General features: G+C 40.0%; 1 long non-coding RNA gene across 1 annotated transcript; it reads right to left on the bottom strand.

Annotated features, from left to right (window-relative positions):
- Positions 1 to 29805: 29805 nt before the first annotated feature.
- LOC104245875 (uncharacterized) lies at positions 29806 to 49547 on the bottom strand. The gene is made up of 3 exons (XR_011407584.1): positions 49262 to 49547; positions 48889 to 48988; positions 29806 to 30280 (listed from the first exon to the last, which is right to left on the bottom strand). It is a non-coding gene; the product is annotated as an uncharacterized lncRNA (long non-coding RNA).
- Positions 49548 to 72089: the final 22542 nt, after the last annotated feature.

The following is a 72089-nucleotide window of genomic DNA, read 5'->3' as shown; positions in this document are numbered from 1 at the left end:
CGCCTCATACCATCTCCGCCCTGAAAGCCACCAGAATATATGGCTTCCAAGGCTATGAGAGTCTTACACCGGCCTCCTATGACTCCCATGTGCCTGATTTCTGAAGATTCAAGGCCTGACCTTGAAGGATTGTACCCAGACCTCTGTCTATTCGAGGTTTCACCGTCATCTCCGGCCTTGCTCCGGCGTACCATGGTTGTTTGAGCCTGATTTTGACCTCTCCGACTCAGATCGGTGACTTTTCAAAGCTTTCTTACTTCTAGGGCCCTTCTGAAACCCTAACCCTTCGAGGTTTTCTCCGATTCTTTTAGATCTGTTGTGTATCTATGCTTTCCCTAAGTTTTCAAACGATTTCTCTAGCTTTTCTTTCAAAATTACTTTCAGAACTATTTCTTTTCCAATCTAGGGTTTTCTGGAAAAATGTTTAATGTTTCTCTGACTTTCTTTCTTTTTTCTTTTGTGTGCATCTGCCTCTACTATGTTCTTATATTTTTTCTTCTACCACGTTCTTGTATGCTTCTTCTACTATGTTTTCTATATCATGTTCTTGTATGCTTCTTCTACTGTGTTTTCTATATCCTGTTTTTGTATGCATCTCCTACTGTGTTTTCATATACTATGTTCTCGTATGCTTTTCTACTGTGTTCTGGTACTTTCTTCTACCATGTTTTGATGTGTTTCTCCTACTATATTTTTCTATTGTGTTCATAAGTGTTTTACTATTTTCCTTCTACTAAGTTCTGTTTAAGTTTCTTCTAAAAACTTCTCAGCATGTTTCTGCTACAGATCTTATCAGTCTTTTCCATTACGTTTCGTGTTAGCTTCTTCTACTCTATTTTCTTTGAATTCTTCCGCTATGCTCTGCATGTTACTTTTCTATCATATTTCTCACGAGTTTCAGTTGCTGAAAGGAACATGGCAAAGGTTTCAGTTCTTTCTGAGACCTCTGAACCTATTTTGAATCTCTGAAATGAGTTTCAAAACATTTGTTCTTCATATGATTCTAGCTCTTGCTAAACTTTTCTGCACTGGATCTTCTACTGATTTTACAATGAGACTATAGTCTTTTTGATGCTTAACATGTTCGTATGCTCCTTATATATGATGAATTTTCCTCTAAAATGGTTTTCAAATTTGCAATTAGTTCAAACTTCCTTCTGAATATGGCTTGATTGATTTCTTTCCATTGTTTGCTGATTTTCTCTGTGACTCGGCCTAAGTTAAAACCCTTCTTCATCTTTTCTGACTCGATTCATTCATGCAAAATCTCAGACCCTTTTGATTTTCTTACCTTATTTTCACAAACCGTGTATTTTAAAACATTGTCCTTAAATAACCTTTTATGTACTTACCCTTAATTGCATGCTTTGCACAAAGTGTTTATTCAATTTCTTTCCTTAAATGGTTTTTACCCGTTTTGAATCTGAATCTCTTAATTAAAGGGAGTCTTGTGTAATTGATTTACAATCAGTTCCTCAACTATTTTCTTACCTTATTTCTACCTGATTTTACACTATAAAAGGCACGACCCTTTTTCACAAAGAACACACTTTCACAATCCTTCTGAACTCTTACTTACACATAATAGCATTCTCTCTTCTTGTCTGCACTGTGGCTTTTACAAGACTACTGCATTTTCTCTATTTGTTTCTTTGAAACTGGTATGTCCTAATTTAAGCTTCAGCATCACAACAATGTGTTTTTCATGTTTATTTACTATTTCTGTAGAGTTCAATGTTTAAACTAGCATAGTGATTTCTTTCTATCTGTTTCTCCTATGAATCCCTGCCTATATGAGTTTATGAATTCCTGCATTCTCATATAAACACCATGTCTATAGGAATCTTGCATTCTCATATAGATACCATGTCTCTAAGAATTTCTGCATTCTCATGTATAGATACCATGTCTATAGGAATCTTGCATTCCCATATAGATACCATGCCTATAGGTTATTTCTGAATTTCTGCATATCATATAGATATCCTGCCTATAGGAATTTCTGAATTTTCTGCGTATCATATAGATATCCTGCCTATAGGTTCTTTCTGAATCTTGCATATGCATTCCTCATTAGGCAAACATGTTTATAGGTCTTAAATAATCAACCGCAATTAGATATCATGTTCATAGGATTTAAACGAAATTCAGCATCCAGATGCCATGCCTATAGGATTTCTACATTTTTTACCATGTTTACAAAAGTGTCCAAAATCGACAACACATAGAAAGCATGCCTATAGGAGCTTTAATTGAATCTGAACCGCTTCACTCGCCTATAAGTCTAAAACCGGTAACAGTGACGCATGCTCTTTTGCTAAAACTCGCCTTTCCTTAATAACAAATGATTTTTTCTTAAATCAGTATGTATTTATGTTTACTTCATTGTTTCTGGAATCGGTAGATATCATGCCTATATGGTCTTCATCTAACACTCAGGCAAGCCATAGGGTGAAAGTTTATAAACTGAATCAGACTTTTATCAGCTACAACTAGCAGGCAGGCCTGATTCGGGCTTCTTATCTGAACTATGTAATAAATCAATCTGCCTCGATCTTTTTAAGTTTTAATCAGACCCTAAACAATGCATGCAAGTCATGCTACATTATGTGCTTTCTTTGGTTTAAAGAAGGTCTGTTTGAGCCCTTTTATTTGTTATATGCTTCCCCAAACATGCTATATGTGTTTTGTTTGTCGCCTTAGTATTTTACCTTTTAAAACCACAAATAAGCCCAATACCTCCTCCCTCCAAGATTAGTAGTCCCAAGTGCCTCCGGGGCTTATAGGATTGGGGTGGGTAATACCTGCAATAAGTAAACGAGATCATTCCGCGCTTTAATACCTTAACGAGGTGGGAAAGGGTAGATATGGATATGATGACCACGTGATAACATCATGTGTAGCCCCTCACTGAGGAGTGATTACCGGATGTTGTGTGGGGTGATCCATATTATTAATAAACCTAAGACCCCCTTCCCTTTGTTTTCTTTGTTTCTCTTAAAAAAATTTTAACCATTTCTTTTAAGAAAATCAACTCTTTTTAGTTCCTTTTTCTTACTTTTGTTTATTTGTAACCATTACGTGAAAATCTCCCCATTACCCTAGGGTAGGGGTAAGGTCTGCGTACACACTACCCTCCCTAGACCCCACTAAGTGGGATTATACTGGGTTGTTGTTGTTGTTGTCACGTGAAAATCTCCTTTTATTTGAAGCCTTTATTTGCCTATGTGTTATTTGCACCTAAGTCACAATAATTGTTTGGACGGGAAGCACACTAGTGGATCTTGAGGGGTGCCTAACACCTTCCCCTTGGAATAATTTCAAACCCTTACCCAATCTCTAGTTACTCAAAACAAACCCTCTTTAGTGTCCTGATGCACTTTAATCATTAGGTGGCGACTCTTCAATTCAAAACCAAATTCCCGAAAGGGAACGAGTTGTCTCCCAAATGTCATAAACCCGATTTCGCAAGAAAAAGGGGGCGCGACAGCGTGGCGACTCTACTGGGGACTTTTAGGCTTTTACCATTTCAGACTATTATTGTGAATTTATGCTTCTTTATGCGCAATTATTTGTTTATTTCTTTTAAGCATTCAATTTCCTTTTCGATTGCAAAACTGACTTATCTTTTTGTATCTTTCCTTTATTACTTTCCTTTATAGCTTTCCTTTACTTCCACTTTAAGTTATGAAAACTGTTGTATTTACTACTTTCCTAACATGCAAATACGTGACAATCTGCTTTAATTATTGCATAATCATGCTCAACATCATATTCCACTCATGCCAAACAAATACCATAGCAACGCTTATAATGAGTGGTTGCGCTCTTCCGATATTATCACCTCCTAAATCCGGAAAAGGTGTATTTGCGGTAAAACCAGTCGATCAACGGTGTAGTCGACGGTTCCGTGTCTTTCCCCCTTGAGTTGTCCGCTCAAGGGTATCAGTATAAAACCCCATAGAAACCTTACTCTATTTAATTATGCATGCATCATGGTCAAACCTAGTCGAGTCAGTTATGTTGTCCGCATAATGACTCTTTAAGATAGCCTTGTCCTTTCCCTAAAATCCAAACGGACATGACCACGTTCTGTGCATTTATTTGGAGAACTAAATGTTTCATGCTAATTGTTGATGTTAAATAGTCGAGTCTGGTAGGGGTAAGGGCCTAACACTTTGCCTTGCATAAATATGAGGCACGAAGTCCCCAGATTCGGCATGGTCACCAACATCCACCCAAAATTGTTAAGTTGGTGGGAGGATCTTCATTCCAGTGATCAGACTCTTGTTCGGAAATACCTAGGAAATCTACCTTCTCTCCTGGAAATCCAACCTAACAACAAGATCATAGAAGCTGCTACTCTGTTTTGGGATTGTGATAGGTCTATATTCTGCTTCGGGGACATTGAGATGACACCCCTGCTGGAGGAAATAGGAGGATTAGCTGGTATACCATGGGAAACTCCAGGTTTGTTAATGCTGGAAAACTGCAAGGGTAGAGGTTTCTTCAAAATGATGGGTCTAAAGAAGAATCTAGACTTGACATGCTTGAAAGAGTCGTATATTCCCTTTGATTATTTGTACGAGAGGTACAGTCATAGCAAATCTTACCGTACTTATCCGGACGAGTTTGCCCTCACATCATTGGGGCATATTCACTGAAGGGTCTTTGTTTTCATGTTTTGCTTCCTGGGGATGGTAGTGTTTCCAATGAAGAAAGCCAGGATCCACACCAGGCTAGCTATGGTAACCAAAACTCTAATGGAGGGAATTGGTGGGCAACCATTCAACATTGTGCCCATGATTATTGCGAAGATATACCGAGCCATAGAAGTGTCAACGAGGAGCCGAACGCTCGAAGGCTGCAATTTGCTACTTCAGCTTTGGCTCATGGAGCATCTACAAAGGGGTGAATATTGACAAGAAATTCAGCGAAGAGACTGGGATGATCATATCGCCTTCCATCATTTGAAATGAATGAACTACATGCCCAACATGTTCGCCCAGCCAGAAGACGCGAAGGGATGGTTAGAGCTATTTGAAAATCTAACTGAGGATCAAGTACAATGGATGTTCGAGTAGTTCCCTACTGAGGAGTTCATCGTCCGATCCAGGGATGCGCCGTTTCTGATACTAATCGGTCTTAGAGGAACCTACCCTTATGTCCCTCTCCAAGTTATGAGACAGGCTAGTAGGAAGCAGGTTATACCAAGGGTAGACAAGATGAGTCACTTCCGGGCTGACTTCCAAGCTAATGACAGTCCTTATAAGTGCCAAGCTCAGCATATGTGGCATTGCAAGGTCATCATGGGAAGAGACACTATCGAACCAGATAGATACCATGCTGGTTGTACTCCGTACTATCCAGGCTGGTTGGAATCTAATCACGATGGTCTGGGTCAGCCAGGACTTACTAGGGGCCACAGGATCATAGATGAAAGGGCCGAGGCACAAGTCAAATACAATCAACCGTGCAAGAGGATCCGGGAATGTGAAAGCGAGCACCGTGAGATACAAGAAGCCAAAGAAAAACTTATCGAGGAGTGGAAAGACATGGTTATCAATGCCAACAAGCGACTGGGACATTTGGAGCGAGGCATAGTGGAGCTAGAAAGGAAGTTCCTCAAAAGGATCGAGGAGTGCAAAAATGCTGAGGGAAATAAGAGCAGACATCTAGCCAGAGCCTACCTATTGCTGGGACTTCGTGAGCTGGGTAAGTTGTTCGACGATGCCAAGTCTGGGGAAGGTCCTTCTGGGACCAAGTAGATAGGAGCTTGTTATTTTGCTTTAAGAAATGTAATAAGGCCCATGGCCACTAGTGATATTTTATTTCCCGTTATTTAGTGTCGTTTTGGGATTTGTCTACTTTTATCAATAAAATGAGGCATCTAGCATTCTAAGTTCTCCAAATTAATTTGTCGCTAGGCCTACCTTGGTCACAACGAGGCTCCCAAATTAGGGCACAATTTACATGCTTGCGTTACATGTTTAAATATCGCAACATTTTTTCTTATAATTCGCACTGACTTGTTACCTTTTGTTTTTAATTTTTTTTATTTATTCCCCTCCCCAAAGGTTAGCTCGTGCACTCTGGCATCGTCATCATATTCCACAAGATCAAAGGGCCCTCCACCCACTCCTCCTCCTAGTCCTATCAGAAGCAGGAACAAAGGAAAGATGGAAGATTTGAACAACACCAGAAAGGAAAACTCAACTGAACGGGTAGAGGTCACTCATGGTGCTCAGGTCTCCAAAGAAAGTGCGTCCCAACTAGAGCAGAAACTATTGAAATTTCAGGAGGAACTTGATCAGGTCCGGAATCTGGAAAACATGTCATTTTCCCTCACCACTCCATATATCAATTTTCCAAACGCTCAGAAACCCACGCCTCCACAAAGCATCCCAAAGCCACAAAACCATCCCGTTCCTCACCACCACTGTAATACTTGCCACACATCCCACAATACTCCACTGCTCATCCCTCAACCTTTGAATCTCACAAATGACCATTTCCACGCCCACCATAACACCCCCATCTATGTGGAGATCATGCCACACTCCACCTAACCCATCTCAAGCACACCCGAGTCTGATGATAAAGACTCACTCATCAGGAACCTGGCTGCGGAACTCAAGAAATTGACTAGTCTAATTCAGGGTGTCGTAGGAAGTAAGGGGATTGAAGGGTTGAACTACGAAGATCTTTGCATACAACCGGATGTTGTACTGCCTGAGGGGTACAAACCTCCTAAGTTTGAGATGTTTGATGGTACAGGGGATCCAAAAGTCCACTTCAGAATATACTGCGATAAGCTGGTCGGAGTAGGGAAGGATGAAAGGATTCGCATGAAGCTTTTTATGAGGAGTCTGAGAGGAGATGCTCTATCTTGGTACATTAGCCAAGGCCCGAAGAAATGGTCGAGCTGGTGAGTATGGCGTCTGACTTTATGGACAGTTTCAGGTTCAATATAGAAAATGTGACAGATGTGTTCTACATCCAGAATTTAAAGAAGAAACCCACAAAAACATTCCGCGAGTATGCTACTTGTTGGAGATCAGAAGCCGCTAAGGTCAAACAAGCTTTAGAAGAAGTACAAATGGACAAGATTTTCATTCGGTCTCAAGACCCGTAGTACTATGAAAGACTGATGTTGATTGAGAGCCAGAAATTTTCCGACATTATCAAGCTAGGGGAAAGGATCGAGGAAGGCATCAAAAGTGGTATGGTTACAAACTTTGAAGCTTTGCAAGCTACTAATAAGGCTTTACAGTCTGGTGGTACGTCCAAGAAAAGGTACGTGGGTGCCATAATAGTTGCACAAAGAGCCAAATCCCCTATCAAATACCAAGCCTATCTGATACCTCCACTCACATATCAGCCTAACTCGAATTACCAAGCACCCTTACCCTCTTACCAAACTCAACCACCTACTTACTAATCACCCCCACCTCCTACATATCAACCTACTTCACCCAAATATTCCCAACCTGCACATGTCTACCAAGACTACAATGCTCAGTCATCCCACTATCAATCACATCCCACACGTCAAAACTTTCCTAGACCTCGACCAAGTTTCGACCGCAGACCCCCCAAACAGTATACCGCCATTGCTGAGCCAATTGACCAGCTGTATGAAAGGCTCAAAGCTGCTGGTTATGTCACCCTTATCCCTGATATAACCCCTGAAAACCCTTCTCAATGGGTCAATCCAAATAAACCATGTGCGTACCATTCCGGCATGAAAGGGCATACCATTGATGAATGCCGCTCTCTAAAAGACAAGATCCAAACTTTAATTGATAATAAGATCATTCTGGCAAAGGAGCCTACTCCGAATGTCTGCAACAACCCTCTACCGGACCATAAGGGTGGAGGTGTTCACATTATTGAAATAGAGGATGATTGTGATCCTAAAGGATCGATCGGTTTAATCACAGAAGGTGACGAACCAAAAAAGCCAATAGTCACCCTTAATCTGATTGTAGTCCAGACTCAGCCTTCTGGGGACACTGAGGTAAACATGACTGTGCCACTTGAGTTCAAAGAAACTGCAAAGACACCAACACCAATCGAGGTCGAATTTGTGACTCCAGCAAATGCACCTCCACCATTTGAAGTTGCAATTTTACCTCCCAAAGCACATGCTCCGTTCGGAGTGGAGATGTCCACGCCGATCCCAGTGGCGATGTCGGCCGTAACACCATTCCATACAAATGCCATACCTTGGGATTACACTGCCGAGGTAAGAAGGAAAGGGAAATCCAAGTTCGGGGATACAGTTGCGGCATAGGGTATGACAAGAACCGGCAGGGTTTATACTCCGAAGCATTTAGCTGAGTTGAGTAAGTAGGCCTCTGGTCGACCGACCATCACTGAAATCGGTCCCGATGATCTCTGGAGAAAGATACAAGCCAAGGAATACTCAGTCATTGATCAGCTGAACAAAACATCGGCACAGATACTAGTTCTGATGCACATAAGAATGCCTTGTTGAAGGTACTGAGTAAGGCATATATACCAAGCAACATCACCGGAGGAGAAATGGAAAACATGGTAGGGCAGGTATTGGAAAGTCACAAGATCACTTTTCATGAATATGAGCTGCCACCAGAAGGGTTGAGTCACAACAAAGCGTTGCACATCACCGTGCAATGCGAAGATTATTTTATCACTAAGATCCTGATTCATGGAGGGTCCATCCTCAATATTGTCCGTTGGTAACACTCAGAATATTGGGAAAGGGGCTACATGAGATCAAGGACGGGGCCATCAACGTCAAAGCTTTCGACGGTTCCAAAAGGTCCACTATTGGGGAAATTAGTTTGTGCTTGCAAATGGGTCCTACTTGGTTCGATGTGGATTTCCAAGTAATAGATTTGCCGGCATATTACAACTTGCTGTTGGGACGGCCATGGATTTATGCCGCTGGGGCTGTAACATCAACACTACATCAGGAAGTGAAGTTTGAGTGGAATCACCAAGAGGTGATCATTCACGGCGACGGTAGCAATCCCATATACAGTCGCCAAACCATCCCAGCAATCGGAGGAAGAAGAAAGATAGGCGAGAAAACCTATCACCACATCGAGCGAGTCAATGTCGTTGACAAAGACAAATGGTGGGACAACAAAATTGAAAGCATATTGAACTGGAGAGGATATGAACCTGACAAGGGACTTGGAAAGAACCTCCAAGAAATCGCTAAGCCTATCAAACTGAAGAAACATGGCACCACCTTTGGTCTAGGATACGAGTATACTTGGGAGGAATTCAACAACTGGTCGTCACCATGGCGCGGTCCATACTACCCGCTGGAGCAGCCAATACCACATTTGGAGCAGACTTTCTAGCCAACCGATGTTATCTATGGGTCGGAAGAAGAGGAAGCACTGGCAGTAGTAAGGAACTTGTTCCTAGAAGACGATGGCATGGATTGTTGTTTCATTTTTGAGGAGGAGTGGGAGGAGGCCCTTCCATACAGGTCGTAAGCCGAAGAGCATGCCTCAACAATTGGACCACCAGAACCACCAGAGCCCGGAAAGCCTCGGGGTAGCAAGGCTGAACAAAGCATCATGCACTATCTTTTATTTTTACTAGTTGATTTTCCTTTCGCATTTTGAATTTTCGCAATAAGATCTTCCAATGTTCCAACAGTTATGAAATTTATCAAAGCATTTCAGTTTCCTTACAAATCTTACTCTTATTATTTTCTCTCGTTACTTTATTTATACAACATTACTATTACCTATCTTGATGAACCAATGGTTGTGACATGCAACGAGACAATGCAATAAACAGACATAGATTCAGAGAAAGATGATATACCAGAAGAGATTGTTAAAGAAGTCGAGAACTTTGAGAACAGGCTGAAGTCCAACCTGGACAATACTAATATTGTTAACCTGGGAGATGCCGAAAATGTCAAAGAAACACAAATCAGCGTTCACTTATCACAGTCAGAAAAGGAAGAGTACACAGAATTTCTAAGAGAATACGAGGACATATTTGCCTGGTCATATGATGATATGACTGGTCTGAGCACATCTATTGTGGCCCACAAACTGCCAACTAATCCGACATGTCCGTCGGTAAAGCAGAAGCTCAGAAAGTTCAAGCCTAATATGAGTCTGAAGATCAAAGAAGAAGTCACTAAGCATGTCAAAGCTAAGGTTCTCAGGTTAGTAGAATATCCGACATGGTTAGCCAATATTGTGCCGGTGCCGAAGAAGAATAGGAAGGGCAGAGTCTGTGTCGACTACAGAGATCTCAATTGGGCTAGTCCAAAGGACGACTTCCCCGTGCCAAAGATACACATCCTGATTGACAATTGTGCCAAGCATGAGTTGCAATCATTTGTAGGTTGTTTCGCTGGATCAGATCTGGATGGACAAAGAAGATGTTGAGAAAAACGGCTTTCATTACACCATGAGGGATGTACTACTACAAGATGATGTCATTCGGGTTGAAGAATGTAGGGGCCACCTACATGAGGGCCATGACTACTATTTTTCATGATATAATACACAAGGAGATTGAGGTGTATGTAGATGATGTCATCATAAATTCCAAGAAAGACATTGATCACATGGAAGATTTGAGGAAGTTCTTCAATAGACTGAGAAGGTACAACTTGAAACTGAATCCCGTGAAATGTGCATTTGGGGTTCCTGCCGGAAAACTACTTGGGTTCATTGTGAGTCGCCGAGGGATAGAACTGGATCCATCAAAGGTCAAAGTTATTCAAGAACTGCCACCGCCAAAGAATAAGAAGCACGTAATGAGCTTCTTGGGGAGACTCAACTACATCAGCCGGTTCATAGCACAATCTACTGTCATTTGTAAGCCAATCTTTAAGATGTTGAAAAAGGACGCCGCTACCAAATGGACTGATGACTGCCAAAAGGCCTTCGATAGAATCAAGAAGTACCTATCAACACCACCAGTTTTGGTCCCGCCCGAGCCAGGTAGACCTCTATTACTCTACCTTGCAATATTGGATGGAGCGTTCTGTTGTGTTCTGGGGCAACATTATGAAACGTGGAGGAAGGAGCAGACCATCTATTACCTTAGTAAGAAGTTCACCCAGTATGAGGCCCGGTATTCTCTGTTAGAGCTCACCTGTTGTGCTTTGACTTGGGTAGCTCAGAAGCTGAGGCACTATTTCTGTGCCTACACTACATATCTCATATCAAGGATGGATCCCTTGAAGTAAATCTTTCAGAAGTCCATGCCCACTGGCAAGCTGGCCAAGTGGCAAATCTTGTTGAGTGAATTTGACTTTGTCTATGTGACTCGGAAAACAATTAAAGGACAGGCACTAGCAGATCACCTTGCTGAAAATCCCGTGGATGGAGAATACAAACCCCTGAAAACATATTTTCCTGATGAAGAGGTATCATTCATAGGAGAAGATATTGCAGAATCCTATGACGGTTGGAGAATGTTTTTCGATGGAGAGTTGGCATAGGAGCGGTCCTAGTATCAGAAATCGGTCAGCATTATCCAGTGTCTGCCAAACTCAGGTTCCCCTACACCAAAAATATGGCCGAGTATGAAGCCTGCATCTTAGGGCTCAAGATGGCCATTGACATGAACATTCAAGAGTTGCTAGTAATTGGAGATTCGGACTTGCTTATATATCAGGTCCGAGAAGAATGGGCAACTAAGAATTCCAAAATACTCTCTTATCTGTATCACGTACAGGAGTTGAGAAAGAGGTTCACAAAGACGGAGTTCCAGCATGTTCCCAGAGTCCAGAACGAGTTTACCGATGCATTGGCTACCCTATCATCCATGATACAACATCCAGACAATAACTTCATTGATCCCATTCCAGTAAAAGTTCATGATCAGCCAGCCTATTGTGCTCATGTTGAAGAAGAAGCAGACGGAAAGCCTTGGTTTCATGATATTAACGAATACTTGGCAAAAGGAGAATACCCAGAACTTGCAAACGCTACTCAAAAGCACACGCTTCGGAGGTTATCCAACAATTTCTTTCACAGCTGAGGAATCCTGTACAAGAGGACTCCTGATTTGGGATTGCTAAGGTGTGTCGACGCAAAGGAAGCATCCAGACTATTAGAGGAAATTCATGCAGGGACCTGCAGTCCTCATATGAACGGTTTTGTCTTAGCCAAGAAGATACTCCGGGCTGGCTATTTTTGGATGACTATGGAAATGGACTACATCCAGTATGTCCGAAAGTGCCACCGCTGTCAGATACATGCAGACATGATAAAGGTGCCACCAAATGTGCTTAATGCAATAATCTCGCCATGGCCGTTCGCCGCTTGGGGAACGGATGTTACCAGACCAATCGAACCTACCGTATCTAACGGGCACAGGTTCATCCTATTAGCAATTGATTATTTCACCAAATGGGTTGAAGCAGCATCTTACAGAGCAGTGACTAAGAAAGTCGTGGCAGACTTCGTCCGCGATCGCATCGTTTGTCGATTCGGGATCCTAGAATCAATCATCACTGATAATGGTTCCAATATCAATAGTGATTTGATGAAAGCCATGTGTGAAACCTTCAAGATCAAACACAAGAATTCTACAGCCTACAGACCTCAGATGAACGGAGCCGTAGAAGCCGCCAACAAGAATATCAAGAAGATACTAAGGAAAATGATAGAGAAGCATAAGCAGTGGCACGAGAAACTATCATTTGCTTTATTGGGATACCACACCAGAGTCCGCACATCAACTGGGGCAACCCCCTACATGCTGGTATATGGTACAGAAGCAGTCATTCCCGCCGAAGTAGAAATCCCTTCCTTGAGGATCATACAAGAAGTAGAACTCGACGATGCAGAGTGGGTGAAGAGTCGTTACGAGTAGCTGGCTCTTATAGATGGAAAAAGAATGAACGCAATTTTCCATGGTCAACTTTATCAGAACAGAATGTCCAAAGCCTTCAACAAAAGAGTCAAGCCGAGACAGTTTACACCGGGGTAGTTGGTGTTAAAGAAATATTTTCCGCATCAAGATGAAGCCAAGGAGAAGTTCTCTCCCAACTGGTAGGGTCCATACATGGTCCACTGGGTTCTAATAGGAGGAGCCCTCATACTTGCAGAAATGGACGGAGACGTTTGGCCAAAGCCGATCAATTCAGATACAATCAAGCGATACTATGTGTAACCTTTATGCTTTCCTTATATGATGTAATTTGAACTACGCCTGACCTGATTCCCGTTTAAGAGGGGATACGTAGGCAACCCTATGGGTTCGGTCATAAGTCAATAAAATTTTCACTTTCCCCACAATTGGAAACTGGGGCAGAATTTTGAGGAGGCCCTCAAAATTCCGAAGTGATTTCAGCTATTCGCCGCAAGCAGCCGTCAGAAGCAGCAACCCAATAAACTGGGGCAGAATTTTGAGGAGGACCCGCAAAATTCCGGAGCAAGAAAAGTTGCAATGTCTTGAACCACGTCGCAGTCGTCGGTTCATCTAAAGAAAACTATTCTTAATTATGTATTTATGTTACATTTTCTTTACTAAAATCATGCATGTTTATTTTTGAAATCGCTCTGTTTAGCAACGCTATCCCAATGATACGGGCAGTATCACCAGATCAAAATCGAGCAGGTCAAGCAAAGCCAGCAGGGGACACGAACTAACCTTTCCCCCTTTACAAACTCATGACTTTTTCTTTGGATGCAGGCACTTGAGTTGCAAAATCATCTAATATACTATACGCTCACTCACAAAGTTCAGGAATACAACACTCCAAACCATTGCGCTTGCTCGCAACTGATATACGCACACAACAGTGTCCCCAGCAGACACAATATCCCTAGCAATCACGATACCATAATCTGCTATCAGCTAAGAAGACTCTATTGCCATTTGCTATTTTTACTTCCTGCATAAGGCTACCATTCTGCCTTCCGAGGTTAATCTCTACCTCCATCTACATTTCCTGTATTGCATAAGGCTACCATTCTGCCTTTCGAGGTTAAGCTCTACCTCCATCTGCTTTTCCTACTTTGCATAAGGCTACCATTCTGCCTTTCGAGACTAAGCTCTGTCTCCATCTGCATTCTCTGCATTGCATAAGGCTACCATTCTGCCTTCCGAGACTAAGCTCTATCTCCATCTGCATTCTCTGCATTGCATAAGGCTACCATTCTTCCTTCTGAGGTTAAGCTCTACCTCCATCTGCATGGCTGAAAGATCGCCACTTCATTTACATTCTGCATTGGCTGAAAGATCGCCACTTCATCTACATCTTGCATGGCTGAAAGATTGCCACTTCATTTACATCTTGCATGGCTGAAATATCGCCACTTTATTTACATCTTGTATGGCTGAAATATCGCCACTTCAATTACATCTTGCATGGCTGAAATATCGCCGCTTTATTTTACATTTGCATGGCTGAAAGATCGCCACCTACTGCATTCCATGGGCTGAAAGATCTCCAAAATTATCCAAAGTCGTCATTGTTCGGAGGAACCATTTTCATAGCCCGAGAACGCCATGCCATGGCCTGAGGACCCCTTTATCTTTTGCATATCATTATTCAAAGGAGTCATAGTTCGGAGGCATCATTCTCATAGCCCGAGAGCATTATTTCATGGCCTGCGAATCCCTTATCATATGCTTCATGGCCCAGTACGTCATGGTCTGAGGACATCATACTAAACGTCCAAAGACAACATTCATGGTCCGACGGGAACTTGCATCACGTTTAAATTTCCGCACAATATAAACTTGTATTGCTTATTTGCAGGTAAACCAGTGAGCAACGACGGTCTCAGCAGGATCAGTCCCACTCCAATTCCCGCAAGCCCTATTAGACCTTAATCACTCATCCCATTGCGTCCGTTCTTGAAAAACCTCCATCGGCATACATTGCCGACAGATCCTGAACTACATATGGTCTGATTCACGTAAGACCAGGGATATGTAGGCAGCTCAGGAACCAGAGCATGGTCAACCTCTTCAAACCATTTTGTTCGGTTAAAATTGGCCATCATATCTTTACCCGACAACTCTTTCATATTTCCCGGGTAAAGAGGGGCAGCTGTTGATACCTAATTTTTCCCTATATATTTTCATATATAAAATACCTATTAAAACAACATATATATGCATATATAAGCATATCCCAAGGTCCTATTATTTTTCTCAATTTTTTTTAAAGATTCTAAATCAATTTTATTGCTCTATTTTATCAAGAAAAACCAATAAGTGTTCCAAAATTGGCATTTCGGTAAATCATTTATTGGATTCTTGTTTATACCAAAATATAGCTAAGATAATTTTTGCACATTTTTTACAAATTTATTTAGTATTTTAAAGCTAAATTGCATATAATTGCAATATTAGCCTATTTTAGATTTAATTGCGTTTATAATTACAAAATTGATTCCAGTATTTTTTAATTTAATATTTATATATTATTAATTAATTTAGTACCTTAATTCATTTTCAAAAATTATTTTACTATTTTTTATAAAATAAATAAGGAAAAATGGCTATTTAAATGTTAGCCTGTTTTTATTTCAATTTTGGCCAGATTTGGCACCCCTAATCCAACCCAATTTCAATTTCAAATGCCCAGCCCAATTCCAAAATTACCCGACCCACGGCCTTTAAAATATAACCCTAGATCAACGGCTCATGTTCTCCCTTTCCTTTTTTAATCCCAACGACCACCCTAACCTTCTCATTTCTCACCTACTAGCCGCCTCTGAACCCTCCACTCTCTCAAACACTCTCGAACCTTCTCAAACCCTAGCCGCCTCATACCATCTCCTCCCTAAAAGCCACCGGAATCTATGGCTTTCAAGGCTATGCGAGTCCTACACTGGCCTCCTATGACTCCCAAGTGTCTGATTTTTGAAGATTCAAGGCATGACCTTGAAATTGTACCCAGACCTCTGTCGATTCGAGGTTCCACGGTCATCTCCGACCTTGCTCTGGCGTACCATGGTTGTTTGAGCCTGATTTTGACCTCTCCGACTCAGATCGGTGATTTTTCAAAGCCTTTCTTACTTCTAGGGCCCTTCTGAAACCCTAACCCTTCGAGGTTTTCTCCGATTCTTTTAGATCTGTTGTGTATCTATGTTTTCCCTAAGTTTTAAAACGATTTCTCTGGCTTTTCTTTCAAAATTACTTTCAGACCCATTTCTTTTCTGATCTAGGGTTTTCTGGAAAAATGTTTAAGTGTTTCTCTGACTTTCTTTCTTTTTTCTTTTGTGTGCATCTGCCTCTACTATGTTCTTATATTTTTCTTCTACCACGTTCTTGTATGATTCTTCTACTGTGTTTTCTATATCGTGTTGTTATATTCTTCTTCTACTGTATTTTCTATATCCTGTTCTTGTATGTATCTCCTACTGTATTTTCCTATACTATGTTCTCGTATGCTTTTCTGCTATGTTCTGGTACTTTTTTCTACCATGTTCTGATATGTTTCTCCTACTATATTTTTCTACTGTGTTCTTAAGTGTTTTACTATTTTCCTTCTACTAAGTTCTGTTTAAGTTTCTTCTATAAACTTCTCAGCATGTTTCTGCTACTGATCTTACTAGTCTTTTCCATTACTTTTCGTGTTAGCTTCTTCTACTCTATTTTCTTTGAATTCTTTTGCTATGCTATGTATGTTACTTTTATATCATGTTTCTCACGAGTTTCAGTTGCTGAGAGGAATATGGCAGGGTTTCAGTTCTTTCTGAGACCTCTGAACCTATTTTGAATCTCTGAAATGAGTTTCAAAACATTTGTTCTTCATATGATTCCAGCTCTTGCTAAACTTTTCTGCACTGGATCTTCTACTGATTTTACAATGACACCATAGTCTTTTTCATGCTTAACATGTTCGTATGCTCCTTATATATGATGAATTTCCCTCTAAAATGGTTTATAAATTTGCAATTAGTTCAAACTTCCTTCTGAATATGGCTTGATTGATTTCTTTCCATTGTTTGCTGATTTTCTCTTTGACTCGGCCTAAGTTAAAACTCTTCTTCATCTTTTCTGACTCTGTTCATTCATGCAAAATCTCAGACCCTTTTGATTTACTATTTGTTAATTGATTTGCTTAACTTATTTGAACAAACCGTGTATTTCAAAATCTTGTCCTTAAATAACCATTTATGTACTTGCCCCTAATTGCATGCTTTGCACAAAATGTTTATTCAATTTCTTTCCTTAAATGGTTTTTACCTATTTTGAATCTGAATTCCTTAATTAAAGGGAATCTTGTGTAATTGATTGACAATCAGTTCCTCAACTATTTTCTTACCTTATTTCTGCCTGATTTCACATTATAAAAGGCACGACCCTTTTTCACAAAGAACACACTTTCACAATCCTTCTGAACTCTTGCTTCCACATAATAGCATTCTCTCTTCTTGTGTGCACTATGGCTTTTACAAGACTCCTGCATTTTCACTATTTGTTTCTTTGAAACTGGTATGTCCTAATTTAAGCTTCAGCATCACAACAATGAGTTTTCCATGTTTATTTATTGTTTCTGTAGAGTTCAAATATTTAAACTAGCATACTGATTTCTTTCTATATGTTTCTGCTATGAATCCCTGCTCCCTACCGCCTTATGTGTTTTGAGTTTTGGTTTGAAACATGGCAATATGTAAGTTATTGTCCATGCATTGAACTTGGTCCCTTAAGGGATCTTGACCTCTAAACAGTGTGCTCTAACAGGCTTATAGGTGTGCCAGCACTTCCCATTGTTGGGTATGCCCATCAGCCTGTCTTTGCCTATTTACGACCTCCCCATTCCCTATACCCCTATGTGTATTAATGTGAGTTGTTTTCCCTTCCCCTTTCCCCTTTTCAGAATTCTGTACTTGCACCCTCTCTTAGTCCCTAAGTTCTGCCCCCCTCTTGTGAGCCTTGCCTTGGGACCTTGAGTTCCCTCTGAACTTGGACAGCTAAGGGTTGGCCCTTCCACACTGCAGTATGGCTTAATCTGGTGATACATTTGGGTGTAAGCACTGTCCAGAGTTCTTATGAAACTCTTAAGGAACTCTGACACATCCAGATGGGAGAAAGGCTTTGAAAATAAGGTCTCTTGGAGTTGGTTTACTTCATACTTCAGACAGGAAGTCTGAATCAGGCTCTCCTTGGTTGTACTTTTCTGATTGTATTTTTTTCTTTACGTTACTCTTTCTGGGCTGTAATAACTTTGTAATAAGACTCTCGGGATAGTGAAAAGGGAGGGGTAACTATGTATGCAAAAAGGGGTAGATAACCTACCTATAGAAGTTTATGAATTCCTGCATTCTCATATAAAAACCATGTCTATAGGAATCTTGCATTCTCATATAGATACCATGTCTCTAAGAATTTCTGCATTCTCATGTATAGATACCATTTCCATAGGAATCTTGCATTCCCATATAGATACCATGCCTATAGGTTATTTCTGAATTTCTGCATATCATATAGATATCTTGCCTGTAGGAATTTCTGAATTTTTTGTGTATCATATAGATATCATGCCTATAGGTTCTTTCTGAATCTTGCATATGCATTCCTCATTAGGCATACATCTTTATAGGTCTTAAATAATCAACCGCAATTAGATGTCATGTTCATAGGCTTTAAAAGAAATTTAGCATCTAGATGCCATGCCTATAGGATTTCTGCATTTTTTACCATGTTTACAAAAGTGTCCAAAATCGACAACACATAGAAAGCATGCCTAGATGAGCTTTAATCGAATATGAACTACTTCACTCGCTTATAAGTCTAAAACCAGTAATAGTGACGCATGCTCTTTTGCTAAAACTCGCCTTTCTTTAATAACAGACGATTTTTTCTTAAATCAGTATGCATTCATGTTTACTTCATTGTTTCTGGAATCGGTAGATATCATGCATATAGGGTCCTCATATAACACTCCGGCAAGCCATAGGGTGAAAATTTATAAACTGAATCAGACTTTTTATCAGCTACAACCAGCAGGCATACCTGATTCGGGCTTCTTATCTGAACTATGTAATAAATCAATATGCCTCGATCTTTTTAAGTTTTAATCAGACCCTAAATAGTACATGCAAGTCATGCTACATTATATGCTTTCTTTGATTTAAAGGAGGTCTGTTTGAGCCTTTTTATTTGTTTATATTCTTCCCAAAATATGTTATATGTGTTTTGTTTGTCGCCTTAGTATTTTACCTTTTGAAACCACAAATAAGCCCAATACCTCCTCCCTCTAAGATTATTAGTCCCAAGTGCATCCGGGGCTGATAGTATTGGGGCGGATAATAGCATGCAATAAGTAAACGAGACTATTCCGCGCTTTAATACCTTAACAGGGTGGGAAAGGGTAGGTATGGATATGATGACCACGCGATAACATCACGTGTAGCCCCTCACTGAGGAGTGATTACCGGATATTGGGTGGGGTGATCCATATTATTAATAAACCTAGGACCCCCCTTACCTTTGTTTTCTTTGTTTCTCTTAAATCTTTTTAAACCATTTCTTTTAAGAAAATCACCTCTTTTTAGTTCCTTTTCTTACTTTTGTTTATTTGTAACCATTACGTGAAAATCCCCTCTTATTTAAAGCCTTTATTTGCCTATGTATTTTTTACACCTAAGTCACAATAATTGTTTGGTCGGGAATCACACTAGTGGATCTTGAGGGGTGCCTAACACCTTCCCCTTGGGATAATTTCAAGCCCTTACCCAATCTCTGGTTACTCAAAACAAACCCTCTTTAGTGTCCTGATGCACTTTAATCATTAGGTGGCGACTCTTCAATTCAAAACCCAATTCCCGAAAGGGAACGAGTTGTCTCCCAAATGTCATAAACCAAATTTCGCGAGAAAAAGGGGGCGCGACAAGAAGCAGACGTTATGCTATAATAACTCCCAAAGGTGCATTTGTCCTTGTCGGAGAGCCTATTAAAGGTCCTTATGAGAAAGGAAGTGTTACAGTGACACATAGAAGGACATGTTCTATCATAGTTATCGAACAAGTGTTGGGAAACTAGCACAGTGAATTCATTAACTAAGGAACACAATTAACACATTTGGTGGAGGTATAAAGAGAAAATAAACATTTGTTATGAGCTGGACATGCTTCTGCTATATTAACTCACAAACTACAATACAAGACCACGTAACGATCAACCATAATACTAGGAACAAAGTGAGCTACTTATGCGGGATGTCCCAAGTGGACACGAAAGTTATACTAAGATGGGCAAACAAAAGACCTTCTTGTGACGGATTTGTAAAAACCTCAAATTTCTCAAAAATTTTATATGGACAAACACTTCAATCGATATTTATACCTATGATAGGAGTTGAGATATGCTCTCATGTTACTAAACAATGAAAAGGTTTTATGATGATACTCGCAAGAGAGTAGGGTGACTGTTCAAACCATAGAAGCCATATACACTAGTGAGAAAAGGAGTGCCTCGAGAAGGAACGCAACACTAGGATGCTTTACATGGAACTTGACACCACATAGGTAAACTTTACGATGGTGCATGCATAGGCACAAGTGGGCAGATGTTGTCCATTTAAATAAAAAGATTTTGTAAGAAATTCATCGGGTATAGTCCCTCGTTGAGAATTTAGGAAAGCAAGTGGGAAGTATTAATCCTAGAGTTATAACTCAATTCAAAGACATAATTATAGAACTTAATTCCATAAAAGGATGTAAATAAGAGAATTTGTGATAGAGTGGATTCACGAATAATACATCTCGTTCAAGAAGTAGGTACATGCAATGTTTTGTGACTCAACATCTTATTTAGACCATGTTTATGAGAACTCTTCAATATGGATGTACATACACAATGAGTAGAAATTTTAATTCAACTTACTTGGTGACTTTAGGGTGATAGGGAAATAACTTAATCGATGCCCCTCGACTCCACATCCCTAACGTACGTTGGTAACATACTGATATACTACATGATCTGGTGGTGTAGTGACATTAATAGGAACAAGGGTACTCCCCTTAGCAACAAGTTCTACCAATCCCTCCATGGCTCAATACATTCTACTAACAAATTCTTGGGCAATCTCCCTCAGATTCAATGGTGGGGTCATTCCCTCCTTACTGCTTCAAACTCGTGGAGTATGGTATCAAGATTACTCAACTGGAGAATAAGACATAGTGAGGAAATTAGCTCCCTATCTTGAGTTCTAATGCACGATTTGGAGTATCAAAGAAGGGTGAAATTCCTAAATGTCCGAATAGCCTCAAACTTATAGATGTGGTCGACAACACACCAATAAGAAGGACTCTACTAGACAAAAGCTTCGAGACATCCTAGGAAACTTTAAAACCTTAGGCTCTGATACCAAGTTTGTCACGCCCCAAAACCAAGGAGCGCGACCGACGCTCAACCGAGTAAACCCGACTTAGCAAGCCAGTTAGGTTTCATTCTACCCAAACTAATTCATGAATAAAGAGGAGATGAACTCCATCTATCATACTTTGTAAATATTTCATTAACAACTTCCATTTTTTTTCCATTAGCAGTTTCAACCATAATATCAAAAATATTACAATTTTTATAGATATGAAGAAAAATATATTTGTAAAATACCAATATTTTTAATTTAATTTCCACTACCACGTACCAACCACAACCTGTCTATGAAGCCTCTAAATACAACTGAAGAGTAACATGAAAATGTCGGCAACAAGGCTCCGGCTATACCATAAAATATAAAGTACATGATAAACAATGATACAGGACCCCAAAATGAAATGGGGCTCACCAAGTCGGCTGAAAAGAGGATGCCCCACTAGCTGCGACCAACACTGTATGCTATGGAACCATCTACATCCATTTAAAGATGTTGCGCCCCCGGCAAAAGGGACGTTAGTATTGTTGAATAGTACTAGTATGTAAAGGCAAGCACCAATCTTAGTAGAATGAACAGTGATACAAAGAGAAGACGGTCATAATAATCAATAAGTGCTTCACAAAAATATAAAAGAAAATACCAAGTAAGGATCACATAGTTTCTAATTCAATCTTTCCATCTCTTTAGGTTAAGAATTCTTAGTGCCAAGTGCCACAACCTACAATGCCACCGTGTTTTTACACGGAGTTCGGTCTCAGCCCGACCGGCTAAGCCATCCCAAGTGAGACATATCCAAATTCACGATGATAATCATAAATCCAACATAAATGCCACCATGTGTACAGCATGGCATCCGATCTCGTCCCCCAATCGGCTAAGCCGTCTCAAGTGAGACGTAACCATATTCACAATTTCAGCCACAATGCCACCGTGTTCTTAGACGGAGTCCGGTCTCAGCCGGACCGTCTAAGCCATATCACATGGGACATAACCTCTTTCGATTATCCATTTAATTCACATTAATTTCCATTTTCCATTACATGGCACAAACAACCCCATTTATTAAGTAGTTTTGGCATTTGGAAACAATTTATAATTCAAGTTTTTCCCTTTTTATTTGTTTGAATAACAGTATCATTCATGTCAATAAGTTCTACCACATAAGGCATTGCGCACACAAGAAAAAGAGCTCGGAAACCATAATCACGTTCTCTAATAGCATGATCACATGGTAAACATTTAGAATGATTACGGAACATAAATCTTCCAACCCAACACATTAAGGTAATCAATTCTGGCATGATCAAGTCAAAACTTACAACAATTACTCGGACACCATGAGTTCGATTCTAAGAAGAAGAGAGTTAGCCATACGTACCTCATTAGAGTTTTAAAGCAAATTTTACTTTTAGAAGTCATTTTAAGACAGTTGAGTCGAGGCTCATTTCATAATCTGATTCATATATTTTCCTCATTTCATAGGCATCATTAGGCACAATTATAAACATTGCCCACACTCTATGTCCCTAGTTCATTTAATTCATTTACAAGCATCTTCGTAGTTTACCAACCACTAGACACACTCAATCAAGACATTTTGTAAGCATACGCGTGGTTAGGAGTATTAAGCATATCGATTTTTCCTTACCTAATCGGTATCCCACTTTTCATTTAAACCACAACTCAAAGCCATACTATGTTAATAAGCAACCCATACTTTAAACATGTATCGTTCAATATAAGGCTAGTTGGAGTGATCAAGTTTATGAGTTTATAGGGGACAACCCGAAATGTAGAAATTAGGGAATTTGTATCGGTCATACTTAAACTTACGAAAACATTATGGAATTTAATTTCGAGAGAGAAAGTTTAGCCAACATACCTTGTTTAAGCTTTCTTTAAGTTACTACAACGTTTCGGAAATTCTAGCAATCCCAATCTACTTTGAGACATAACAAAGTCGAACACAAATTAGGAAGATATTCATGATTTCAGCTCATTTGAGCATTTGATCAAACATTAGTTGTGCATCTTGATTTCAAAGCTCTTCTACAAGATTTTTCTCATTCTCCAACCCATTTTTTACTTATTTGTATTCAACAATCTTCCCACAAACCTAATTTGTACATGCATCTATATATAATACTATTACACCCAAGAATCATACCTAAATAACCCATCTTATACCCAAAACTCAAAATTATAGTCTAGTATATAGAACCTTACCTCTTAGATGAAGATCTTGTGATTGGTTTTCTTGATTCTTAAAGATTGATGAAAGATTGAATGGTTATAATATTAAGCTTCCTCCTTCTCTCTCTAAAATGCTCTCACCTCTCTCTAGATTTAGAATAAAATAGCCCTAAATGAATCCCCAAAGCTTATTTATTAAAGTGGGTTCGGATATGAAAATTTCCAAAAATGACCCCCGAAATCAATTATGTGGTGCAATTATGCTATAGCATAATGAATATGTGGGCAGCAGACTTGCAGCATAATCATTATACGATAGCATAATCAACAGCATAATCAATTATGCGACAGCATAAATAATATGTTACAGCATAATATTTTTCCCGACTCTACTATGCGATGCGTATGCGGTCCACAAAGTCGTTTTGTGATCGCGAAATTGATTGCAAATCCAGCCTTTGGTAATTTGAACATAACTTTATGTAGGAATGTCCAAATGATGAACGGTTTGAAGCATTAGAAACTAAACTCGAAGACCTTTCATTTGATAGCTTGTTCATCACATAAAACCTTATATATATATATATATATATATATATATATATATATGCTCATTTGAAGTGTGAACTTGTGCTAACTCATTTGGAATTTTAGACTGTTATGTAATTTTTCCAATTTGACTTAGACTTAGGCCTTTCCTTGGACCCCAAATTATTTATTATATGACTTATACACTTATTTACTAAATCCAATTGATGTCCATCATGTTAATAGCACGTAAAATATTATAATTAGCCTACCTGGCACCACGAAATCTTAAATTACTTAGTGAAATTTTCCGGGGCCTTACATTAGGCAAGATACTTACCTAAAATAAGCCAAATCAATACATTAAAATGCCTCCCCGCGCGAATCGACCTCTGAATGGCTGAAATCTAGCCAAAAATAACTCAACAAAATCAAATAATGCTATAGCAATCAAACCCAAATGATAAAGGTCGAATATTTAATCAAATACTCAAAGTAAACAAAATAAATCCAAGCTCGTACCCCGTAACTCAAAATTCACAAATTCCGACAACCCATTCGAATACGAGTCTAACCATACAAGTTTCATCCAAATCCGACTCTGAATCAATGTTCAAATCTTTCTTTTTTTTTACTTTAGAAAAGTTTTGCCAAAAAATATCAATTTCTCTTAGTGATCCAACAATCAAATGCCTAAAATCAAATATGTAATTATGTATAATAATCAAATCCGAGTCAAAAATACTTATCCAATCCAAGTGCGTAAAAACCGCTTCAACAATCCCCTCAATCCGAGCTCCCAATATCAAAATATGGTAAAATGAGTTCCAAGTTCGAAAATAGGACCTTATACTACTGCTCCGAGTAAACCCTTAGCGATTGTGGGACCAACTTCGCGATCGCGAAGCATAAAACATCAACCAAACCTACGTGAACGCGGAGTCTTCTCGCAAATGAGAAGGTCAACCAAATGACTATTCATAGCCTAACTCAACACTACGTGAATGCGAAGGCTTAAAGCCTTAACAACCGGGAACGCGATTCCAGTGTCGCGATTGTTGTCCTCCTCATGCGAATATGAAGAAGACTCTCATCACCAGAAAATCGGAGAAACCAACAATTAACAATAAGGGGGAAATTGTCCAAAACTACCCCGAAACACACCCGAGCCACACGAGACCCCATCCGAACATACCAAGAAGGCCAAAAATATAATATAGGCCTACTCGAGGCCTCATATCCCACAAAATAATATCAAAACCATGAATCTTACCTCAATTCAAGCTTAATTAACTATTTAAAATTTCAAATTCTAAACATACATCAAATACGTCTAAACAACTCGGAATGACTCCAAATTTTGCACACAAGTCATAAATTACCATACAAACTTATTTCAAACCTCAGAATCCCAAACATACATCAATAACCACAAAGTCACCTATGAGTAAAACCTATCAACTCTCCAAACCTTAAAATTTCCAACTTTTGACAATTAACCTTAAAATCATTTAGGAACGTCTGGAACTCATATTTGGGCATATGTCCGAGATCAAATTACAATCCGTACCTAACGGAGCCTACAAAACTTTGATTCAAGGTCAAATACACAAAAATTAAACTTAGTCAACACTTCCAACTTAAGCTTCCAAGTTAAGAACTAAGTGTTCCAAATCACTCCGAAATTTTCTTGGAACCAAACCAACCATGCACGCAATTTGCAATACATCATATGAAGCTACTCAAGACCTCAAATAACCCAATGAAATGCTAACGCTCAAAACAATCGGTCGTGTCGTTACATTCTCCCCCACTTAAACATACGTTCGTCCTCGAACGTGCCAAGAGTCGTTCCAAAGCCATCAAATCACTTTATAAACTCACCTTACACATACTTATGGGTGATCCCCCATCACCTCAATCCATATAAACCAGTTAACACAACCTAGCTAAAGATTCTTTCTTCAACTTTAATCCATAAACCTTAGAACCCAATTTCTAACATCCGAAATTCCTTATAAAATCTGATTCTCACATATATACACTGTATAAATCTAAACAAGATTCATCAAGTCATAACCATATTCCAAGATATAATCACACGATATACCACATAACTCATGTACTCATAGTAATATCTTCCTACCACAATAGCTGCTCATTACTAAATCTGATGCCGGTAATAAACCTCATATCGAATAGAACCTTATTTCAAACCTTCGTACACAACAAAATATGAAGAAACACATAGAAGGTCATAACCACTCATCAGATCAACAAGTCGTGGAGCTCTCTTGCCCGACAAGAACTATTGCCAAATTCTAAGCTGACTAATGACATTCCTATCCAAGTGTACCTTATCCAAATATGAGTGCACTATTTCTAGGTCTAATAACCTCATCTCACCTAGTACAATATGCTCGACCGACAGGCTATACCAAATGCCCCTAGTGCCACATACGACGCAATTCGTGCATCAAACAAGCAATAACTCAAATGTAACCAATGATGGAAGAAGGACCAATTAAGAGAACCATCCCATAAGCTCGATAGATACTACCACAGAGCGCAATAGTATGAAGCCATCTCACAGAGGAGAAATAAAACTCACAAAATAAGCACAAAGTGATGAAATTTTTAGTTTTAAGTAAAACAAGGATGGTCTAGTTTTGATTTGGGGAATTATTTTTAATTAATGAAATTTTGAGTTTTGAGTATATTTTGATTGATTTGCACGTTATTTGACTAGTTGCAGATCGTTTGGCCTTAATTTGAGGTGCTAGAGAGGCGTTGGAGCCAGTTATCAAATTTCGGAGCAAGGTAAGTCTCATGGCTCACCTTGTGAGGCGAATTTACTGCGTAGGTGCTATATTTGTTATGTGCTATACGTGATGGGAGATACGCATGTATGAGGTGACGAGTATCCGTGCGCATGCTAGAATTCCTTATTATGTTTAGGTAGAGTTAGACTCATGTCATGCTTTAATTGTACTAGTTGAGTTATTCTTGCCTGTTTAAATGCTTTAATTTATATTTTTGCATGTGACTGGACTTGTATAGAGTATCGGACTTGCTATTTTAGATGTTTGACGAGCTACATGATTAGCCGTGAAAATTTTACTCCCCTTTACGGATTTCGTCCGCATTGTGCGTATTTGTTCAAAAGTTTTCTTGAATTTTATAACTCACACGTATATTAGTGAGTGAGGATAGTGACCTATCAAAGTTTAATATTCTAATGGGATCGAGTTGAATGTCTTAGCAGTAATCTTATGGGATCGGGTTGTTTGCCTCGGCGATATTATGTAATATACTCTTATGGGATCGGGTCATTCGCCTCGGTAGTATCATGTAACACATTCATATGGGATCAGGTCGTTCGCCCCGACCGAGTAAATATTCTTATGGGAACGAGCCATTTGCCTCGGCAGGGTACATATTCTTATGGGATCGGGTCGTTCGCCTTGGCAGGGTTTATATTCTTATGGGATTGGGTTATTATCTTCAGCAGAGTACACTATTCTTATGGGATCGGGTCGTCAGCTACGACAAGATATCATGTCATCGCTCTTATAGGGCCGGGCCATTCGCCTTGGGAGAATCATGCATAATATCCGATAAGGAGTCAGCGTATCTATGAATCTATCGACTAGAGATATTATATTTTAGTGGTTATTTACCTGACATACATTCCATTCACAGTAGTATTCGGTATTCAAGGACTTTGAGTTTACTCTTCTGTTGAGGATCGTTTTTGTGTACATATATCTGTCTTTACTGTTTTACTTTTCATGCCTCATACATGTTCTGTTCACTTTTATTATACTTGATTTATTGGACCACTAGTAAGCGTTGGTGTCGACCCCTCGTCACTACTTTTTCGGGAATGGGTACGTGTTGATTTACATACTCATACTATACATCCGCACTGACTGTGTAGGTACAGAGATAGGTACTTTTTGTGGTCATCAGGGCACGTAGGCGCAGTTGCTGAGGAGAATTTATGGTGGGATGCTCTCCATATTACGATCCGCAGTACATAGAGTTCCCGTCCTATCCATTTATTGCATTCTGTCTATTTTCTATTTCTGACTGTTGTTATAGTAGTATTGTATATTTTGGGATGCACTTGTTACATCGGATTTTGAAAATTTAGATTTTTTTTGTGGTTATATTCTGTTAGGATTCCGTGTTTATATTTCAGCCGCATTCGAATATTTAAAATAATAACATCTATACTTTTTCTGAAAACGAACGATATTCACTCCTTATTTCTCTAATTGTTTTGAAATACATTTTGGATTTACTAATGACATATTGATTTAGTTGTTGGCTTAACTAACGGTAGCATTGGGTACCATCACGGACTACGATGGCTTTTGGATCGTGACATATAGTTTCTGCTATATATTATATTTTCTCTAGCCAAAATTTTGGCAGTTTTGATGAAGGGGGGGATTTTTCACATTCTTTATTTAGATTAATTTTTTATTCTAATAAACATATGCAAGGACAAATGGAGGTTGTGGTGGCTACTGCTAATTCGAACCTATCAGATGATACGCACGAAGTCGATGTGAATCGCCTATACTTTGAAGTTGTGGATGAAGAAAAGAAACGACATGTGTATGGTTTAGGATCTCAATCTTTGACTTCGTATCCAGACTCCAACTCTGCCTTTTCATGCACTTTACAAGCGTTACAAGATGCTGCCAAAGAACGCGTTAAAGTTCTTGAGGAGGAGGTGCTGCGTATGAGAGAAATTCAAGAGAGGACTCTTCAACAATATTTAGAGGAAGAGGTGCAACAACGCGACGAGCAAGAGGTGCAGCAACGCGTCGAGCAGAAGTCTGCGCTTTTGAGGCAACAAAGTAATGATTCATTTTGTTCTATGGAGGAGCAACGGAGGAGCATGATGAGTGAGATGGCGTGATCATCCAGCCCATCTGTTGGTCCTACTTAGTTGATGTTTCACTGTTGATTATTGCAAGACTTTTATCAACTGGTCAAGTGTTAAATATTATTAGATTTTGTTAACTGAATATGTGAAGTTTGTATATTTTAACATCAAACTTTTGGTTTAGCATTATGTTTGTTATATTTTGGTTGCCTTGTTAATTGTTTTATGCTTTTAGCTAATTAAATATAATTATAATTTATTAAACGTAAAAGTTTAAAAGTTAAATTTGTGACAAATTTAGTTTGTCACAATTATTTTACTAACCATTAAATGAATGACGCAAAATATTCTGTGACAAAATTTGTGACAGAATATTTTTTGTGATGAAGTATTGTAACACAAATTTTATGGTAAGATAACTAAAATTGCTAAAAGAAAAGATCGATCAAAAATATTGTGATGGATAGTGCCACCACAAATCTATCAAAGTTTGTGACAGAATCAAGCATAGTGGATGCAAAATTAAATAATGGATAATCCACCATAATTTTTGTCACAAAAATTTGTGAGAATGCATTTCCGTCAAGAAATGATTTACGACCAAGGATTATGAGACGACTGTGATTCTGTCACAATTTCATCGCAAAAACCTTGGATTGTAACGGGATTGTCAGTCACAATTTTGACTTTTTTTATAGTGGATACGGGCGGTCTCTAAATAACTTCTTGTATCTTTTCCAAGTTTGGCGAAGAGCTTCATCATCCCATTGTTGAAACCCAAGAATTTGGCTTTTTGGTGACTTTATCTTCTTTGTCGGGAAGAAGTTGATTCAAAATTTTCGGGCTAAATCATCTCAAGTGTGGATCAAATTAGCAGGCTTCTTTTGCAATAATTCTTTTACTTTTCCAGTAGAGAAAAGAGAAACATTGTCAGTCTGACATAATCTTTGAAAATATTCAGATAATTATAAGTATCTGTAATTTTCAAAAAGTTGTGGATATGTATCTGTGGGTCTTCATGAGAGAGACCCACAAATTGCCTTATGGACTGAATTAACTGCACCATGCACTGTTTAAGCTCAAAGTGACTAGTGATATTAGGCTTCAAGATAGTCTGAGTCATATTAGCAAGATTAGGCCTTGCACTCTCTATCACTGGTCGCTCGTCGTTTTCTGCCATTTTTATTGTCTGTGGTTGGACTACGATGCCCAACTCTACAATTTTAGCTCTAGCTTCGGCCTCCCCCTTAACCTGGGAAGAGAACATTCTATTTCCGGATCAAAATGGAGGATGTAGTTAAAACTCCAGCTCCTCCGCATTCACGAGGGAACACCTGTAGATGCAGAGGCAACAAGAGAAAATTAAAGCTTGAACAAATAACTAATAACAACTTATTTCACTAATATAGCTACATTCTAAGTCCCGGACAATGGTGCCAAAAATTATTGGGGCCAAACACATGCAAGTATACGCGATCGACAAGTAATAAAGTGATAAGAAAGTATTGTTCTCACGAGGACAAATGATTAACTATTAATTAAACTAAACTATTTATAAATTATTCATTAGGGAAGATGAGTATTGTGATTTTACTTAACTAAGGCTGCTACAAAAATTAACAATTAAGCGAGGAGACAAAGATGCAAGTCGAGCACACGAATAACTTAGGAGAAAATTCAATGAGATAAGGATATTCCAAGGTTATGGAACTAATGTCTACCTTGTTTAGTTTTTCGGTTGAGTTAACTACTTGATCTATCTGATTTGTTGATTAATAGAGTTTATTTTACTCGCAAGATTCCTTCGACGCCTTGCTCGCCTATTCAATCCATCCTAATATTATATGTCTATAGAATCAGGATTAACTAGAATGCATATATAATTCTTACAGTAATAACCAAGTAAGGCAATTAGCATATGTCTATCCTAATCGCGAATCTATTCTCTAATGCCCATATTCAAGATATTATTCTATCCAATCTTATATGTAATTTATAGTTTTCACTTTCGAGTTCAACTACAAATTCATATATAATATTCTACTATTAGTTACGCAGTAAAATAATTAAGAATAATATTGACTAAACAAATCAATTTAATATACTCAAGCAATATAAATAACCGTCAAATATCAATAATCAACAACTACCCATAACCCAGAACAAAAAAGTTTTTAGTCACTCATAATCATATGAATAATCCATGTATTATTAAATCGTAAAACTAAAAATAATAGATTAAGGATGGAAGATATTCTGATCCGCGCTACGAGCGTGTTCCGTCTTGCCTTCAAAAACGTCCAGCCCCCTCTTAAATAAGTTTTGTTGGGGGGGGAGGGGTGAGGGAGGGGGTATTCATAGGTTAGGGGTGCCCTCTGAGGCGCCGTATTTCCTTCGCAAGGCGTCATCTGGCGCGGCATGTGTGGCGCCTTGGGTAAAGTGGGGTGCCGTATGTACAGTGCTTTGCACCGATTATCTTTTTGTGGTTTTACTTTCATGTCTTCAACGTCATTTTATTCAATTTTCCTTCCACTCCACGTTCAAATGTTTGTACACATAAAACTAACTTTATTAAGCTCAAACGACATACAAATTATCATTAAAGCCTCAAATGTAAGGTAAGTAAAAATATAGAATTATAACCAAACATTAATAGTACACATTTTGTGATATTTGATGTAAGATATTTATGCTATGCACGAATATAAAGACTAATTATCGTAATTCGTTATTGTTTTGGTCAAAATCTGACCATCACGACCAAGTCAACCGACACCCCGTCTCAGTAACTGGGCAGTGAAGGTCAACAGAACCCGCTCCATTTCTCCTCTATGACATCCGACGAATCGTAAGAGTGACGCCTAAAAGCATGACCAAGACACATCAGTGGCAAGAAGATGTCGAGTCAAGTAAAGGGCCAGAATACTCTGACTATATATAGCTAGGGAAAGCTCTCAACCGGGGGGCTTCTCCGATTCCTAAAAAGGAAGATAAAAAGCTCCCTTCTTGTATTCTAGAAAAAGGGTAAATATCCTCGAAGAAAAGATGTAAATCTACTTCTTCATCGATTGATGAGAAAGACAATGTTGAATCTTGATAAGATCAATCATATCTCTTTTATCACACATGCAATCATTTTTGTTAGCTTTTCGATCTGGAATTAATTATGTTTAGCTAAGATTTACCCCTACATCTTTGATTGATTTGTTCAAAAAGGTTTTAATATCTTTTGAGTCGAACAATTTGGTGCCGTCTGTGGGGAATTCTTGGTGGAAATTATTAGTTTCTCTTAGATCAAAGCCAAGAAACACAATCACCTACCAAAAGAAGCACGAAGGGAGAATCCAACCCACGCGAGACATGGGAGCAGCACAGTAAAGAAAGGAGAGCCGAGTAGGATTACCAAGCCTAGAAATCTCCCCCTCATCAACTACAGATATACTAAATAAGGCAAACGGGGTTACCAGCCTGTTCTCCCCTACCGGACCCCTGGGCGGGAGCGAAGAAAAGCTCATACTCACCCCCTCCCCACTCTTTGTCCAAGCAAGCACATAAGACCCACGTGGGTGAACATACAAAGGAACATCTCGATTGAGGGACAAAAATTGCTCCAACACAGCTGGAATACCTCCTGCCGGTAACGTCTATGAGCTGGACGGCAGGAGTCAGACAAGAAAACTATAATGCGTGTACAGCACGAACTTAAGCGAAACATCAACACCTCGTATTCACCAGTGTTGCACCATCTGGTGCAAGCAATACGAAACAAATTGGGCCTCTCACGGAAGATATCTAACTCCCTAGAAACTGGGACTGACTACGGGTTGTTATTTCGATCAGTTTGAAATAACAACCCTTAAGGCCAAGGGCCTTCGCCAACAAAGAGAAGGGTTCGTCCTCGATCGAACGACGATGGGCTGTTATTTCGATAAGTTTGAAATAACACCCTTTAAGGCCAAGGGACTTTGCAAACAAAGAGAAGGGTTCGACCTCGATCGAATGATGATGGGTTGTTATTTCGATAAGTTTGAAATAACACCCTTTAAGGCCAAGGGCCTTCACCAACAAAGATAAGGGTTCGACCTTAATCGAACGATAATGGGCTATTATTTATATAAGTTCGAAATAACACCCTTTAAGGCCAAGGGCCTTCGCCAAAAAAGAGAAGGGTTTGACCTCGATAGAACAACGATGGGTTGTTATTTCGATAAGTTCAATATAACACCCTTTAAGGCCAAGGGCCTTCGCCAACAAAGAGAAGGGTTCGACCTCGATCGAACGACGACGAGCTGATATTTCGATAAGTTCGAAATAACACCCTTTAAGGCCAAAGGCCTTCGCTAAAAGAAAAGAGTTCGACCTCGATCGAACGACTACGGGATGTTATTTCGATTAGTTCGAAATAACGCCCATTAAGGCCAAGGGCATTCGCAAAAAAAGAGAAGGGTTCGACTTTGATCGAACGACAACGGGCAGTTATTTTGATAAGTTCGAGATAACACCCTTTAGGGCCAAGGGCCTTCGCCAAAAAAGGGAAGGGTTCGACCTCGATCGAACGACGATAGGATGTTATTTCGATAAGTTCGAAATAACACCCTTAAAGGCCAAGGACCTTTGCCAAAAAAGAGAAGGGTTTGACCTCGATCGAACGACTATGGGCTATTATTTCGATCAGTTCGAAATAACACCCTTTAAGTCCAAGGGCCTTCGCCAACAAAAAGAAGGGTTCGACCTTGATCGAATGACTACGGGTTATTATTTCGATCAGTTCGAAATAACACCCTTTAAGGCCAAGGGCCTTCGCCAAAAAAGAGAAGGGTTCGACCTAGATCAAACGACGATGGGCTGTTATTTTGATAAGTTTGAGATAACACCCTTTAAGGATAAGGGCCTTCGCCAACAAATAGAAGGGTTCGACCTCGATCGAATGACGACGGGCTGTTATTTCGATAAGTTCGAAATAAAACCCTTTAAGGCCAAGGGCCTTCGCCAAAAAAGAGAAGGGTTCGACCTCGATCGAACGATGACGGGCTATTATTTCGATAAATTCGAAATAACACCCTTTAAGGCCAAGGGCCTTCGCCAACAAAGAGAAGGGTTCGACCTTGATCGAACGACGATGGACTGTTATTTCGATAAGTTCAAAATAACACCCTTTATGGCCAAGGGCCTTCGTCAAAAAAGAGAAGGGTCTGACCTCGATCGAACGACTACGGGCTGTTATTTCGATCAGCTCGAAATAACACCATTTAAGGCCAAGGGCCTTCGCCAAAAAAGAGAAGAGTTCGACCTCAATCGAACGACGATGGGTTGTTATTTCGATAAGTTCGAGATAACACCCTTTAGGTCTAAGGGCCTTCACCAAAAAAGAGAAGGGTTCGACCATGATCGAACGACGATGGGCTGTTATTTTGATAAGTTCAAACTAACACCCTTAATGGCCAAGGGCCTTCGCCAAAAAAGAGAAGGGTTCGACCTCGGTTGAACGACTACGGGCTGTTATTTTGATCAGTTCGAAATACCACCCTTTATGTCCAAGGGCCTTCGCCAATAAAGAGAATGGTTCAACTTCGATCGAACGACTACAGGCTGTTATTTCGATAAGTTCAAGATAACACCCTTTAAGGACAAGGGCCTTCGCCAAAAAAAGAGAAGGTTTTGACCTCGATCGAACGACGACGGGCTGTTATTTTGATAAGTTCGAAATAACACCCTTTAAGGCCAAGGGCCTTCGCCAACAAAGAGAAGGGTTCGACCTCGATCGAACGATGATAGACTGTTATTTCGATAAGTTCAAAATAACTCCCTTTAAGGCCAAGGGCCTTCGCCAAAAAAGAGAAGAGTCTGACCTCGATCGAACGACTACGGGCTATTATTTCGATCAGTTCGAAATAACACCCTTTAAGGCCAAGGGCCTTCGCCAAAAAAGAGAAGAGTTCGACCTCGATCGAACGATGATGGGCTGTTATTTCGATCAGTTCGAGATAACACCCTTTAGGTCCAAGGGTCTTCGCCAAAAAAGAGAAGGGTTCGACCTTGATTGAACGACGACGGGCTGTTATTTTGATAAGTTCGAAATAACACCCTTAATGGCCAAGGGCCTTCGCCAAAAAAGAGAAAGGTTCAACCTCGATCGAACGACTACGGGCTATTATTTCTATCCATTCGAAATAACACCCTTTAAGTCCAAGGCCTTCGCCAATAAAGAGAAGGGTTCAACCTCGATCGAATAACTACGGGCTGTTATTTCGAAAAGTTCGAGATAACACCCTTTAAGGCCAAGGGCTTTTGCCAAAAAAGAGAAGGGTTCAATCTCGATCGAATGACTATGGTTTGTTATTTCGATTAGTTCGAAATAACACCCTTTAAGGCCAAGGGTTTTCGCCAAAAAAGAGAAGAGTTCGACCTCAATCGAACGACGACGAGTTGTTATTTCGATAAGTTCGAGATAACACCTTTTAGGTCCAAGGGCCTTCGCCAACAAAGAGAAGGGTTTGACCTCGATTGAACGACGACAGGCTGTTATTTCGATAAGTTCTAAATAACACCCTTTAAGGCCAAGGGCCTTCGCCAAAAAAAAAAAAAAGAAGGGTTCGACCTCGATCGAACGATGACGAACTGTTATTTCGATAAGTTCGAAATAACACCCTTTAAGGCCTAGGGCCATCGCCAACAAAGAGAAGGTTTTGACCTCGATCGAACGACGACGGACTGTTATTTTGATAAGTTCAAAATAACACCCTTTAAGGCCAAGGGCCTTCGCCAAAAAAGAGAAGGGTCCGACCTCGATCGAACGACTATGGGCTGTTATTTTGATCAGTTCGAAATAACGCCCTTTAAGGATAAGGGCCTTCGCTAAAAAAAGAGAAGAGTTCGACCTCGATCAAATGATGACGGGCTATTATTTTGATAAGATCGAGATAACACCCTTTAGGTCCAAGGGCCTTCGCTAAAAAAGAGAAGGGTTCGACCTCGATCGAACGACTACGGGCTGTTATTTCTATTAGTTCAAAATAATGCCCATTAAGGCCAAGGGCCTTCGCCAAAAAAGAGAAGGGTTCGACCTCGATCGAACGATAACGGGCCGTCATTTTGATGAGTTCGAAACAACACCCGTTAAGGCCGAGAACCACCGAAAGGAAAGAAAAATCGAGACTCGCCATACTGGCATCTATCTTGTACCAAAGCCACAAACAGTTGAAATAAAAGTGAAGTACAATACAAATAGCGAAGAAAAGAACTCTCATTTATACGAAGTCACAGTGCGGGCTATTGCCGCTTACATATGGCCCAAGCCAACCCAAAAAAAACAACAACACGAACGAACGACAATTGACAAACAATTGAAAATAAAAACGAAGGACAATATTCTTCATTCGGCGTCATCGCCGCTGTCACCAGTACCATCTCCATCATCACCGTCTCCAAGAGGTTGTCCGTTGCCATCATTGTCACACCTCCTTTCTACCACCCCCGGAAGGGTATATAAGGGAGTTTTTTCAATTTAAGTAACAATCGAAACGGGATTAATTATTAGATTCAGAATCGCCACTTGGGATAGTTAATGGTATCCTAAGTCACCGGTTTAGAATCCCAAATCGAGGAAATTTGACTTTTATTTATGGTCTGCGAACAGAGAAATTCGGGTAAGAAATTCTGTTAACCCGGGGTAAGGTGTTAGGCATCCCAGAGTTCTGTGGTTCTAGCACGGTCGCTTTGATCATACTTGGCTTAATCAAATTGTCTAATTACTCAGTTTTAGAGCCTATGTGCATTTACCTCTTTTAATTAAGAAATTATCTTGAAACGGGTCACGCGTACATGTACCCATTTGTTTTGGCGCTTCAAAAAATCATGTCACGTGAATGTGTCCATAATTAATGACGCTTTATTATTAAGAAATTTTGGCCAAAGTTGCGCGAACACATATTTCGGGTTTGTTTTTTAGGATCGTAATTATGTCACGCGAACGTGTACACAATCACGATGATAAATTTAAAACGCGTCTAAAGCATACTACGATGTTCATGATTTATTCTTTCTAAGTTGGAGATTATTGTAAAGGGACTAGTTTTTTAAAAAAAAAAATATGTTCATGCCTAGAAGCACATAAAAACATTAGCCAACTAAAGTTACTAGAGTCCAAAATTATTTTCTAATTTAACCCAAAAGCCAACAGATTCTTTTTTCACCTTAGCCCACCCCAATAGATACTCTTTCACCCTAGTTACCAAATCATTTCAGCAATTAATAAACGTTGAATAGTTTTAACAAGTCAAACAAGCAAGCATTTGGTGCACATCGTTAGAACAATCTCTTTATTTCATTTGTATCTTTTGCAGCAAGGAGAAACTACTGTGTTGTATAGATAGCAACTTGTACTCTTTTTCACTTAGGGAATTGGTGTTTAGTAATGAAATTTCATATTTTATCAACAAAGGACACTTGAGATTATGTTAGTCTAATATAGCCATAACACAGACAAACACACATACACATAGAGAAATATAAGAATTATAGAAGCTAGAACTAAATCTTTATACCTTTACCCCGCATCCGATTCAAATGATCCAAAATAAAACCTATGAGTTTAATTACTTAGCTAATAGATAATGCCTCACTTACCTTCCTTAATTTATTTTCTCAAACCAAAGACAGATTCATGTACTAACTGATAAAACAAAACATATAAAAAAGGGCACCAAGAGCATGGACGACAAGCACTGAGTCATATTCCCAAAACAACATAAATATAAACATAGAACAAAGTGAACAGGGAAGTGAAGAATTAGACCTCAATGGCGAAAAATTTCTTCCAGATTAGAGAAACTTCGGGTTACAGTTTTGTCCAAATGAAGAGCAACAGCATTCAAACTCGATTGAATTCCATGGTTTTTTTTTCAAATTAGAAATCAGAAGAAGAAGCTAGAGATCGACATGATAATCAGATTTTTAAATTACTTATCAGTTATTCCCATCTCTTTATTTGCATTCAATCTAATAATTGAATAACAAACCTTGAATTATCAAAAATATATAAGTTGATCTAATTTTCTCGAATACTGATACAACAGTGCTAAATTTTGAGAATTGAGTAAATGGGTGGATTTGATTTTGGAAAAAGGAACGAGCATGGGCGATGGATATGGGTAGCGGGGTGTGGTAGAGCGCTATTAGGAATTGATAAGGGATTGAGACGGCAGAGTCAGGGAGGGGTCTCGTTCTTCCGCTGCTTTCTTTTTAGTGTAGGAAATTTTTTTTAGCTATCTCTGTAGATGCAGAAGGGAAACGGCGGATTGTCTCTCTTAGGCCCTAGGTCTCATTTGTTTTATATGGGTTTTTAGGTTAGGGGGTATGAGCCTAGGAATTATGGGCTTGGAAATTATGGACTAGTTCCGAAAATTAGGCTTAAAAATAGGTTGTTTGAACCCAAATTTTATTCTTTCCCCGTGAACAAGACTAAAAATACGATCTCATTTATTAATTAATCCTACTTAAGTAAAATAACTATTAAAATAAGACTGACCATTAAAACAAAACTATTTTTTGTATTTTTTAAGATTAAAAATGACTACAAAATATTATTGAAACTATTTTTTGTAATTTTTATTTTCTTGTAATAAAATAAAGTAAAAGAGTCAAAATTAGTTGAAATAGCGATATTAGACCTAAATTAAATATTTACATACTAAAATATAAAAAATCTTGGGGAGGGTCAAAAATCACATGTCTACAGCTGCCCTCTTTGACTGAAAACGCGAAGAGTTTTCAGATATAGAACGACTAAACAAGTTTTTTGACTCGATCCTTATTTAAGGAGACCAAAAACTAAGAGGAAGGAGAATGTGACCGAGCTCTGGTATCTGAGCTGCCTACATATCCTTGGCTATAAAGTAATTAGGTCACGTGTAGTTCAGAAGTGAGTGAGATGATGGAGTATACCGAGGTGGAGAGCCGGTAGAGGTGCCGTTCCGTCGAGGTTCCGGTCTGCGGTCCTGTTATTACATAAAAATCAAAAAATGAAAAAGACTAGATAAGCCTGTCAACTATGAGTTACAAGATTCCTATCTATAAGTCTTCCGAAGCTTGATCTTGAGTCTTGAATGGCTCTTCATGCAGACTCTAGATTTGAACCTTGGCGCTTGCTAGTTGTAGGTGCTAGTTCATTCTTCTTCAGCTTTTCGGATCAAAACCGGACACACCATGCTTGTGACTTCAGTCATGTCTTGAACAGTTCACATCTTTCTCTGCTTCTGTATTTTGGATTAACTTCTTTTTTTTCTTTTTCCCCTCTTTTTTATTCTGGATTGAGAGTACTTTTGTTGGTCATCTCGGACTATTGACCCGCATTCTTGCCGCGAGCTTCTTCTGTTGCTGACTTGAATTGCATTCTGAAGTGAATTCCCTTATTCTCCAGGTGGCGCCTGATTGCCAACATTTGAACTGTATTCCCTTGTTCTCCAGGCGGGCGCCTGATTACTAAAACTTGAATTGTATTCCCTTTGTTACCTTAAACTGTTTTCCCTTGAAACCTGTGTTGTCTTCCTTTGAAACTCGTACTGCTTTTCTTGTTCTCTAGGTGGGTGCCTGATTGCCAAAACTTGAACTGTATTCCCTTGCTCTCCAGGTGGGCGCCTGATTACCGAAACTTCAACTATATTCCTTTGCTCTCCAGGTGGGCGCCTGATTGCCAAAATTTTAACTGTATTCCCTTGCTCTCCAAGTGGGCGCCTGATTGCCAAAACTTAAACTGTATTCCCTTGCTCTCCAGGTGGGCACCTGATTGCCAAAACTTGAATTGTATTCCCTTGCTCTCCAGGTGGGCACCTGATTACTAAAACTTTAACTGTATTCCCTTGCTATACAGGTAGGCGCCTGATTGCCAAAACTTTAACTGTATTCTCTTGCTCTCCAGGTGGGCGCCTGATTGCCAAAATATTAACGGTATTCCCTTGCTCTCCAGGTGGGCGCCTGATTGTCAAAACTTTAATTGTATTCCCTTACTCTCCAGATGGGCGCCTGATTGCCAAAACTTTAACTGTATTCCCTTGCTCTCCAGGTGGGCGCCTGATTGCCAAAACATTGACTTTATTCCCTTGCTCTCCAGGTAGGCGCCTGATTGCCAAAACTTTAATTGTATTCCCTTGAACTCCAAGTGGGCTCCTAATTGCCAAAACTTGAATTGTACTGCCTTGTCCTCTAGGTGGGCGCCTGATTGCCAAAAGTTAACTGTATTCCCTTGCTCTCCAGGTGGGCGCCTGATTGCCAAAACTTAAACTATATTCCCTTGTCCTCTAGGTGGGCACCTGATTGCCAAAACTTTGACTGTAATCATTTGCTCTCCAGGTGGGTGCCTGATTGCCAAAACTTTAACTGTATTCCCTTTCTCTCCAGGTGGACGCCTGATTGCCAAAACTTTAACTGCTTTTCCTGGAAACTTGACCTGTTTTCTCATTGTTCTCCAGGTGGGTGCCTAATTTCTTACACTTGCACTACTTTTCTTTGAAATTTGACTTGCTTTCCCTTGTTCTCCAGGTGGACGCCTGATTGCTGAACTTGAACTGCCTTCCTTTGAACATTGCTCCTTTCCCTTTGTTCTCCAGGTGGGTGCCTGATTACCAGCATTTGAATTGTATTCCTTTCCTCTGAAACTTGAATTGTTTTCCCTTGTTTGCTAGGTGGGCGTCTGATTGCAGACGCTCAAACCATCTTTTCTTGCTATTTGGAACTGTTTTTCCTCGAAACTTGCACCATTTTCCCTTGCTCTCCAGGTGGGCGTCTGATTGCTGAAACTCGAACCGCTTTCCTTTGAAACTGCTTTCTCTAGAAACTTGAACTGTCTTCCCTTGTTCTCCAGGTGGGTGCGTGATTACAACAAAACAGACAAAACAAAAGAAATTTTTAGCCCTAGTTTGATTTTGGGAACATCTGTGAGCGTTAACCGACTCTTGTTATCCAAATAAGTTCTAAGCTAAATTCCCTTATCCTGAAAAATTTCAACTCAAGTCTAATCTCAAAAGTGAAAAACATAAATGCTAAATTATACTTCCCAAAAGTAAAACTCTCGTCAGACCTTGTCACTTGTGAAAGTCTCAAAACTTACTAAATTTCGTTATCCAGGAGGGTACTGAAAACTTACTGCCGAGCCTGTCTGCACCTGCTTTCCTCGCGGAGGGTTTCTCCGGAACCAATGAAACTTCCTGCCCATGTTTCAATCAAAGAAAACTTGTGAGTTTGAACATGGTGGTTGGTTTGTTTTTTTGACTTTGAGGGCGATTGCTCCTTCACTTTCCATGACAACTGCGATTTCAGCTCGAAAGACCTTGCCTGTTTATTGACTGACCACTTTCTCTGTCACCCTTATCACGGAAAATACCTCTGATCCGTTCAAACCCAATACCATTCATCTATTGCATTGTGCTCATACACTGATATATACTGAACTTTGTGTTGCACATGAATCCCAAAGCACGTCAATTGTCACCCACTCAGTGCGCATATTGTTCCTTCCTGAATTAAACTACTGGCCTTGGCCTTGAGGTCTATTACTCCTTCACTTGCCATGATAACTTTGATTTCCACTTGGAAGACCTTGCTTGTTATTGGTTAACCAATTTTTCTGTCAACCTTATCACAGAAAATACCTTTGATCCGTTTACCCAACACCCTCTATCTGTTGCATTGCTCATGAATTGACATATACTGACCTTTGTGTTTTACATGAATCCCAAAGCACGTCGATTGCCACCCACTCAGTGCGCATACTATTATTTCTTGACTTAAACCACGTTTATGTGCTAGTTAGATCCCGTTTTATGCAATTGGACCACTAGTGGCAAATTTTGAAGTCATTTCTCACTTGTTCTGACCCAAAAGACTCAGGAAGAGGAAGTAAACAAGACAAAAGGAACAGAGTAAAGGACAATGGAAAGAGATGATTCCTAACAAGAAAACTACAAAGTAGAAACTTATCAGATGAGGATACCAAACTCTAACGACCATGACATGCACATTTGGCCTAATCTATCAAGCAAGTCTAATGTTTAACTCTTGTTATACCCCTAAACCATGAAACTGGGCTTCAACGCTCCGATTATCTAATCTGATTCACGATCCTTGTTCGAATTGTAGTGCCCTAAGGGTTTAGACCATCAAGCCTCTCTCATTTTATTCTTTTTTCTCAACTCACCATCGTCGTATGGTGCCTGTGAAGGTTTTCACCAATAAGACTCTCTCATTTTGTTCTTTTCTTCTTATTTCCTCTTATTCTGCAGATGACAAGGTATTACCTATGGTACAAACATCATATACTCTTGGCATGTCTAAACTCCACTCTCAAAGATTATTTGGGAGGTCTTTTTTGGACTGTAATGTGGCTTTTGGACAGGGTTAGAAAGAACGGATAAAGGCTCAAAATAACTAAGACAACGGGATTACTTCATTTACAACTTTTGGAATCCATTTCAAAACTTTGCCCCAATTTCTAAAACAAGAGAATTTGATTCTAAGAAAAATCACCCCACTCTTAACTTCATGGGATTATGAAATATTTTATTTGGTGCGACCGAACCGTAAGGCTGCCTACATATCTTGTGGTGACAAGAATCAGGTCAAACGTAGTTCACAAGACTACTTTTTGTTACTATTTTCCTTTTTCTTTTTTCTTTCTCTTTTCTTTTCTTTTTCCTTTTTTTTCTTTTTTTTCTTTTTCTCTTTTTTTATTTATCTCTATTTTTCTCTCTTTTTTTTGAATTTTCCTTTTGGAATGAACTTTCTAAAATAAACCTATGGGGACATGAATTTTTTTTTTTCTCTTTTTTCTAACTTGATTCCAAAAGAGGGGAAGTCAAAAAAAATAAGTACAGGCTCAAAAGAGTATTCGAATGGTATAAGTGTTTAGGTAGCTAATAGAGGGCCTCGCAATCCCTGTAAATGCAATGTACAACACATGCAACTTGAAATGAAAAAGGAACAGCACACACAACATTTCTTTTACAACTTCGGCATTGATATCACTAATATGCTTTCCATTTTTTTAGTGCCTTGTCAAGTACAGAACTCTCATTGGGTGATTTCTTCTTCACGATGGATACCCTCTGTCTGTTTGGAGCAAACTCCCTTGACTCTATCTTGTTACTTGAGGTACACTTGAACTCAAAACTTCTCGCTTCAAATAGTCTGGGATGCACTCTCCTTTAACGAATTCTTGTGATCCTGTTAACTTTCAAAATTATCTGCCCCATTTTAACACAGTTCGGGCTTCAAATGATCTCAAAATGTCCAAATCTATACTTATTGCCCTCAAGTGTCCCTATCATCTTAAAAATTATTTCATTGTTTCATGATTAAACTAACTTTTAAGACCAGGCCTAGAATTATGCGGGCATGTCATGTCACTAGAGCTAGCATGAAAAAAACTATAAAAGGAAAAGAGACTAAACAAAAATGACTAGAAATAATTGAAAACAAAAAATTGTATTAGACAGACGGTGAAAGGGTTTGAACAACAAGACAAGCAAAATAACTGGGATACAACCCTGGAACAAACCTAGATAACACTAAATGAGTTACTACGACTAAAGGAACTAGGCAAAATAAAAGGATAAAAGGGTTTGAGTCACAAGATATATCCGGATTACAACCTTGAAATAACCCGGACAACAGAAATGACAACAAAATGAACCACCAAGACTCCTTCCTAGGTAGCCAAGAAAGGAGCGTCTTTCCAATTACCAAGCCTGGCATCTTAGCCACTGAGTTTCACATCAATATTACTAAGACCACTACCAATTTTAATATCATTAACTTCACCAAGTGGCTCATTGGCTCCTTTGACCAAACCTTCGTCATTGCAAACCATCCCAACAATCTGTGCGCTGTCATGTACCTATAGAGGATTATGTGTGACACTTGGGGTATTACTGCCTTGGACCACAATTATTCCTTCTTGAATCATTCTTTCTATTTCCCTTTTCAAAGCACGACAATCTTCAATATTATGTCCTTGGGCATTGGAATGGTATTCACACCTTTTAGCAGGGTCAAAGCTTCTCGCACGTGGGTCTATATAATTTAGAGGAATAGGTGCAATCATGCTGTAATGCTTTATTCTCTCAAACAAACTTGCATAGGACCCTCCTATTGGTGTAAAATTATCTTCCAACCTTTGTTCCCTTCTACACCCTTGGCTTGAATATGGGTTATAGGGCACTTGAAAATTTTGTGGAGGCTGGTGAAGCTTCTGCAATGCTCATACTCGCCTTTTGGAGTGACCCAGTGGTTGGACAGATGGTCGGACGTTGTTCGGAGGATAATACTGTGGCAGATTATATGGAGTTTGGGGATGTTCATGGGGTCGGTATTAAGGCTGAAAACATTTAGCAGGAATGCCCACTGGATCCTGTCATTTACTGGGCTCAGCAACATTTTTCTATCAATGGGTGGACTGCCCCGAGCAACTTGTTCGTTCCATCTGAACCAAAATTCCCTAAAACTTTCCTTGGGTTTCTTTTCCATCTAGGATAGGGAGGAGCGGTCTGGGACAATGTCTATATTGTACTGAAAGTGTCACCCAAAATCTTGAGCCATGTCATCCCATGTATGCCACTTACCGACATCTTGACGAGTACGCCATTCCAAAGTTGCCCCAGTCAGGCTCTCATTGAAATATGTCATCAGCAACTCATCTTTCCCGCCAACACTTCTTATTCTACTGCAATAACCCTTTAGATGGGCTACTAGATCTCCACGCCCATCATACAAATGAAACTTTTGCATCTTAAACCCTTTAAGCTTTCTGGATATCTCATCTTGCTCTACTATCTTAGCAGGCTCTGCAGTCTCACCGGGAGACTCAAAATGAGAAGCGTGAGAGTATGGATCCGAGTCTTTAAAAGTTGGTTCTGGAGCATAGTGTTGGGCATCGGGAACTTTGAACACAGTCTCGTTAGAGTATCGAGGAAAAATAGCTGGAGGAGGAGCTACAAGAGCATGAGTGGCCAAAGGAGCGGGATATGTGGTGTTTTTGGCGAGTAGAGTGTGAGAAGGTTGTGGGGTGATATCAGCAGCAGTGGGAAGCTGGATTTGTGATAGTGGTGGGATAGTTGTAGGGTTTTCAGTGTAGTTAGCAGGGAATAAATTTGGATGATGCCCCCTGACCCAAGACTGATACATTTCTACCATCTATTGTTTCAACATTTGGACCTCCCCTTTCAATTCAGACTCCGAGTCCACAAACTCCCTCGATGGGTCAACAACTCTTGTATCCAACTTTTTTACAGTCATGACTACCTTGTTCTTTAACCTTGTGTTGTATGGATGAGTTATCTTAAGAACCACAAATCAACCACCCTTCTGCTCAATATAGATAAACAAAGGATCAAAATGAGGTCATCATGTTAGCGTTAGGACATTTAATAGCTGCAAATATCACATTGTGTGCAATGCACCTAGCAACAATTAACGGTTCATGAATGAATTCGAGGGTCACAAGGTCACTTGGCATCATCCCAATTTTGTTCATTTTAATCTTCTCTTTTCTTTCTTTTCCAGCACTTCTTGGCTTGCTCATTTTCCTTCCTTTTTTTCTAATTATCACTCTTTTCTTTCCTCTCATTTCTCACATCCCATAATTTCACCTCTTTTTTTCTTCTTTTTTCCTTTTTCTTTTAATAAAAAAAATAATTCAATCAAACCCTATGTAGGTTGCCTACGTATCATGACGCCGCATGAATCAGATCTTTGCGAAGTTCGGGAAAACTAATGGATAAATTAAACTAAAAAAAACAAAAATCCTTTTTTTTCATTTACAACTCTTTTTCGATTTTCAAATATAAAACAGGAAATACGATCATGGAAAACTTGACAAACTCTACTATACTACGACAAACTCTGACACCAACTAACAGAATCAATACTACTGAACATGACTATAAAGTGCAAGACAACATAAAAATAGACTCAAAAGATAAAAAAAAATCTCCTTTAGCTAGCTCCTGAACGTAGTGATCCTGACTGAATGGTCCCGGGGTGTCTTTCATGCTCAAACTCCGGTAAGTAGATCCACACCTATTTGAGAAAACTTAAACCAACACTATGTGAGACAATATCACTCCCTACTGGTCACATGCAAGATATGATTGAGGCTATTTTTGCAAAACGTCTTATGTGGCCAAAAGGCGGCTAGAAGTGCAAACTCGACAAAAGTGACCTCTAAGACATGGAAAAATTACTTTGCAAAAATGACCCAGTTTATAGAAATAGTTTATGTGGACAAAAATGGCTAAGCATGCAAATTCAACACAATGAACCTTAAACAGAGAGAATATCTTGTTGTGGACCTAGGACTCTAAGACTTGTTAATTTAACCACTTTTGCGAAAATAGCCCTATTTTGCAAAATGGCCGATGTGGCCAAAAGCGGCTAGACATGCAAATTCGACTAGGATGGGCCTCAAAGTAAAGAGACACCTAATTGTGGATTCAAGACACTCCAGACACAATTAAACAAACCACTTTGCAAAAATAGCCCTATTTTGTAAAATGACCGATGTGGCCAAAAAGAGGCTAGATATGCAAGATTTGGCTACAACCCCACGAAACCAAGAACCTAAGACTCACTAAGAAGACCAGACCCTATGTGGGTTGCCTACGTATCCTGCCCCAAGAGACGAGAATCAGGTTCGCGTAGTTCGGGTAGATTGGATACGGGCGAGAATTTAAAAAAATAACTAATTTAGAAAAAATATGTTTTTTGTCTTCTTTTTTTTTCGAAAAATGATGAAACATGTAAGCTCTTATTGGATTTTCATTTCCTTTTTTTATTTTCGGAAAATGATGAAAAAGTGCAAAATCTTTTTTTTTTTTTAATTTTTCATGTTTTCTTTTGTCTTTTTCTTAACAAAAATGTGAAAGAAAACATAACTGGGCCTTACTGGCCTTACTTGCTTTATTTTTCACACTTCACCCTCTCTTTTTTTCTTTTTTTTTCTTTTACATTTGCCCTCAACTATCATTGGTCCGCCAAATGACCATTTTATCCTTGAAGAAATGCAACATGTAGCACATAGGATGCATCAAGATGGTCTGTTATTTTGGGTACACCTGTCCTAGACGAACCCAACCCCTATGTTGAGTCCCCAAAGTCAAATGCACGTGATGCAAACAAACGTTCCTACTAGGGATCCGGCATGAGGCTGTGTTTTTCTAGGTTTAAATCCTGGGGTTGTGTTCTAGACCTGGCTTTCCCGAGCGGACAACTCGAGCCGAAGAGGGAGCAACGTACCGGGAGCACTGAAGTCTACCCGGCCTTGTTGCTGGCCCAGCCCCGTTCTTATTTGGAATAACTTCTACAGAAAAAGCGGGTCATGTGAATATGTGCACCATTTTCAGAAGACTCAGAGGGGTGGCATAAGAAGACAGTTATATACAATTCAAATAATATCAAAGCGGTAAATAAGCAGCAGTTAGCACATTAGGTCCACAAATACAGTAATATCAACAATAAATAAAGCCAAGTAAAAATCATATTAAAAAGCTCGAATTCTTGAACCTTGAACCAAAAGTTCTGGGTTCTTGTCCCCAGCAGAGTCGTCAGAGCTGTTACACCTCCTTTCTACCACCCCCGGAAGGGTATATAAGGGAGTTTTTTCAATTTAAGTGACAATCAAAACGGGATTAATTATTAGATTCAGAGTCGCCACTTGGGATAGTTAATGGTGTCCCAAGTCACCGGTTTAGAATCCTGAATTGAGGAAGTTTGACTCTTATTTACGGTCTGGGAACACTGAAATCCAGGTAAGGAATTCTGTTAACCTAGGAGAAGGTGTTAGGCATTCTCGAGTTCCGTGGTTCTAGCACGGTCGCTTTGATCATACTTGGCTTAATTAAATTGTCTAATGACTCGTTTTTAGAACCTATATGCATTTACCTCTTTAAATTAAGAAATTATCTTGAAATGGGTCACGCGTACGTGTACCCATTTGTTTTGGCGCATCAAAAATTCATGTCACGCGAACATGTCCACAATTAATGACGCTTTATTATTAACAATTTTTGGCCAAAGTTGCACAAATGCATACTTCGGGTATGTTTTTTAGGATCGTAATTATATCACGCGAACGTGTACACAATCACGATGGTAAATTTAAAACGCGTCTAAAGCATACTACGATGTTCATGATTTATTCTTTCTAAGTTGGAGATTATTGTAAAGTGACTAGTTTTTTTAAAAAAAAAATATGTTCATGCCTAGAAGCACATTAAAACGTTAGCCAACTAAAGTTACTAGAGTCCAAAATTATTTTCTAATTTAACCCAAAAGCCAACAAATTTTATTTTCACCCTAGCCCACCCCAACAGATTCTCCTTCACCCTAGTTACCAAATCATTTCAGCAATTAATAAACGTTGACTAGTTTTAACAAGTTAAACAAGCAAGCACTTGGTGCACATCGTTAGGACAATCTCTTTATTTCATTTGTATCTTTCGCTGCAAGGAGAAACTAATGTGTTGTATAGATAGCAGCTTGTATTCTTTTTCACTTAGTGAGTTGGTGTTTAGTAATGAAATTTCATATTTTATCAACAAAGGACACTTGAGACTATGTTAGTCTAATCTAGCCATAACACAGACAAACACGCATACACATAGAAAAATACAAGAATTACAGAAGCTAGAACTAAATCTTTATACCTTTACCCCGCATCTGATTCAAATGATCCAAAATAAAACCAATGAGTTTAATCACTTAGCTAATAGATAATGCCTCACCTACCTTCCTTAATTGATTTGCTCAAACCAAATACAGATCCATGTACTAACTGATAAAACAAAACATATAAAAAAGGGCACCAAGAGCATGGACGACAAGCACTGAGTAATATTCCCAAAACAACATAAAGATGAACATATAACAAAGTGAACGGGAAAGTGAAGAATCGGACCTCAATGGCAAAAATTTCTTCCAGATTAGAGAAACTTCGGGCTTACAGTTTTGTCCAAATGAAGAGCAACAGCATTCAACAACAACAATCGAGTATCAACCTGAAAAATCAGTAGAAACGCGAATCAAACACGGAACATTGACTTAAACCAGCTCCATCTCAATAGGGAAATTCAGACCCAAATATGGACTTAAAAATTGGAACCGTTGACAGAAGTCGGCTCACTCAAACTCGATTGAATTCCATGGTTTTTTTTTCAAATCAGAAATCAGAAGAAGAAGCTAGAGATCGACATGACAATCAGATTTTTAAATTACTTATCAGCTATTCCCATCTCTTTATTTGAATTCAATCTAATAACTGAATAACAAACCTTGAATTATCAAACATATATAAGTTAGTCTAATTTGCTCGAATACTGATACAACAGTGATAAATTTTGAAAATTGAGTAAATGGGTGGATTTGATTTTAAAAAAAAGAACGAGCATGGGCAATGGATATGGGTAGCAGAGTATGGTAGAGTGTTGTTAGGAATTGATAAGGGATTGAGACGGCATAGTCAGGGAGGGGTCTCGTTCTTCCGCTGTTTTCTTTTTAGTGTAGGAAAATTTTCTTATCTATCTCTGTAGATGCAGAAGGGAAACGGCAGATTGTCTCTCTTAGGTCCTAGGGTTTCGTTTGTTTTATAGGGTTTTTTAGGTTAGGGGTATGGGCCTAGGAATTATGGGATAGGTCCGAAATTTTGGCTTAAAAATGGGTTGTTTGAACCCAAATTTTATTTTTTCCCCGCGAACGAGACTAAAAATACGATCTTATTTATTAATTAATCCTACTTAAGTAAAATAACTATTAAAATAAGACTGACCATTAAAACAATTTTTGGTATTTTTCAAGACTAAAAATGACTACAAAGCATTAATAAAACTATTTTTTTGTAATTTTCATTTTCTTGTAATAACATAAAGTAAAAGAGTCAAAATTAGTTGAAATAACGATATTAGGCCTAAATTAAATATTTACATGCTAAAATATAAAAAATCTTGGGGAGGGTCAAAAATCACATGTCTACAATCATCTGCATCCCCATTAGCTTCGTGTTTCGCCGCGTCATACCCACAATTGATGCGAGCCTCCTGTCATTTCGCTCTCACTTCTTCATATGCAGCTTCGGCCACGGTGCCCGCCTCTCACAAATTCTTATATATATCCCACTGGGCTTCAGCATAAACCTAGAGCTCATGCATTTGGCGGGGAGCGGCAGTGGAAGATGACTCAACCTGAACCAATAATTGCTCATTTTCTGCCTCCAGAGCCGCGACTCGATCTCCCAGAACCGATGCCTCCTAATCAATCACGCCGATGCGCTCCTCGAGCCTCGCCTCCCTGAGGGTAGTTGTCGCTCTCTCCGACTCCTGTTCGGATTGGAGGACGCAGATGGTGTTCTCCAGGGCAGTCGCCCTCGCCAAAGCCTCGAACTAGGCACTCTCAATGCTCTCCAACCCAGCAACTTTGCTCTCAATCACCATCAATTTTCTCATCCACTCCACGCTCATCGCCTTGACCTTGACCAAGTTCTGGTCCATCTCCGACTGCATCGACCTCAACCTCCCCTGCAGATGCTCACATTCCATTGCAACTTCCCTACCCAGCCCAAACTCCTCGTCCTTAATTCGAAGTTGCTCCTCGAGTGTTCCTGGTCCCTTCTCTCCAGCTCCTCACCAAGAGCCCGATTACGTGGGTTCGTCATCAGCCGCTCATGCATCTCGCGACACCTATCACGGTAGAGACGATATTTCTCCAGCATCTTCAAGAAAATCCTTGCCCGGATGTTGGCTCTGCGAATGCTTTCCACTTCCACCATATATGTCTGGAAAATGTAAAAACGGGATTAAACTAGTACTTTCGAGAAGGGCGAAAGCATAAAGAGAAAACAAAATGTAATGTACCCTTAAGCCCATAACGGCCACCTCATCCATCAACTCAGCATCGGGAACAGACCGAAGGGACTCATTCTCAGCTTCGGAGCATAACAACCTGAATTGCGGTACCAGGTCCTCCCCTTCCGCCAAAAGATTAACGCCGGAAGGGATCTGAAGAATACGGGTCGAGCCCCCCACATTAACCACCGAATGAGTAAGACCCTCCTCAAACATCCTAACATCGTCGGGGTCCAAGTCTGACTCAGATTCATAGTCGTTAACCTCCACGCCTTTCCCCTCTATGCTGCTGAAGAGGAAGCATGACCCGCTGCAGAAGATGAGGGCGCGTCTGAAGTCACGATGGTAGCCCCAAAAGTCAGATTCTCCGCCACGGCAGGTTGTTGGCTACCAACAAAGGCAGGGATTTTTGATAAAGCCAAGAGGGCGGCAGGAGTTTCTGATTTCCGATCATGGACACCGACAATTTCGACGGCCTGCTCCATCCCTACGAGGGGAGCTGCAATAACACCTTCTCCAGAGCCCGTCGGGGGAGAGTCGTCCAGATGAATTACCATTGGGGTGCCGTTCCAAATTCTACTCTCCATCTTTTTGACGGCCCTTCCTCCTCTCCCGTAGACAGTGACTCACCCGTCGGGTGAATGACATCGGTCGGGGCCTTATCCTGAGAAGCGTCCCTTGCAGTAGTCACCAAGGCCGCAGACTCAACTGAAGCAACCCTCGATGAAAGTCGAGCAATGAGTACTGCGATAGGGTGAGCAGATGCGGCAGGCTGGCAAAAAGCTAATGGAGGATCCCTCGCTCTTCTCACTCTCCCTGGCAACGAAAAACGGTGCATAAGAGGCTGCACAAAAAAAGAAGAGAAATACCAGTAGGAAAAGGTGTCATCTCACCTGTAAGAGGCCTGCGTCCGAACCTCTCATGAAAGGTCAACCATGTGCAAATCCCCACTGTATGGGGAAGTATGGCTTCCACCCATTCACGGATACCTTCGACAGGCAGAGGGGGCAATCTCTCAGCTGCAAAGACGAGATAAAGTTTAGTACCCACAGAAAACGGTCGAACATTTCACTGACTAAAAATACAAACTTACGTGCAAAGTTCTATCTCTCATGGAATCTCGTTGGGTTCACCACAATATATTCAGTCTGCATATAAAAGTAATTCTCGTAGAAATGACGGTTGGTCCTGTCGTCCATTTTACCACCAGACTCCTCGACCCCCGAGGATGTATGTGAATCATCGAACCACGAATAATTTGAGGAGCAAAGATACTGAGAATATGGTCCAAAGTGACCTCACGGCCGGCGAGTTCCGCATACTTGAGCAGCATAAGGAATAACTTGTACAAATATGGCGAAAGTTGGGCGGGGCACACTTTGTAGAAACGGCAAAAATCCACCACCAATAGGGGCAGAGGAAGTGTGTACCCTACAATGAAGGGGTAGGAGTAGAACACGCAGTACCCGGGACGGTCGAAGTGAACTATGCCGTCCCCCTCCACCGGCCGCATATCGATGTAATTGGGGATTCCCCACCTTTCTTTCAACTCTACGATCCCCCTTTCCCTCATGACGGAGGGGACAGGCTCCGGTTCTACTCCGCCGCTAATACTGAAGTCATTCGCCTCTCTCTCGGGGCGAGGCAAGATTTCAACCACTGAAGGAACCTCCTCATCCTCCGCCGCATCCGCCCCTCCGGCGGCCTGAGCCGAGCTTTCCGGTATCGAATTAGCGGCACGGAGATTGTCGTGAGAAGAATAACCAGCCATTTTTAGCAAAAAATGCGCCAAAAAATAATAAAAAAGAGAGATGAAATATTTCAGTGAACAAGAGGGTAAGCAGAAATTCGAGGTATCAAAAAGAAAGATATCTGCAGAACTCTCCTGAGCAAAAGATGAAGAAGTGTGTCAGTTGAATGATAAACTCCACCTATTTATAAGAGATATAAATCCCCTGAGCACGAAATCCAAGAGTCACCTATCGAATCTGATAGGGCACAAAACGTTTTAGTTCCCCAGAAACGTGTGTCATAATGGTAATAACCACGAACCAATGCTTTAATACCAAACAACATTTTGGTTCTAAAACCTCCGCAACGGTCCATGAGGATCGAAAGAACGCCGCCACTCTGTTAAAAACCCACGAAATGTGACTAAGGAACGGAAAGTCGCAGGTCAGAGTTCTCTTGTAGTCATAACGAACACGATCCATCTATCGAGTCCGACATAGGACGACCTCGACAGACGGAGGGACTAACTATATTGGTCAAAATCTGACCATCACGACCAAGTCAACCGACACCCCGTCTCAATAACTGGGCAGTGAAGGTCAACAGAGCCCGCTCCATTTCTCCTCTATGACATCCGATGAATTGGTAAGAGTGACGTCTAAAAGCATGACCAAGATACATCAGTGGCAAGAAGATGTCGAGTCAAGCAAAGGGCGAGGATACTCTGACTATATATAGCTAGGGAAAGCTCTCAACTGGGGGGCTTCTCTGATTCCTAAAAAGGAAGATAAAATGCTCCCTTCTTGTATTCTAGAAAAAGGGGAAATAACCTCGAAGAAAAGATGTAAATCTACTTCTTCATCGATTGATGAGAAAGAGAATGTCGAATCTTGATAAGATCAATCATATCTCTTTCATCATACATGCAATCATTGTTGTTAACTTTTCGATCTGGAATTAATTATGTTTAGCTAAGATTTACCCCTTCATCTTTGATTGATTTATTCAAAAAGGTTTTAATATCTTTTGAGTCGAACAGTTATAATATGAACTTAACTTTTTGCAAAAGAGACCTTCCAAAGATAGTCTTATTCTTGCATTATACAAAAGTAGTAGAATAGTTTTAACCACAAAAAAAAGTAGTAGAATAATAAATGAAACAAATTATTGATTTAGATTTGGGTTACATGAAATGCACATCCGAGTTTAGGATGGTAAATTATTAAAATAACGCGCCTAAAGCAACTACGCATTTTTTTTATTTGCGAGGGTCATGGAAATTTGCTAAATGGCGCGCCTCGATTTCTAAAGAACAAACATACCGATTTAAATGAGGGCCGGGCAATTGAGATTTTGTTTGGCATGACACACCTCGATTTATTCTAACTACAAGGTTTCTAAGTTAACTCGTGAGGGCCATAAATTATAACTCATCTAACATGACTCACCTCAATTCATGTTAGGACAACCTAGTTAATTAAAAAGACATGAAGGGACTCTAATTGATCGTTTGCAACGATGTGGAAATTAATAGAGGAACCGCATTGACTAACAAAAACTCTTACACCAAGGCCTAAATAAGCGAAAACTGCATTTGATGAAATGAAATGAAAACAAATGGTAAAACAGATCCATGTACAAACACGTTCAGGCTTAAACTCGAATGAGCCCAAATTTGATAGAAACAACAACGTCCATGGCATGGCTTGTGTGCCTGAAATGAGTCTTTTAACATTTGGACCAGCACTAAGCCCAACGTCCAAAACCATACCATGAGACTTGACCGTTTAGAAGACAAACCTAATCAGAAAAATACGAAACACGTTAGTGTACTGACGTTTCAATTTTGGCATCTTAAAATTGAATAAGTCCTAGACAGACTAAACAAAACATTCTAAAATTTAGTTCTAAGCTTAATTATATTCACAGGCCATCCCAAATCAATCAATCCATGCTTTACCCTTTGATATAGTTGGAACCATTTTTTCTTCTATTAACAAGAAACTGGGTACACTACAATTGAAGGAAAATATTCAGTCCACCCCAATCTCATAGTACCAAAATATCTAGAACCACCAATTGACAGCAAACGTGAGTGAGATTATATAGCAGAAAAGTGTCTTATGCAAACCACATTGCAAATTTAAATCTATAAAATGTGAACCGCATGATTCAAACAAATAATTTGTTATCCTAGTTTCATGACAGTCCTAAATTAGGTACAATAATAAAAGCCTACTTATTCAAGCTAAAACTCCATTAAACAATATAACTCATGTAAAAAGAAATTTAAAAGACTCATGAGCGAATCAACAAAACAACTAATGAAGTGCATTAAAACTTCTGATTCTTAATTCATTCTTCATATCAAGATTTCACAAGCAAATAGTTACAGGATCGTGTACCTGAATAAAACAAGAACAGAATCAAAAACTCAGTGGAGCTTAAGAAGCAACAAGCAGCAACAATATATCAACAATAAGGCAGCAATGCAACAGTGAAAATCATCAAATCCAAGTAGAAACACAGCTCCTCCGAGCTAGCTCAAACCCAGAATGACTCCATCATTACTCCCAATGTTGAAGGCTCAAGGAATTACATAGAGAAATCCAATGTAACAGTGCTTTCAGTATTTATCTTCTTATTTTTCAGTTTTTCAGACCTTTAAAGATTTCCTTAGCCGTTTTTTAGTTATCCCAGATTTGATCTCCTAAGGTTTGCCTTGAATTAGAAGGAAGAGGTGCCTTTATAGGCAAGGAAGTAGGGCAACTAACAAACCTCAGTCTTTGCATTTTGCCCCTTTTCCAATTTTTGTTTTAGCTCTCATACCCCTAGTTAATTATCATAATTTCAAAAATATCCCCCAATCCCACTTCATGGAAGCTTCTCAATCTGTTACACTCTAGATTCCCTAAGTCAACTTCCTAAATTACCCCTCGAGCCCTGGTTATTTACCCTTCCAAACGTGGGTCAAATTGAACCAACCAAAATGGTTCTGCCAACCCAAATTAGATCTCACTTGGGCTTTTTGATTTTGAGGACCCAATTAAAGATAATCAGGGGTTCCCAAATTAAGAACTAACCCAACATTCCCAAAAGAAGAAACCCGGAACCCCTAAAATGCAATCAAACCACAAGAAAGTGGATGAACCAACTATCCTAGACATACAACAAGAAATTCACTAAGTTAAGGCTTAATTATATTAGTTAGGTGATTAGACAGATGATAAAAATGAGACAGTAATCATGCTATTAACACAAAAGGACTAAGCAAACAAAACAGGATCAAGGGACGGACTAAGAAATCAGAGAAGCATGCGTTCACAAAGAAGTCGAAGAGAAAGAAGAAAAGGAAAACAAGACAAAGGACGGAACATGACTTGGACTCAGATGGTCTAAATGAATTTCAAACAGACTAAAGAAAAGGGACGGAGGAGGATAATAAGACAGTGAAAGAAAGAAGGATACAATAGGGGGAAAAACTTACCAAATCAGAGCTTGAAACCTATCGGAGACCAGTGACTTAACAAAATTAATGTCAATCGTTTGTTCTTTGCCAAGAACAACTGAACGACATTAATTTTGTCGAGTACAACCTTCAAAACTGGAAAGAATTACACTCCACGTTCGTGCATGCTACCAGGTCTGGCGAAAAACTGACTTTGAACCTTTGGAGGTCAAACTCAGATTTAAGATTTGAGATGTTCTGGTGATATTCGAAGGAAGTGGTTTAGATAATCTGAAAGAGAAGGGGACGGGGAGTTTGGGGTGTAAATTTGGGGCTAATTGGTGGTGGTGCCGCCACCCTAAGGAGGTGGGAAAAGATGGGTGGCTGCTAGGGTTAGGGATTCTCTCTGAAGAGATGAGGGTGAGAGAGACGATGAGAGGGGGGTGGGCTAGATTTGGAAACCTTTATATCAAACCACCCCCACTTCCTAGCCGTTTAATCACATAACCTCGACGGCCCAGATCAAAACCAACTTAAACGGGGTCGTTTGGGTTGAGGGAGTGGGCTGGATCGGTATTGGGGAAAAGCTGGCTAGATTTTGGACGGGTGAAAGAAAACCGAACTGGGCTTAAAGGATTCGAAAATAACTTGGCCCAGAATCTGTTTTTCAGTCCTTTCCTTTTCATTTTCTTTTTAAAATTAGTTCTCTTATTTCAAACTCTCTCTTTTTGATTAATTTTCAAAATAAAACTTAAAACTAAATCCTAAATCAAATCAATCCTAACACATTAAACTAATTAACTCTAATTAAAACCAAATTGAAGGAAAAACTACCAAAGTTCAAAATTAAAATTAAAAAATTGCAAATTAAACTATTTTTTGTGATTTTTCCCATTCTTATAAAATAACTAATTGCCAATTAATCCTAAAATGTAGAATTAAATCCTAAAAATGCAAATGCAACATATTTTTTGTATTTTTCATTAATTAAACAAAATTAACATGCACAGACAATATGCAAATAATAACAGAAAATGCCACAAAAATCCACAAAATTGCAGACAATGGAAAAATTATTTTGTTTTGAATTTGTGGGAGTAATTCATATAGGGCAAAAATCACGTGCTCACAGCTGCCCCTCTTTGCTCGGAAACACGAAGAGTTTTCGTGCAAATATAAAGTGAGCGGATACGAGCGATTTTTGCCGTTTGAATACTCCGTTGGAAGCTTTTTTTGAAAGATTTGACTGCACCATGCTTCTGAGGTTGCCTACATATCCTTGGCTATAAAGGAATCAGTCCAATGTAGTTCTAGATGTTTTGGTAGCTGGGACTACCATGAAACTGTGATTTCACTGTTGCTGTTGTTGCTGCTACTTCTTACTGACCCCTTATTACACCATGACAAAATAAAAAGAAGCTAGACTAACCTATGATCTATGAATTACAAAAGCCCTATCTATATCTTCAAACTTGATCCTATGATTCTTGTTGACTTGTATTCTCCCGGTGAAGTCCCTTTGTTGCCGATTTGAATTGTAATCTAAGATGCTTTCCCTTTTCTCCAAGTGGACGCCTAATTGCTGAACTTTGAACTGTATTCACGTGCTCTCCAGGTGGGCGCCTGACTGCTGAACTTGAATTGTATTCCCGTGCTCTCCAGATGGGCTCGTGACTGCTGAACTTAAATTGTATTCTCGTGCTCTCCAGGTAGGCTTCTGACTGCTGAACTTGAACTGCTTCTCCCTGTTCACCAAGTGGGTACCTGATTTCAAAAAAAAATAGACAAAACAAAGAAAATTTTCTGCCCCAGTTTGGTAGTTGGGCACATATGTGAGTGTTAAACTGAATCATATTACCAAATATTACTAAGAATTTGAAAGCTAGATCCCGTTATCTAGGAGGGTTCCTGACAGCTCCTAGTTAAACTACAGTTTTAAATCTAAATTATATCTCCTAAAGGTATTACTTTTGCTACATCTTGTTATCTAAGACGATATTTAAACTACACCTCATTTCCAGGAGGGTCCTGACAACTCTTAATTAAATGACAATTTTAAATCTAAGTTCTATCTTCTGAAGGTAAGAAAGTATTAAAGCTACATCTCATTATCCAGGAGGGTCCTGAAAATCAAAAGTCAAGTTTTATCTTAAGAGTGACTATTTTACGACTAAATTATATTACCCTACACCAGAACGTATGCTAAATTTTGTTATCCAATGGAAATTTTAAAGCTAGGTCCCGTTATTCAGGAGGGTCCTGACAACTCTTAATTAAATCCTATCTAAAACATGCAAACTTTGAAACCAACTTATATTCTTTGGGGTACATTTATGCTAGATTTTGCTATTCAGGATTGTTTTAAATTTTAACTAGGTCCCATTTTCCAGGAGGGTCCTAAAATTTTACGGTCAAACCTGTCTAGTGCTTGCCTTTCCTTGCGGAGGGTTTCTCCGAAACAAACGAGATTTTCTGCCCCTGTTTCAAATCAAAGAAAAATCTTGTCAATTTAAAAAAATGTTGTGGTTAGTTTGTGGAATTCTTGCTGAAAGTGGCCTCCCCGCTGGCGTGTTTTATTTTAACTGGCTTCCCAGAACTGACCCTGAACCCTTGGCTTTCTGACTGATTTTCAACCCACATGATCTTGGATCACCCGAGTGTTTTATACCCGAACAGTCGTTTTACACCTCTGACCCCTTTAACTGAACCTATGCATCTCCCATGAAATTACTAAATCATTTCGTCGATAGAACTTTCGCTGGCACTTTATATCCCACTTTACATCATGTTATCTTTGGTATGTTCTGGCCACACTGTGCTTTGCAATTTTTGAAGTTAGTAGTAAGCTTTGAAATCCTTTCTTATTTGCTTGACCAAGACTGACATTGAAACATCTTAGAGAAATGAAACCCAAAAGAACTGAAATGCGATGACCTTGAGAGTTAAGGATAAAGAAAATCCAAAACTGGATGACTTGCTAAAAAGGAAAAAGGAAAGGGACTTATCTGAGTGGAACAGCTGGTACCAATGATCATGACATGCATTTCGTATTAATCGGCCCAATCTGTCCAACCAATCAACTTTCAGTTGCCATATTTTATTTCCCCGGAATTTCCATAACCTGATTTCTTCACCAAAACCCTGACCTTGTTCGGCCTGCGATGCCTTGAAGGTTTTTCACCAACAAACCTCTCTCATGTGTTCATCTCTCAACTCACTTTCGCCTTACGGTGCCCGTGAGGGTTTTCACCAATAAGACTCTCTCATTTTTTATTTCTCTCAGCTCTCGTCGCCTTATGGTGACCGTGAGGATTTTCACTAATAAGACTCTCTCATTTTCATTATTTTTCCTGCTTGGACCAGAGTGTTGCCCCTGATATGAATTACCTCCAATTACTTGAATTGGCATTTCTCGAAGACTGATAGAAAGGTCTTTCTTTGGACCGTAATGTGGTCTTTTGGATAAGGTTAGAAAGACAGGGTATCAAAAGCTCAAAACAATTCAAATAGGTTCAAAATTACCACTTTTGGAATCAGATTTCTTGCAACAACCATAACTTCTGCCCCAGTTTCTTTGCTTGGGGACTTTTGGGATTTTATTTTTATGGGACCGAACCGTGAGGCTGCCTACGTATCCTTAAAAGGAATCAGGTCGAACGTAGTTCATGTCATAGAAACTGCTTTGCTGTTGTGATTTTCTCTTTCTTTTCTTTCTCTTTTTGCTTTTTTTTTCTCTTCTTGTTGTTTTGTTATCTTCTTTTCTTCTTGTTTTTCTTTTTTTCTCTTCTTTTTTATTTTTTTTCTTCTTTTTCTTTCTCTTTTCATTCTTTTCTTTTTTCTTTTTTCCTTTATTTATCTTTCACACTTGATTTTCTGATCTTTGCTACTGATTCCAAAAGAGGGGTATGAAAGGAAATAAATAAGGCTCAAGGGGATAACAAAGGACAAAGTATTTAGATAGCAGAACAAAATGTCTTCGTCATTCCAATCTTCAAAACATGCCAAGTACAAACAAATACAATTTAAACAACGAAATCATACATAATATCTCTTGACCGCATCGGAATTGATGGTCATTTCTACATATTTGTCTTCTATATCTGTTAAATACAAAGCACCATTGGACATAACTCTTGTTACGATGAACGGCCCCTGCTAGTTTGGGGCGAATTTGCCTTTTGCTTCAGCCTGATGAGGAAGAAAGCGTTTTAATACTAACTTACCCACTTCAAAATTCCGTGGACGCACCTTTTTATTATATGCTCTTGCCATTCTCTATTGATACAACTGGCCATGACACACTGCTGCTAATCTTTTCTCATCAATCAAACTCAGTTGCTCCATGCGGGTTTTGACCCAGTCATCATCATCAATTCCGACCTCAGCAATAATCCGAAGGGACGGGATTTCAACTTCCGCGGGTATCACCACCTCAGTGCCATATACCAACAAATAAGGAGTTTCCCCTACTCACGTACGAACAGTAGTGCGATAACCCAACAATGCAAATGGCAGCTTTTCATGCCATTGCATGGACCCTTCCACCATTTTCCGAAGTATCTTCTTTATGTTCTTGTTGGCCGCCTCAACTGCTCCATTCGCCTTGGGGCGGTAAGGGGTGGAATTGCGATGTCTAATCTTGAACTGCTGACATACCTCTTTCATCAAATGACTATTGAGATTAGCCCCATTGTCTTTAATGATCACCTTTGGTATCCCAAACCGGCAAATGATATTTGAGTGCACTAAATCAACCACCGCTTTCTTGGTTACAGACTTGAACGTTTTAGCCTCCACCCACTTGGTGAAATAGTCGATGGCCACTAGAATAAACCTGTGCCCATTTGATGCTGTCGGCTCAACTGGCCCAATGATATCCATGCCCCACGCGATAAAAGGCCACGGTGCAGACATTGTGTGCAATTCCGATGGTGGAGAATGAATCAAATCTCCATGCACCTGGCACAGATGACACTTGCACACGAAACTGATACAATCTCGCTCCATAGTGAGCCAATAATAACTTGCTCGGAGAATCTTCTTTGCCAGTACGTATCCACTCATATGTTGTCCACAGACTTCAGAATGTACCTCGGTCATGATAGTTGTGGCCTGTCTAGCATCTATGCATCTAAACAATCCAAGATCCGGAGTCCTTTTGTACAAAACCCCTCCGCTGAAGAAAAATCCGCTCGCCAACTGCTGAATTGTTCTCTTTTGATCACCTGTGGCTTGTACTGGATACACCCCCATCCTGATATATTCCTTGATATCATGAAACCAAGGCTCACTATCAAGCTCTTCTTCTACCACATTATAGTAAGCATGCTGATCATGGACCTGAATATGCAACGGGTCAACATAAGCCTTATCCGGATGATATAACATTGACGCCAAGGTAGCCAAAGCATCAGCAACTTTGTTATGGATCCTTCGAATATTCCTGAACTCTACTGATTGAAACTGTTGACAAAGATCATGCAAACATTGTCGATACGGTATGAGTTTTAAATCCCGTATTTCCCATTCCTCTTGAATCTGGTGCACCAGAAGGTCCGAGTCTCCCAAGACCAAGACTTCCTGGACACCCATGTCTGCAGCCAACCTCAAACCCAAAATACATGCCTCGTATTCAGCCATGTTGTTAGTGCAATAGAAAAGAAGCTGAGCCGTAACAGGGTAGTGATGCCCTGTTTCAGAAATAAGTATAGCCCCTATCCCGACGCCTTTCATGTTAGCAGCTCCATCAAAGAAAAGTTTCCAACTTGGCTTTCCAGCTGGTTCCAACTCATCAATGTGCATCACCTCTTCATCAGGGAAGTAAGTCTTCAATGGCTCATAATCTTCATCCACTGGATTCTCGGCTAAATGGTCGGCCAATGCATGGGCTTTCATTGCAGTCTGGGTCACATAGACGATGTCAAATTCTGTGAGCAAAATCTGCTACTTTGCGAGCCTTCCTATGGGCATAGGCTTCTGAAAGATATACTTTAATGGATCCAAATGAGAGATGAGGTAAGTAGTGTAAGATGACAAATAATGCTTCAACTTTTGTGCCACCTAAGTTAGGGCGTAACATGTCCTTTCCAGGTGAGTGTACTTAAACTCGTAAGATGTGAACTTCTTGCTGAGATAATAGATGGCCTGCTCCTTCCTGCCGGTGATTTCATGCTGACCCAGCACACAACCAAACAAATTGTCCAAAACCGTCAAATACAGAATCAAAGGTCTCCCTGGTTCTGGTGGCACCAACACGGGTGGGTTTGACAAGTACCCCTTTATCTTATCAAATGATTCTTGACACTCATCTGTCCATTTGACCGCAGCATCCTTCTTCAACAGTTTGAAGATAGGCTCACAATTTGTCGTAAGCTGAGCAATAAACCTGCTGATGTAATTCAACCTCCCTAATAAACTCATCACCTCAGTTTTGTTCCATGGGGGTGGCAGTTCTTGGATAACTTTGATCTTTGACGGGTCCAATTCAATACCTCGACGGCTGACTATGAATCCCAACAATTTTCTAGATGGTACACCAAATGCGCATTTTGCAGGATTGAGCTTAAGATTGTACCTGCGAAGCCTTTGGAAGAATTTTCTCAAATCTTTGACATGATCAGGCTGCTTTCTAGACTTTATGATTACATCATCCACATAAACCTCGATCTCCTTGTGTATCATGTCGTGGAATATGGTTGTCATTGCCCTCATGTAAGTTTCCCCAGCATTTTTCAAACCAAAAGGCATGACCCTGTAGCAGTATGTTCCCATGGTGTGATGAATGTTGTCTTTTCTGCATCTTTCTTATCCATTAGGATCTAATGATAGCCCGCATAGCAATCCACAAAAGACCCAATCTCATGCTTGGAACAATTGTCAATCAGAATGTGGATATTTGGCAGTGGAAAGTTGTCCTTGGGACTCGCCTTGTTGAGATCACGGTAATCAACACACACCCTGGTCTTGCCATCCTTCTTTGGCACAGGTACTACATTGGCTAACCAAGTGGGATACCGAGTGACCCGAATGACTTTTGCATCAAACTGCTTGGTGACCTCTTTTTTGATCGTCATACTCATATCAATCTTAAATTTCCTCAGCTTATGCTTGACAGGAGGGAATGCCGGGTCAGTGGGCAATTTGCGAACCACCAAATCAGTGCTTAGACCCGGGATGTCGTCATATGACCATGCAAAAATATCTTTGTACTCAAACAATGCTTTAATTATCTCCTTTCTGAGTTGAGGTTCAAGATAGACATTTATCTTAGTTTCTCTGATATTATCTGGGTCCCCTAAATTGATTGCTTCTGTATCACTTAGGTTAGGCTTGGGTTTTTATTCAAAATGGCTTAATTCTTTACTAATCTCTTCAAAGGTCTCATCCTCATCATATTCCGATTCATTACTATTTCAGAATTAGATTGGCTTTTAATACTGGGCCGAAGATTCCCCATGCATGTCATGTCATTGAAACCAGCATAAAAAGAACTGTACAAGGAAGAAAAGAAAACAAAAATAAAACTATCAGTAATGAAGAAAAAGGGAAATTGCATTTCATTGAAATTAAAAGATAACATGGTGTATACATCCAAATGGACGGAACATAGAATCTGAATTACAACCCTGTAATAATCCAGATAAACTGAAAAAAAAATCAAAGCAAACTACCAAAACTCCTTCCTGGTGGGGAGAGGAGTAGCTTCCCAATTGTTAAACTTTGCACTAGGCCCAACAAACTGCACATCCGCTTTACTCGAACCCTCTCCAGCTTCCAACATGCTCACATCGGCGAATAATCTCTCGAACTTTTCAATCAAATCTCTATCCACATCAACCACTGAACTGGGAACCGTCGTTACTAGGTGTTTCTTGGTGCCAAGCCTGACAAATGATCTGGAGAGACGTGGGATGGGCTTTGGGAGGACCCATGCCCTCTGTTTCAACTTTCTGGCTCTTTTTATGTCCGCAATTGTGGGCTTGAACACCAAACCAAATGTATCCAAGTTTTTGGGGAGGGACATCGGCTATACGATACATTGCAGAGATGCACCCAAATCTTTGCCCGGTAAAAAACCATTTTTCAACATTTCAACGACTATCATGACGGATGTAGTAGCTACCATCAGAGTTGGAATGCACTTCCCTTCTAGAATTTTCTCTACCGATACCGTGTCAAAAACCTGATAAACCCATGGCCCCGTGTCGTCTTCAAACTCTATGAACAGAACAATGGCATCACTGTGGGCACACAAATTATCCTCGCCGTGCACAACAATTTCCTGTCTATCCCATTCAAACTTGACCATTTGATGCAGAGTAGACAGGACCGCTTTTGCAGCATGAATCCAGGGTCGACCTAATAGCAGATTGTAAGAAACAGCCACATCGAGCACCTGGAACTCCATGGTAAATTCAACTGGACCTATTGTAAGCTCAAGCACTATGTCCCCGACTGAATCCTTCCCTCTACCGTCGAATCCCCGAACACAGATATTGTTCTTATGAATTCTTTCATCATCCACCTTCAACTTGTTCAGAGTGGAGAGAGGGAAAATGTTTGCACTGGAACCATTGTCGACCAGTACCCGGGTAACTACGGAATCTTCGCATTTCGCCATAAGATAAAGGGCTCTATTGTGCTCAATACCCTCCACGGGCAACTCATCATCAGAAAAAGTGACTCTATTTACCTCAAATATCTTGTTAGCTATCTTTTCCAAGTGGTTTACTAATATTTTGTCAGGAACGTGGGCCTCATTCAGGATCTTCATCAAAGCCCGGCGGTGCTTGTCTGAATGGATCAATAATGATAATAGTGAAATCTGAGTCGGTGTCTTCCTCAACTGCTCCACAATGGAATAGTCCTGCACCTTCATCTTTCTCAAAAATTCCTCTGCTTCTTCCTCGGTCACAGCTTTTTTCACTAGCACCGGTTATCTTTGGAGATCTTAGCTTTTCTCAACTCTTCGGGGGCAAATCATCTCCCCGATCGAGTCAATACATGGGTCTCATAGACTTCTTCTTTGACTTCTTTGCCCTTGTAAGTCATTATCACTCGTTCATAATTCCAAGGGACGGCCTTGTTGTTGAATATTGGTAGTTGAGTTACAGGTTTGATAATGACACGTTCTGTGCGAGCACCCTCCACAACTACAACAAGCTTGTTTGCTACCCCTGGTACCACCACTTTTGCTTTTTCTTGTTTCACCGCCACCCCACTTGAGGACCCCTTCTCGACTATCACAGATGGTTTACTGTCTGTCCCTTTCAACTTGATCACTGACTTCTCATTTGTTGGCTTTTCAATTGGCCTGACCTCACTGGACCGAATCATTAGACGGTCTGTGAAGGCTTCTTGGGCTCTCCTCCCCTATGCACTATCTTGATCATATTTGTCTCATGATGGGCCAGCAATGGATTCTGGTTGATATTGGGCACATCCGGAGCTTGGACCTCAATCCGATTAGTATCAATGAGCTCTTGAATAGCTGTTTTCAATTGCCAGCACTGCTTTGTGTCATTCCTCGGAGCACCAGAACAATATTCGCAACTCACAGAGTGATCAAGATTCCTTGGGGGAGGGTTTGGCAGTTTTGGCTCGATCGGACTCAGCATACCCAATTGTCTCAACCTGTGGAACAAACTGGTATAGGATTCTCCCAATGGAGTGAAGGTTTTCTTCTTTTGCAACCTCTCATTCTTAAATGCTTGGTTGGGACGGAAACCTGATACAGGAGGGTTTCGGTAGGCTCTTGGGGGTGGATAGGCATTTTGTGGAGCTGGGTATGTATTTTATGGGACTGGCGCATGCCATTGTACGTGGGCCGGAGGTTGGCTGTATGTTTAGGCATGGTGGACAAAAAATGGGGGTCTGGTGGTAGGTAGTAGTGTTGGGGTGGATTATACGGGGTATGAGGGTAGGTTTGGTGGTGGGGACGAGGCTGATGATAGTGGTAAGGTGAACCTCTAGGTCCGAACCAAGCTCCTGAATCAATTGTTGCTACATCCTCTTTCTTCTCTCCAATTACTCCCCCAGTTCCGCTTTGAATAGCCTGGGTGGTTGCCTTAATAGCCGAATAACTCATGATTTTGTTTGTCTTGAGCCCTTCTTCTACCATACCGCCCATCTTTCCTACTTCATTGAAGGACTTACCTATAGCTGATACCAGATGACCGTAATAAGTAGGTTCTAAGGCCTGCAGAAAATAATCCACCATTTCACTTTCTTTCATTGGAGGGTCGACCCTTGCTGCCTGTTCTCTCCACCTAAAACCATACTCCCAGAAACTCTCATTATGCTTTTTCTCAAGTTTCGTCAAAGACAGACGATCCGGAATAATCTCGAGATTGTACTGGAAGTGGCAAGCAAATGCCTGGGCTAGATCATCCCATATGTACCATCTTCCATGATCCTACCGAGTGTACCACTCCAGTGCCGAACCACTTAGAATTTGATTGAAATATGCCATTAGCAACTCATCTTTCCCGCCAGCTCCCCTTATTTTGCTACAGAAACCTCTCAAATGTTCTACTGGATCACCGTGCCTATCATACAAATCAAACTTGGGCATCTTAAACCCTGCCGGCAATTGCACATCTGGAAATAGACATAGATCTTTATAAGCCACACTTACTTGACCTCCCAACCCCCGCATGTCTCTGAATGACTATTCTAAGCTTTTAACTTTCCTGAACATCTCCTCATGTTCGGGATTTTTGGACGGTTTCTCAGCTTCCACAGGAAGATCAAAACGAGGAGTGTAGGAATAGGTTCCATAGCTTTGAAAGTGGGCTCCGGGAGGTAGTACTGTTTGTCATGAGATTGGAACAAAGGCTCGCTGGAGGATCTGTGGAGTGTAGCGGGAGGGGGTGCCACAAAGACAGGAGTGGCTGGTGGAGGAGGGTATGGAACTGGTTTGGGTGGTGGAGCTGGTGGTGTTTGGGAAGTTGTGCTCTGGTAGTGTTGGTAGATGGGAAAGCTCGGGGATGAATCGATGGTAGGGTGATCTTGAGACTGAGCCAGTGGCGGGATGAAGGCAGGGTTGGCGGGTTAGGCTGGTGGTGGTTGCCCTTTTGCCCAGGTCTGGTACATTTCGTCCATCTGCTGCTTCAACTTATACATCTCTTCTTTCATCGAATTAACATCCAACTCTTCCACCTCTCTTGAAAAATCAACGACACTCGCATCAAGTTCCTGATTAGCCATGATCAATTTGTTTTTGGAACAGGTGTTGTATGGGTGAGTTGCCAGAATGCCACACAAACTAACCACCTACCTGTTACTTGACGATAAGAGCAAACTTGTTAGCGATCAGGGTTTAACAGATAGGCAACCACACATTTGGGGGATGAATGCACCTAAGCAGTTAACTTTTTCTATTTTGCATTTGATCGGTTGCTTGCGTCATCCCGACTTTTCCTTATTTCTATTTGCAACTTCCCTTGTTCTCTCTTTTTTCTTTTCATTCTTGCCTTTGCTCTTTCTTTGTTTTTATTCTTTCATACTTCTCTCTCTTGTTTTGCCATTGCTTTTTTCCCACAGTTTCTAATTTTCTTTCTCTTTTTCTTTTGTTTTTCTCTCTTTTTGTTTTCCTCTTTTTTTTATCACTCTTTTTCTTTCTTTTGGTTATGGTCGAATCCTATGGAGATTGCCTACGTATCATGACCCCGCATGAATCAGACCGAGCGTAGTTCTTGGAGATAAATGTAAAATTAAACAAAACATTTTGGGATTTCCAAATATTTCCATAAAATAAAATAGTTTTGATTAAACGACTCATCCTACCAGATTATAAAACTAACAGACTCGAAAAGGGAAATTAACAGACTCCGACGAACTCAAAACAGACTAAGAAACCCTAGTAGAAAGATGAAAACCCAGACTGGAAAATAAACTAACAGACTCCAATAAAAGAAAATACAGACTTGCAAACAGACTAACAGACTCCAATGAAAATCATGAATACATTAATGCCTCAAATGCTCCTGGGGCCCGCAGGACATTATTCGGTCTCGCCATGGGCCTATACACAAGATCCCTTTGAAGCCTCTCCAAGTCACTCATTATCTATCGGACAAATGTCATCACTGCCACGAAGAAAGTGATGCGAGTCATATCCTCACATGTTTGGCATTTCACAACAATGTAGTTGGCAATGGCTCTAACCCGCTCTCGGATTCTACCCTTTTCCTGAAGCAGACGCCCGACCTGCTGATTCCAGGCTTCTAACACTTGAGTGTCGTGAAGGTGTTGATTTTGCAACTGTTGTATTCCTTCCTCCATCTGAGCCATCAAATCATAACAGTGTTCCCTATCAGTTTTGAAATCTTTAGCCTGCTTGGCTGCCTCATTCTCAAGAGTAGTTACTTTTCTTTTCAGGCTGGTTATTGTCCCTTCATACTTTCTCTTCATTTGTTGCACAAACTGTGTCCAACCTTTTGCATTTTCCGCCAATTGATCCCGGACTTTCGCTAGACTGGCCTCAGACTTTTCTAGGTCATCTTGACACTCAAGGGCTTTCTTTTTCAGACTGCTTATAAGCCTTTCATCTGCTCGGCTTCTTTCCGGGTTTTTAGCAGCTATTTTCATCTTCCGGATTTGAGCTTTAAGGGCTTCATTTTCCTGAGTTAGCTTTTTCTTTTCCTCCTCATCTACGGCAGCTTGTAAACCATTTTCAAACTGAAGATCCATGACTTGCCTTTCCAACTTGCTTATGGTATCCCTGTACTCGTTTTCTTTGGTCAACCAGTCTCATTGCACCTATGCTCTGTCGGTTAATTATTAGACATGGGGTCTCTTTGCGGGTCGTTCGGCCTTATGATGGACTCGAGCTCTTTTATCGTACCATGCAGCGTAATTAGGCTCCAATTCACCTCTGGATAGATCTCGTGCTTGAGTTTTAGGCTCTAAGAATCTGCACTGGTGCCAAATCCGGCGCACTTTTTCTTCTGGGAAATGTGGCTTTTGGTTCTAACTCAATGACCTGCCGACTCAAATCCTCATCGTGTGGGATGGTCTGGTATCGGCCTAACTGACGCAGAACTCGGTGCGGAGCATAAGGCTGGATACTCCGAAGACCCATCAATAGCAGAAAACATACCTCAGCGGACATATGAATTACTTCACCGACCAAGAGCCAACCAAACGTCCATTCGATCTTGTTCGCAGTCAAGAATCTCAAGTGGGCATGCCATGCTTTTGTGCCCTCCGGGAACTCATAACCCTCTACTCGCTTTTCATGTTTTTCAATGCATTCGAGACTAGTCATACCACAATTCAGATATCTCGGGCGATGGCAAAGGTGTTCCTCCATCCACAGTTGTAACAACATATTGCACCCTTCAAAGAACATTCCTCCTTCTCGGAAACGGGTCAGAGCTCGGTAAATTTCTGCCAAGATCATCAGCACTATGGTCCCATTTGCCTTTTTCATCATAAAGTCAGCTATCCCCACGAGCCCCAACTCTATATTCCCATCTTTTCTGGGGCAAATCAAAATACCCAAGAACACCATTATAAAAGTTAATCCTCTTCAAGCTTCCCACTTGTCTTGGTTTCCTGCGTGAGTAAGACCGGTATCTGGTGTCTCGAAGCCACGGGGATTCCCGTAATGTCGGTACAGAAAGTAGAAGGTATAGAATCTAGGCCAAATTTCTGTCTCGTATGTCCCGACTGATGCTTAACAAGTCCAAAATTTTGTATGGGGTTATTGTTCTAGGTGCCACCGGGTATTGATTTCTAAGATTCCCCTCGAAATCGGCGTAGCCTGCTATCTCTTCCAGTGTATGAGTTAGATCGAAATCAGCAAAGTGGAATACATTATGTGTTGGGTCCCAAAATGGTATCAAGGCCTCAATTATGTCCTTTCTCGGCTTAACTTTCAAGAGCCCGACAAGACCACCCAACGCTTTTGTCACAACTTTCTTTCTATTGTCCCCCAAATCATGCCACCACATATGTAGCTCCAACGGGATCTCTTCACGAACTGAGAAAGGTTCATTTTGAATTGCGTTCATCCTGCACATTTATTAAGGTGATTTTAATTTTAAAAAAAAACTATGACTCATTTTGACTCAAGAAAAATGACCATTTTTTCAAAATTTTCACAAAAATATCCGACTTTGCCAATACGGCCTTTCAGCACTCCGAAAACAAAGATTTTAAGGTTGTGTTCGCTAATCGGCAAAAACCTTGAAAAATGACCAAAGGTGGCTATTCTTGCAAAAACGGCCTTCCGGCGCCCTTTTGGGAACATTCGGCTATTTTAGACAAAAATGGCATCACCTTACTTATTTGCAATAAAATTAAAATTTTTGTTCTTTTTGGGCTTTTTTTTTGCAAAAAGGAAGTTGGACCCGATGAGGGTTGCCTACGTATCTCACACCCTGTGAGAATCAAACTGGCGTAGTTCGGGCAAATAAAAAAAACAACTATTTTTCAAAACAAAACCTATTTTTTTCAATTTTTTAAAAAAATTCGGCAGAGTTTCAGTACCGTTTGGACATTGGTTTTTTCAAAACAGGTGATTTAACTCACTTAACCCTCACATTGCTATTCTTTTTTTACCAACTTTCTCTCATTATTCAAAAGTCGGTCAGCATGCAAATCCGAAGCAAATAAATGCATAAGTAGCAAGTAGGATGCATCAGGATGGTCTTTTTTATTTTTGGTACACCTGTCCTAGACAGACCCAACCCCTGTGTTGAGTCTCCAAAGTCAAATGCACGTGATGCAAGCAAACGTTCCTACTAGGGATCCGGAATGAGGTCTTGTTATACTAGATTTAAAACCTGGGTTTATTGTTCTAGACCTGGCTTACCCGAGAGTACAGCTCGAGCCAGGGGGGGGGGCAGCGTACCGGAAATACAGAAGCTTCACCGGCTTTGCAACTTGTCCGAACCTCGTTCTAAATTTGGGATATGACTCTAACATAAGAGAAGTCACACAAAGTGCGTACTTCACCATGATTTAGAAGACTCGGAGAGAGGAGGGGTTTCGTTGCAGTTTATATACAGTTCACATAATATCAAAGCGGTAAAAGCAACAATTAGCACATTATGCCCAAACATGTAACAAAATCAGATAATGGATAAAGCCAATTATAACAATTCATCTAAGCTCGAATTCTTGAACCCTGAACCAGAGATTCTGGGTTCGATTCCCAGCAGAGTCGCCAGAGCTGTCACACCTCCTTTTTACCTACACCCCTTAAGGGGTATATAAGGGAGTTTTTTCCAATTTAAAGTGACAATCGAAATGGGATTACTTATTAAATTTAGAGTCTCCACTTAGGATAATTTATGGTGTCCCAGGTCACCGGTTCAAATCCTGAATCGAGGAAAAGATTGACTCTGTATTACAGTCCACGAACACAGAAATCCGTGTAAGGAATTCTGTTAACCCGAGAGAAGGTGTTAGGCATTCCCGGGTTCCGTGGTTTTAGCACGGTCGCTCAACTGTTATTATCGGTCTAATTATCTAATTTTAAAATACTTTTAAACATATGTGCCTTTTAACTTTTAAACCGCTTTTATTCATTTTTAGGAAGATTTCAACGTTATACAAAACATGTCTTTGGATCACGCCACATGAAATGCACTCGTGATCCGCAACATATTTTATTTAACGTTGTTAAGATTTGGATTTGGGTCACATGAAATGCACACCCGAGTTTAGGAAGGTAAATTATTAAAATAACGCGCCTAAAGTAACTACGCGTTTTTTTATTTGCGAGGGCCATGAAAATTTGCTAAATGGCGTGCCTCGATTTCTAAAAAACAAACATACCGATTTAAATGAGGGTCGGGCAATTGAGATTTTGTTAGGCACGGCACACCTCGATTTATTCTAACTACAAGGTTTCTAAGTTAACTCGTGAGGGCCATAAATTATAACTCGTCTAACATGGCTCACCTCAATTCATGTTAGGACAACCTAGTTAATTAAAAAGACGTGAAAGGACCCTAATTGATCGTTTGCAACTACGTGAAAATTAACAGAGGAACCGCACTGACTAACAAAAACTCTTACACCAAGGCCTAAATAAGAGAAAACTGCATTTGATGAAATAAAATGAAAACA

This window comes from Nicotiana sylvestris, chromosome 5 (assembly GCF_000393655.2).
Source record: "Nicotiana sylvestris chromosome 5, ASM39365v2, whole genome shotgun sequence".
Lineage (NCBI taxonomy): Eukaryota > Viridiplantae > Streptophyta > Magnoliopsida > Solanales > Solanaceae > Nicotiana > Nicotiana sylvestris.
This window is presented reverse-complemented; position numbering and strand designations above follow the sequence as displayed.